At 37.2% G+C, this 72,089-nt stretch overlaps 2 annotated features.

The window, feature by feature from the left end:
• Positions 41,060-41,561: an enhancer, noted in NCBI's record as "H3K4me1 hESC enhancer chr2:222033741-222034242 (GRCh37/hg19 assembly coordinates)". NCBI's record gives its function as "activates a minimal SCP1, AML or CMV promoter by ChIP-STARR-seq in primed H9 embryonic stem cells {active_cell/tissue: H9 hESC(primed)}" and the evidence as "EXISTENCE:reporter gene assay evidence [ECO:0000049][PMID:30033119]".
• Positions 41,562-42,061: an enhancer, noted in NCBI's record as "H3K4me1 hESC enhancer chr2:222034243-222034742 (GRCh37/hg19 assembly coordinates)". NCBI's record gives its function as "activates a minimal SCP1, AML or CMV promoter by ChIP-STARR-seq in primed H9 embryonic stem cells {active_cell/tissue: H9 hESC(primed)}" and the evidence as "EXISTENCE:reporter gene assay evidence [ECO:0000049][PMID:30033119]".

Genomic DNA, 72,089 nt, shown 5'->3' on the forward strand with positions numbered 1-72,089 from the left:
GCCAATGCTTCAGAGGGTGCAAGCCCCAAGCCTTGGCAGTTTTCATGTGGTGTTGGACCTGTGGGTGAACTGGAGAGAAGAGTTGAGCTTTGGGAGCCTCTGCCTAAATTTCAGAGGGTGTATGGAAATGCCTGGATGTCCAGGCAGAAGTCTGCTACAGGGGTAGAGCCCTCATGGAGAACCTCTAATAGGGCAGTGCAGAGGGAAAATGTGGGGTTGGAGCCCCCACACAGAGTCCCCACTGGGGCACTGCCTAGTGGAGCTGTGAAAAGAGGCCACCATCTTCCAGACCCCAGAATGGTAGATCCTCTGAGAGCTTGCACTGTGCACCTGAAAAAGCTGCAGGCACTCAATGTGAAAGCAGTCATGAGGGCTATACTCCACAGAGCCACAGGGGTAGAGCTGCTCAAGGCCTTGGGAGCCCACTCTTGTATCAGTATGGCTTGGATGTGAGACATGGAGTCAAAGGAGACTACTTTGGAATTTTAAGATTTAATGACTGCCCTGTTGGGTTTTGCATTTGCATGGGGCCTGTAGCTCCTTTGTTTTGGCCAATTTCTACCATTTGGAATGAGAACATTTACCAAGTGCCTATACCCCTATTACATATTGGAAGTCACTAACTTGCTTTTGATTTTACAGGCTCATAAGCAAAAGGGACTTGCCCTGTTTCAGATGAAACTTTGGACTTGGACTTTTGGGTTAATGCTGGAATGAGTTAAAATTTTGGGGGACTGTTGGGAAGGCATGATTGTGTTTTGAAATGTGAGAAGAACACGAAATGTGGGAGAGGCCAGGGGAAAAATGATATGGTTTAACTCTGCTTTGTGGCCCCATCCAAATCTCATCTCGAATCGTAATCTCCATGTGTCAGGGAGGGACCTGGTGGGAGGTGATGGATCATGAGGGTACTTTTGTCCGTGCTGTTCTCATGATACAGTCCTCACGAGATCTGGTTGTTTGATAAGTGCATGGCTCTTCCCCCTTCTCTCTCTCTCTTGCTTCCTTGTGAAGAAGGTACTTTCTTCCCCTTCACCTTCCACCATGATTGTAAGTTTCCTGAGGCCTCCCCAGCCATGCAGAAGTGTAAGTCAATTAAACCTTTTTTTAAAAATATAAATTACCCAGTCTTAGGTAGTTCCTTATAGGAGTGTGAAAACAGACTATTACAAATGCTTATTAGTTTTATTAATAATAGTAAGGCCATTGTATAAAACAGGCATCCACACACGTGGAAATAAATCAATATAGGAAAGGGAAAACCAACAAATAGGAATGACTAACAGACAATTAGTTTCCACGCATCAAGAGTATGAGAGCTTTGTGAATTTGGCAAAGCTGGATTTGGATGTTTCTGTCTTTGCTTAGGACCAGTTTAGAAAATACAAGATAGGCCAGGCATGGTGGCTCATGCCTGTAACTGCAGCACTTTGGGAGGCCGAGGCGGGCGGATCATGAGGCCAGGAGGTCGAGACCATCCTGGCTAAGACGGTGAAAACCCGTCTCCACCAAAAATTCAAAAAATTAGCCAGGCGTGGTGGTGGGCACCTGTAGTCCCAGCTACTTGGGAGGCTGAGGCAGGAGAATGGCGTGAACCTGGGAGGCGGAGCTTGCAGTGAGCCGAGATTGTGCCACTGCACTCCAGCCTGGGCGACAGAGTGAGTCTCTGTCTCAAAAAAAAAAAAAAAAAAAAAAAAAAGAAAGAAAGATAATAGATAATCTTCATTTGCTGCTGTTTCCCTCTGCTGCTCCAACTTTTTCAGTGATTCTGTTTCAACAAGATCTGAATGGAGTTCTTTTAATGTGGGGTCTTACAAACTTACTGTGGTTTGGTGTGTTTTACTTCTTCTAATCTCATGTTGAAATCTGATCCCCAATGTTGGAGGCAGAGCTTAATGGGAGATGTTTAGGTCATGGGGATAAATCCCTCATGAATAGATTAATGTGTCCCTGGAGGAGTGGTGGTGAGTCTCACTCTATTAGTTCTCTTGAGAACTGGTTGTTAAAAAGAGCCTGGTACCTCCTCTCTCTCTCCCTCTCTCGTCATGTGACCTGTACACACCTGCTCCCCTTCACCTTCTGATATGAACAGAAGCAGCCTGAAGCCCTAACCAGAAGCATGTGCTTGTGCCATGCTTCTTGTACAACCTGCAGAACCATGATCCAAATAAACTTCCTTTCTTTATACACTACCCCGCCTCAGATATTTCTTTCTAGCAACACAAGTAGACTAAGACAGTAAGCAAGGAACACGTGTAGAATCCAAACACTGTGGCCAGGTTTTATACAGGTTTCTAAAAGGCTTCTGCTAGAAGTAGAGGTGCTATCATCTAATCACTAATTCTGCTGCACAAGGAAACGATAAGCTCTTCTTTCCATGACCTATCAGTTAATAGGACTCAGGCTGCATTGTGCTTTTTCTTTTCTGAGGTATCCTATCATTGATGTTCACATTTATTCTTACTAGACTAAGATTAATCTCTCTCAGTAATGTTTAGGAAGATGACTGCCTGTAGGAGCCCCTCAGTGTCTCCCCTATATTCTCTAACACAGCTTCTCCAGTGTCAGAAGATCTGAAATAGTTTCCACTTTCCTCTACTGCTGCCATATTTCCCTGACGTTTTCTGTACCTTATTTCCCCTACACTCCTGCACTGTGTAACTGCTGAATCACAAACACTTCCCCCAGGATGGTCAGCAAAACCACAGCTTGTCTTATTATCTGTTGCTCTTTGCTTTGGGTCTGTTGAAAAATCAGTGCAAGAAATGATGTTCTCTCCACTGCTAGCAGATGTCCCATGCTGAGACCCATGACTGGACCTCCTTTGTTTCTCCTTTGCAAAGCTATCTTTTTCCTGTGCCTGCCTGTCTCCCACCTGTTGGCCCTCTTAGAGGATACTCATCTACCAGCCTAGGTGAAACTCAAAGCTTCTGTGACAATGACAAAAATATATACAATATTATTTACAGAGAAACATTTGTTCATAACAATTCTGCTGCAAGCTTCTTGATCTTTGTGATTTCATCAACATCATTTTCCTTCTTAAGCCTCACTGGCTTCCTTTCTGATCCCTGAACTTGACCAGGCATCCCTGTCTTTGGACTCACTGTCTGTTCTCTCTTCCCTCCGTTCTCTCACCATCCTTCCCTCTGCATGTCTGCCAACTTCTTGTCATTAGAATCTTAGCTTAAAAGCTTTCCTAGAAGATGCCCTCCCTCTAGGGCTGGGTCAGAGAATGTAAAAGATGTGCCTGGAAGACCTTGTGGTGCCAGAAAGTAAGGAAGTATCTAATGATAGAGACATGTCCAGAGGACACAGGGTCTAGCACAAAGGAACTTCCACTTGGACATTCAGATAATCAAGATAAATAATAGTAAACAATTACAAGACACTAAATAAAATGAGAACCTAAGAGTCCACGCTGACATAAATAAATCCAGAAAGGAATTGGGAAACACAATATAGAAGGAAAGATGGGATTAGAAATTAATATTTGGAAACGATCATAATAATAATTGATTCAGGCAAAAATTATAGGAACTATGATTATAGACCTGGGTGAAAGTTTGAGAAGTAATGGTATTTATAAACTATCTCCCCACAAAATATTTACTAATGCAAAGGGAAAAATAGTAATTTTACAATAAAGAAACATGTCAGATACTACCTTAGCCAAGTGATCAAAATTCACATCATTAGTAATGGGACAAATTGACATCACGTGCCCCTTAATAGGATGCCCAATATTGCCTAATGGTATTCCTGCCAAAAGTGAAGACTCTCAATCTAATCATAAGGAAACCAGTCCAGAAAAGGATTGTCTTGTTACTCTTCAAAAATGTAAAGGTCATGAAACACAGGAAAGATTGAGGGACTCTGCTGGATTAAAGGAGACTAAGGAGACATGACAACTGAATGCCACACAGATTCCAGGGTTTTGTTTTGCTGAAAAAGACATTATTTGGAAAATCAATCAAAACTGAAGAAAGTCTGTAGGTTAGGTAAGAGTATTGCATCAGTGCTAGTTTCCTGATTTTGATAATTATAAGGTTGCTATGTAAGAAAATGCCCTTTCAGAAAATGCAAATTTAAGTATTTAGAGGAAAAGGGGCATTATGTCTGCAATTTGCTCTAAAATGGTTCAAGAAAGAGAAAGCAAATATGTTTGTATGTCTGTGTGTGTGTGTGTGTGTGTGTGTGAGAGAGAGAGAGAGAGAGAAACAGAGAGAGAGACAGAGAAACAGAGAGAAGGTTATTATGGTGAAATTTCAACACTGGGGAATTTGGGTGAATAATTCTAATCTTGAAACTTTTCTGTAGGCCTGACAAGTCATGAAAATTGAAAAGTTAAAAGAAGAAAAAGAAAAAAGTTTTTCCCTGGTCACTTAGTGACTTTACATATCCTATTTCAGTTCTCTTCATGCCAGCTGTCACTACTTGATATGATTCCTGCCTTCTACATTGCTAGTTTATCTGTATGTTTTTTGCCTTCCCCACTAAAAGGTAAGCTCTCTGAGACAAGAAACTTGCATATCTTACCTTTGGTATAAATCACCACTAAAACATTCTATTTCTGACCCAAAGTTTTCTTAACTATCTCACTCCATTTAGTATTGTCATCCCAGGTTAAGCTAAACTCAGGTCTTCGATGGAAGAATTTGAGATCCTTCTAAACGGGTTCTCTATTTCCATTCTTCCTCTAGTGTAGTTTCCTAGCAGCTATAGTCATCAATATATGTAAATCAGGTTCTCTTTTTTAAAAAAGTCCAATGGCTTGCCTTCAGAATTAGAATGAAACCCAAAGTCTAAACCACGGCCTATGAGACCCCCAGCCTCCACTTAGATTTTCTATTCTGTTATTTGTCATTTTTCTGGCTCAGTTTTACATAAATTGCTATTTCCTGTGCCTCAAACACTTCTTTCCCACAAGTTCCCCAATTCACTGATACCCCTGGCTCAGATATCCCCTCTATCACTCCTTCTGATATATTTAAATAGCCTCCCTTTCCCTACCAAACTAGTTCTTAATCATTTGAAAGTAAGTTGCTCCTTTACCTCTAAATACTTTTTCTCCCATTATAACCTGAAATGCCATTTAATGTGTATTCATATGGCTGCTTGTCTCCCATACATGAAGTGTAGTCAGAGCAGAAATTTTGTCAAACTGTTGAACACTTTATCCCCAGCCTAGGCACATAGTAGGTAATAAATTAATTTGTATTAAATGAACCAACATGTAATGTTTACTGTAGATAGTAGATATAATAATAGAATGCTTATAAACATGTAATATCTTCTTTAGGAAGGCAATTTTTATACCCACTGAGGTGGGACTCAGACTTTTTGATTAGTTGGCTATAAATGTATTAATGGTAATCACAGATGCTCTTAAGACCTGCTCTAATCCTGTAACCACAGTGTCATATAATTACCTCTGTCTAGGTTGTCAGGCTTTAAAAACCTGTTGCTATCCCACGGCCACAGGTCTTGTTTGGTTAGGCCCATCACCCAGGACTAGTCAACCCGGGTTTAGGCCAAGAACTGGCCACTTGCGGCCATCACAATTTCATGATTTCTACTAACACTCCAACATCTCTCAGAATGTTCTTGGCATTCTGTGAGAGGTTCATTATTTTGCCTCCATGGTTTGGGGCTGACAGAAATAGTCCCTGTGGCAAGCAGCACAACAGTATAACTTCCTTAGAAAACAACAGGCCATTTTCTCTATGGCCTTTCTTCATTCCTCTCTCAGAAATTTTTCCCACATTGATGGCAGTAGGACAAACATCTGTGCTTAATGTTCAAAAGCCACGGCTTATATTCAACCTTCTGTAATCCTAGTGGGGGTAAAATATAAACTGGTAGCACCTGAAATCCTTCAACTCCTTCCTGTCCCATTACTTTATTTTACGGGCCCATGTACATCGGGATCTCACAGCCTGGTTCTGCTAATGATCAGACAAATACACACTTTCCTAAGGAGTCAGGATGGCATATTGGAAAGAGCATAACTTTAGAGTCATGCAGATTTGGTTTCTAACCCTGGTTTTACTACTGTTTCTAACAAGTGACCTTGGATAAGTGACTTAATCTCAGTGGCTTTTCGATTTTTCAGAGGCTTTAACTTCTGCCTCAGAAGGATTTGGGGAAGATTAAAAGAGGAAACAGATGTGTGCCACCCAGCATGGAGTCTGACACATAGTCAATGTCCATTGATTATAACATGCCCATTGCATTAGCCTGGCACATAGAAGGAATTCAACACATATTTTCAGGATGAATGGGTGAATAAAGGCCTGAAAAATGTGAAGTTCATGTGCGTTCCTCTTGCCACTAGTTCTGGACCCATTCCATCCCCCAAATTTTCACAAGAATAGAAGTGATAATGTACACTGAAATTCATCAATGTGAATGATTTTAAATTGCTTCATATTTACTCACATCCATTGCCAGAAAGGTTTTAGGGATAACTAGCTCACAGAGATAAAACAAACAAAAAAAAACAAAGAGAAAGCAATACAATTTATTGTCCATTAGCAAAAGCCTTATTTCAGTTGGAAAGCTGAATGTCCTAGCAGGTGGCTCTTCCAGAAAGAAAACCACAATAACAACTAATCCACAATTAAATTAAAATGAGATCTTCATTAATATATAAAGCTAGGGCTGTCCATCACTGTCACTTATTTTACTCTGAGCTGTTTGATATCTAAAGACTACTTGTGTAAACCGAATTGATAACCAGGTCATTATACCAACTAACTGGGGCAATCACGCTCCCTGATCCCATTGTTTATGGCAGAGACTTATGGATACTCCTTCAAATCTATATCGTCTTATTTATCCTGAGCACACAGCTAGACTACATTTCCCAGGCTTCATTGCAGTTAGTTATTGCTACAGACTAAATACTAACTAGTCAATGCAAAGTGAGTAAAAATGAAATGCATCACTTTCAGGTACGGTCCATTGAAACCTCCTGCTAACCATGCCCACATTTCCCTCTTTCTGGCTAAAAGAATAGAGACAACCTCAGGGTAACCTTAGAAACTACATGGTGAAGATGGCTGCACTTCTCTAATCCTGAGTTCCTGAATGCCTTTGTAGAGGTCAACAATTTCACCAACCTATTTATCTATGTATCTGCCTTGTTATGTGAGCAAGAAATAAACTTCTATTATATTGAATCATAATACATTTGGTGGTCAATCTGTTATGGAAATTATTCTGCTCTATGAATACACTGAAAAGAAACAGGTTTTCTCTATCAATCACCACCCCCAGAAGTGAAAGAATTATAAAAGCAACCAATATCAAAGTGGGTACTCAGCATATACATAATCCTTCAGTTGTTTTTATCTTAGAATTCCTTATCCTTACAACACTTTCAGACCAAATTTAGAAATTTTCCATCAGCATTTGTTTTCTCACATTTTATAGTGCCTCAATACATATTACACTGAGCATTATTTAAACTAATACTAAGATAATTATTCATAATCATTTCCACATTTCTGTGATCAATCCTAAGAGTTGCTTCCTTAAAAATTTTGCAACCAATACGTGTTTTAAGAATCTTTATACTCTTCCTTCACTCCATCTGATGAATTACTTGAAAGCAGGGACAAAGTATTTTATCTATGAATGTCCAGTACATAGAACAATGCCTGGCATATAGGGGAGCACTCAGCAGGTATCAAGCTCCCTGCAATTAGAGAAGCATAGCCATAGGAAATATATTTTATTATTAACTCAACGTTTCTATACTTTTAGTCAATCAATGCCATATAATGTATATAAAATGGTCACACAGTAATAATGCAAACTTTAAATTTATGCCTAGTGTTCCATTATTGGAATGCTAAGCATGTTGGAGTTATTTATATCCTACTGCTCAAGGTCATCCCCAAGGTCTGATTTTGCAGTTCAAAAAATTGCAAACTCAGGGATAAATGGATTAAAGAACAGGATAAATGAAACAAAAGAAATGGCCTCTCCTCTTAATAATAATCTCCAGGAAAGGCACAACACCATAGTGGTACTGATTTGCAGGAGGCAACCCCAGTAAAGGGCATGAGCCAAATGGAGGAAGATTCTAGCCTCCTCTGGTTTTGTGCCCAGTGTATTTGCACACCTTGCTAGTTCTAGTGTTGTTCTTAAAGGCTATTTTAAGACTCAGCAGCTGTAAGTCTTTTTTTTTTTTAAAGAAGCTTTTCTAAGCCTTTTTGTTGCACAAAGAAAAAGCTGTTTCTCAAAAAATAAAGAGTTGCTGAAAGCCAGAAGCTTTTGATTTAATAGAAAACTCCAAACTCATCAATTTTAATCAATGCTTAATTGGGAAATCTCAGGATCTTAGGTTTTGTATATTTCTTAACATCCAATGTTTTGAAGATTATTTAATTAAATCAGCTAACCTGAAAAAGAAATAATAAAGAGTCAAGGAGAAAATACAGAGAAATGTCTCAGGGCTTACATAGAGGATTCTTTTATTCATTGCAAAAGCTGCAGGTTCACAGGCCTGTAATCCAAGGAAAATTAGTTCATTCATCTTTAACCATAGGCATAGATGTGCCTCTCATATTTTTACCCTACGTACACTAATTCATAACTGTCAATCAACTTTTAAAACCTTGATTATGTCTGATGGTCTTGGTGAGGTTAGCTGGCCACATTATAAAATCCTACTAAAAATCATTATATTTCCTTCAATGTCAATGCTCACCACCTAAATGGAATCTTCATTTCAAATTCATACTCCCTGTTCACTACAAGTCAATATGAGGGGTTTTGTAATTATTGTGAAAGTAATATACACTTATATGAAAGTTTTTAGAGAAGAGAAATAACCAATTTCAATTAGTAAAGCAATTGAAATTCATAAGTTTCCTTAATCTTCTTGAAAGTTTTAGTAGTTTATGTTCCTTATTTAATATGGCAGAAAATTTATTCACTAACTTCTAAAACATTTCGGATTTTGTACAGGAGCTCAGCCTTGACTACAAATGACTTGCACATCTACTCCAACTGTTCAACTTAGTGACTACATGCGGATGTCACTGTATTTTCAATCTGCTTTTGAAAGCAAAAGTTATCATGCTTGACCTTGTATTATGTACACATACTGTTTTATTTTTTGTTTGATGAGGTTTTACTACTGTTTCTTTGTTTAATAAAAAATTTATCTCTAACATTTTGTGTTAGGTGATTAAAAATTACATCTCCTAGTTTCACATTTTAAAATCTGTAAGTTGTAGAATAAAACATTTCCCTCTTACCCCTTTTTCTAATCCATTGTCCCCACTTCCCAGGTACCTGCTACGATTCATTTCTTGCATATTCTTCCAGAGCTTCTTTGTGCACATACAAACAAATGCAAAATACCTATTATTATTTCTGCATTTTTGACATGAATGTTCACAGGCTCTACATACTCTTTGGTATCTTTATTCTCATCCTTATGAAGGAACACTTTGAATATTACTCATAATATCTGAAACTTTCTCCTCCAGATATTTTTAATAACAAAATTATTTAAAGAAGAAGAAAACAATGAAAAGCAAAACACTGTATAAAAGGCAAAAAAGGAAGTGAAATTCTAATGTTGAGACAGAGCAAAAAAACTCTTGGCAGGCAGGCACCTACACGATGATTCCGCCTCTTCCACCAGCTGCTGGCTCCCTTAGATGAACCACCAAGGTTAATTTTTTAAATTAAGGTATAAACAAGAAGCACATTTGTTAAAAAGCCATCTAACAAATATTGGATGGGCATCTACCTACTTTGTAACAGTCCACTGCTAAGGAAGATTACAGTAGAATAAATGGAAAATCTCTTCTCACAGAGTTTATATTCTAGTGGGAGGAGTTGAATTACTTGAGATGGGTGGTGAGGGAAGGTCTCTGTGTGGGCAATATTTCAGCTAGTTCATCGGGAGACCTGTGGGCAGATAGTGTCTGGTGAAAAGAATCATGAAAGTTAAGGAGACAAATAAAATGGCAGCAGTGCTTAGGAAACAAGATTGAGAAGCAGGCACTGTCCAGCTCTGATAGGAATTGTGGTTCTTGTCAAGGAGGTAGATTCTTTCACAAGCGTGATGGGAAGCCATTGGATGTTTTTAAAGCGGGAAATGACATGTCCTTATTTTCTCTAGGATCATGTTCATAAATGAACTCCTTATGATACTTTTGGTAATTGAGTTTTCATGTACAGGATTTGAGATAGAAAAAGAAAGTCTTATTAATGTGACTTTCCCAAGAACCTGTAGAGAAGGCAAGACTCACATCACCTTTCCCTTATAAATGCTGATGAAATTTAACAATCTAACCTCTATCCCCTCCATCGTCAGGGCCTCTCTGATTGTTTCATAAAATGCTGTAATCCAATCATGTTTGAATCTTGGCATCTGCTATGATCAGTCATTTTGACTATCACAGTAACTCTTTATCCATTAGCTTTTCAGATAGGGAAAATTAAGCTGTAAACTTATAGATCAATAGAAATGATCTAGAGGTTTATGTCTCATATTCTACAGAAATTGATATACTTATGGTGATTTAAAAAACTCAGTGGTTCTCTAAGAACCAAGAGTCACATTATTGAATCAGATCTCTTTAGAAAATCTAAACTTTTCTATTTTACTACATATCTAGCAAATAAAAGATATCCATGAAATAAAGTGTAGGGATTTTATTCCTAGGAAAGGATGATTTTCAGTTTGCTGATAAGATAAACATTACTGGAATATGCTTGTGTTGATAATAAAGATATGCCTCCATAAGTCAGTCTAGAGCAAAAGGACCCAAAGGCATGTATTCCTCAAGACAAAAAACAATTCAAACTATTTTCCAATAATGGGAGATTTATTTATCATCTCTGAATTTCTATTAGTTTGCTAATGATAGCATTTCTTCTGCCAAATAGTGTAGCAATTAAAAGCATTAAGATAAGTTAAGGTAAAATCTGTACATGTACATGTATACCCTTCTCTTCCAAATATTAGATTATGTTTTTAGGTAGAAGATCAAATTGAATGCAATGCTTCATTCATAAGGCAGTATGGCAATGTAGTTATAGAAACCAATAATTTCTAGTCCTTGACATCTGCAAGGCTGTGTATGTGTATGTATTCACTCATTTAAGCTGATATTGTTTCTACTATGACTCGCACACTGTGGTAAGCACTGGAGCACAGCAGTGAATGAGACAGACAAGACCCCTACCACCATGTGGCTTACATTCTAGCGAAACCACATTATGAAATGTATTGCTCATGCAAATTGCACATGTACATTTGTCCTATATTTCTTTTCATTCCATACTTAAAATTAAAATACTTCAAAAAAATTGTAGTCATCATTCTACCCCACTTTAGTTTGATAGGCTCCAATCTCTTAAGAATGAAAAGATATGTAGGCTTATAATAGTTGATAAATACATTTTTAAAGAATATGTTCAAAAATTTTGTAAGTATCTAAAAATGTCCAAGCAAGAAGTTCAGTGGATTTAAAATATCTTGAGATGTTCCCCCTCCCTGCTCCTCCATTTGTGTTTTTTTAAAAAATTCCTTACATAGACATATCTATAAGTATATATGGAACAAGATAATGACTATTTTTATATCAGGTACGAAAAGCATAAAATTAAATCCCTAAAGACAAGCACCATTTTCATGGATTTGTTACAGTTTTAGAGTCATGTTTAACAGTTTGTTTTTTAACCTGTTTGTGCTCCCTATTCTTCCCTTACTGTCACCTTTTCTCAAAGGTGAGGTAGGAGGAGAGAAGAAATACAAAAGATGTGGTGTTTTTTTTTTCCTTTTTAAAGAAAAAAGATGAACCTTTTTCCATGACAATGACTTATCTGGCCTCAGTCTAGACCACCCTATAAACAAAATGATCAATTGATTCTAACGGCAATAAGATTTTTCTCTGGCCACTGAGTCTGATCTCAATGTATCACTCGATCAAAACTTCCAAAACAATTATTGAATTATAACAGGTACTGGTCTTAGGTCACCACAGCCTACAAACTCAACTCCATCTGCATCTTCACCACAGATGCCATGAGAAATGTGGAGTCCACACGTTAGATTTCCAGTTCCTACACTACTTGATGTTATATTGAGAATATATATATATAAATATACATGCAAACGCAAGCTGACTTTCCTTCAGAACGGTAGCTAAATACGTGACACAAACCAGTATTGGTATCATAAATAGTAACATGACTAGAAACTTCTCCAACACTCAAAGCAGCAGAGGAATTCTTATTCAAAGGCGTGTCTTAATGTCCTCAGACTTTTCAGATGACCTCCAAATGCACTGTGAATTATTGAAGAGGAGGCCTTCCCCAGTTTCCTAATGAGTCAGGGTCAGGTATCAGCAGGATTAAGAGTAGAAGGGCAGAGAACCTGAAAAACTACAACAGCAACACACTATCAAACCAAATTCTTTGGAGAAAACAATAAGGATGCAGGTATAAGTCACTACCAACTATTCATGTCTATCAATTTTCTTAATCTCCCTATACCCAGTTTAGAAAAATACTTTCCCATCAATCAAAATAGATCACTTAATCCATTCATATGCATGGGAGTTTGCTCCTTGACTTGGAAAGAAGAGAGAAGGATCTGGTGATGAGAGATTAGGAGAGGAGTGAGAAGGTTTAGACTTCATCTCTCACTGTGAATGGCGGAATTGTTCTAACTAACTACAGTAAGAGGAAAGCAGAGGCCAACGTTAATAGTGTTACTCAGAGATTTCATGTAGAACTAGTTAGAGGGTCATCTCTAGGGTCTTTAACTGAGTGTGGAAGAACACAAATCTCTTTCAGTCTTGCATATGTCCTGTGATAACTGAGTACCTAGAGTTTGGGAAGCTTTGGGGGCACCCAGGGACATTGGAATTACCAGCACCATGGCCATGGAGAGTTTCCTAAAGAGTGTCAGTAGGGATGAACACGTGGAAGATAAAGCCAGAGATAGTACTAGGACCAAGTCAGTGACTCCTGCTGCCAGAGAAAGCACGAGGGCCAAGTCAGTGACTTCTGACGCCAGACCACCTTGGGGTCCATGTGAAGTATTCCTTTACGTGCATCCCAAAATAACAAGGGGGCCTTTGCATTTCAGGCAGGCCTAAAATGCAAAGACCTACTGTTAAGAAGACTGACAGATTGAGCCAGTAGCTGTTTGTACTAACTGGTAGCACAAAAAGGTGGCTGTGAACTTATACAAAAGAACCTGAATTTAAAGAATATCAGATTGTACTTTGAGAGCTGATTGTAAGAATCACCTGATGTGATCATCATGAAGATGTGAGAAATCGCTAGAAGGATATTAAATAATTCTTAGACCTGCAACCCTTGTTTATTCCTTGATTCTATATAGGTTTAACCTTAGATATAAGTATCTTGTTTATGTATTTAGAACTAATGTAAACATATGAATTTATACACTAAGTATAAATATACAGGCATTTATATAGTATTTATAGTACCTATATCTTGTTTAGATTTTTTTTTTTTTTTGATACAGAGTCTTGCTCCATCCCCCAGGCTGGAGTGCAGTGGCATGATCGCGACTCACTGCAACCTCCGCCTCCTGGGTTCAAGTGACTCTCCTGCCTCAGCCTCCTGAGTAGCTGGGATTACAGGTGCACACCACCATGCCCAGCTAACTTTTGTATTTTTAGTAGAGATAGGGTTTCACCATGTTGGCCAGGCTGGTCTTGAACTCCTGACCTCAGGTGATCCTCCTGCCTCGGCCACCAAAGTGCTGGGATTACAGGTGTGAGCCACCATGCCCAGCGATATAAGTATCTTACTTAACTTTTGTTTATAGCTAGATTATAGGTTTTAACATTAGATATAGGTATCTAACGAATAAAAGTATCAGTAAGAAAGGGGATTTACAGTCAAAGGGTGTATAAACAACATTAATGTATTATCTTACACTTCTGCAGGTCAAAAGTCTAAAATAAGTTGGAAGTATTCCTTCTCAAAGCTCTGGGCAAAAATCTGTCTCCTTGCCTTTCCCAGCTTCCAGACGCTGCTGCCTGAATTCCTTGGCTCATGGTCCCTTTTTAGCAATGGAATGCCTCCAACCTCTGCTACCATCTTCACATCTCTCCTTCCTCTGCTTCTCCTGTTGTATTGCTTTCTCTGATAAAGACCCTTCTGCTTCCTATCACAGGGACCCTTGTGAGTATATTTCACCCACCTAAATGATTCAGTGTAATCTCCCCATCTCAAGATCCTTTACTTCGTCACATTGGCAAAGTCCCTGTGCCATGTCAAATAAAATACTCACAGTTTCTGGGATTAGGACATGGACATCTTGTTGGGAGCATTATTCAGCCTACGCCAAGAGGACCAAAGGAAAAACATGAGAAACACTTGCAGAGATCAATGAAGTAAGATCAGCTCAGCTGGACGTCCAGTCAATCCAGCAGTCTGGAACTGACTGTGGGAGCAAACATATCAAGTTGGTTTGTCCTCACACTATTACTCACTTCCAGCTCTGATCCGGACTCAACATGCAACCCTCTATGGACATGGCTACCCATGACAACTTCCTACACTTCTTGGACATGCTTAACAGCTGCAGCTCTGATTGTAAATTATCTACCACACTTGGCAGCTGGCTGCCCACTGCAGCTTTCTTAGCTTGAGAATGACTGTTAAGAATAATGCCATTCACACCGGGTGCAGTGGCTTATGCCTGTTATCCCAGCACGTTGGGAGGCCAAGGCAGGCGGATCACAAGATCAGGCGTTCGAGACCAGCCTGACCAACATGGTGAAACTCTGTGTCTACTAAAAATATAAAAAATTAGCCAGGCATGGTGGCATGTGCCTGTAATCCCAGCTACTCAGGAGGCTGAGGCAGGAGAATCACTTGAACCCAGAAGGCAGAGGTTACAGTGAGCAGAGATCACACCACTGCACTCCAGCCTGGGTGACAGAACGAAATTCTGTCTCAAAAAAAAAAAAAAAAAAGAAGAAGAAGAATGCCATTCACAGTCACATACTAGACATACTTACCCTCGGCTCTCTGTACTAAGCATGCATATATCTTTATTTAATTCTCACAATAATCCTAGAGATATTTTAATTATGCCACAATTTTTTCCGCAAAATTCAATTGACATATTATCCAAACATTGCTACCAGGTAATAGACAAGGAGTCCATTTCAAGCCAGGTCACTTTATGGTTCATATGAAGATTTCTCTATCTGGATCCATCTGTTTGTTTCACAAAAGAAGGCTCATGTTATGTTGGAGGTTGAAAGAAATGTCACTTTACTAATTAGGAAAGATGAGTTCCAGTGTGGGACGTGGGACGTGACTTGGATAGGCTCATAACTCTAGACAGTTTTAAAATTTAAGACCCCCTAATCTTTCTCCTTCATTTTATCATGTTGCCTTCCAATCTGGTCTAAGTTTAGAGTCAGACATAATCTTTACTTAGCAACATCAAAGTTTGCTCCAGCTTGAGCATCAACTTGCTTGCTTGCTTGCTAAATGGAAATTTAAGGGTTTCATTTTCATATGCTTGCTTGTAACATAAATATGGTCATAAAAGGCTCATACAAACTCTCAAAACTGACATTGTGGTCTGCAGAATGTGAGAAAGTTGAGAAAGAAAAATCCTTGGGAAAGGTTTGGCATAAAATTTACCTAAGAAATAAGGCTAAGTGGAGACATAATACTATTAGGGGAAAAAATTTAATTACATTTAATTAAATCTCCTTAATTAATGTTCACAGTGGGGCTATAAGAGAACTCCCAACAGATAGAGCTCTGAGCAAATTGGACTTGCATTTGACCTCAACCTGTTTTATATTCTCCAAGAATAGTGTACCAACATGTGTGTTATATTTGTTTTGTTTTGCTTAATATTGACAAATATTACCTTGGAAGACAATATTATATAAAGGAAGAGGTGGATTTTGGAGGCAAACAACACTGCACTTTCCCCTGTTTCTTTTCTTTTTTTTTTTTTTTTTTTTTTTGAGACGGAGTCTCGCTCTGTCGCCCAGGCTGGAGTGCAGTGGCGGGATCTCGGCTCACTGCAAGCTCCGCCTCCCGGGTTCACGCCATTCTCCTGCCTCAGCCTCCCAAGTAGCTGGGACTACAGGCGCCCGCCACTACGCCCGGCTAATTTTTTGTATTGTTAGTAGAGACGGGGTTTCACCATGTTAACCAGGATGGTCTCAATCTCCTGACATCGTGATCTACCCTCCTCGGCCTCCCAAAGTGCTGGGATTACAGGCGTGAGCCATCATGCCCCGGCCTGTCCTGTTTCTTAAGAGCAATGTGACTTAAAATAAACTTCTGTATTCATAAAAAGGTGCTCCCCAACTCACAGTTCTGGGGAGCTTCACTTTATCAGATTCAGAGACTTGGGCAGTGCACAGCCTGCATTTGATTGGCAATTCCTGATAGCATGTCTCAGTGTATCACATCTGGCTCCAGGTGGGTGCTCAGTAAGTTTTAATTACTTTCTCCTCTCACAACTATTGAGGAGAAATAAAGAATATATAGGCTCCAGAGAGACAGGAAGATTTTCTACATATGTTCACTCCTTTACCTCCGGTGTCTAGATTAGTATTTGACATACAGATCAGAACAGGAGTTTCTGTCACTATTACTTTGTACTAAAGTATAAAAAGTGATTGCCTACAGGTTTGGGGGAAAAACTGCATCTGTGCATAATTGGCAAGGTGTCTTCTACCTTAATCTGTAACAATGGAGACAACAATGGAGAGGAGACAATCTATGAAACTTTTCTTGTGATGATTCTCATTAGAGAAATAGTTCTAAATTCACTGGCATAGTTCTTGGAACTGGTTCTTTTTCCTAAACTGGGCTCAGCAAACTATGGTCTGTGGGCCAAATTGAGCCCACTGTCTGTTTTTCTACAAGTCATGAAATAGTAATGTATTTTTTACAGTTTTAAAGGGCTGAAGAAAAGTCAAAAGAAGAATGATATATTGTAATATGTGAAATTATATGAAATTAATATCAGTGTCCACAAATAAGGCTTTATTTCACTGCCACACCCATTTTTTTATGTACTGTCTATCACTGCTTTCATGCCACGGTGGCAGAATTGAGTACTCAGCACAAAGACCATAAGGTCAAATATTTTGGAAAAGTCCAAAATGGACTTTTGGACTTGGGCTCAACAAGAGGACAACAGGGCCCATGTTATGTAGAGCATTTCAGAGAACCAGTATTAGTGAAAAAGGGGTCAGTATTCCTTATCTAATAACCACATAACATTATATACCAATGATCTATATTGAGGTAGCAAAATACTATTTGATGCAAGCTTTTAAGAAGTATGACACACACACAAAAACAGATGCTTTGACTTCAAACTACTGGTTCTTAATTTTTTTCTGAATCATTTATCTTTTTGAGATGAGAACTATAAGCTCTCTGCAGGGAGCTGAATTGTGGCCCCCTAAAATTCATATGGTGATGTCCTACCCCCAGTTTCTTAGAATGATTGCATTTGGAGATCAGGCCTTTAATGAGGTAATGAAGGCTAAATGATGTCATATGGGTAGGGCCTAATCCAGTCTGGCTTGGGTCTTTATGAGAAGAAATTTGAACATACCAGGAATGCACACGCCCAAAGAAAAGGTCATCTGAGGACAGTGGCCATCTGCAACCCTAGGGGAGGGGACTCAGAGGAAGCCAACCCTGCTGACACCTTGATCTTGAACTTCCAGCCTCCAGAACTATGAAATCATGAATTTCTGTTGTTTCAGCCACTTAGTCTGTGGTATTCTGTTAAGACAGCCCTAGCAGATGAATACACTCTCATCCCACATATGAAATTACGCATGTGATTTTTAAAGGGGTTTGCAGGCTCCTGAAAATTGCATTGTTCACAGGCTCCTAGATTAATGACTCTTACTCAAATAAGTATTTGTTATCATCATTTGATATTAAACATATTTAGCTTACACACTATTCCTTGAACAGTTGTTTGTAAGTTCTAGCAAAAGAGGCCTATGGATTATAAAAGCTTGTTTGAAAAACAAATTTCTATTATTCTTTCCTTGTGCAGCCTCAGAAAGGCTGTGCCTGAAGAAGCCTTACCAGCTAGATTAGTCCAATCAACTGTGGTATCCATGTAAGACATACAGATGTTTCAGCCAGGCCACCCTAATGTGTGGTGCTCTTCCTGGAGTCATCCATCTTTCCCGCTTACACTTCCAAAGGGTCTCGTCCTTTAGCTTGTTTGGCAAAACAAACTCTTCTCTCCCTTTCCACCAATCCTCTCGGCTTTTAATTAACTCCTTATCCTTATTCTAAAAAAAAAGCTAGCAGTCTTTTTAGGTCTGCCAATGGCCTACAGTGAAATCTGTCTGATTCTTCACCTGGCTCTCCAGCATCCTGATTTTTCTTTCTCTTTAGCTATTTTTTTCCATGTATTTTATTTATTTTGCTTGTTTTGTAAACATCCTTGGAAAGAGCATGGTGCTCCAGCACCTACTGCTACTTCAGGGGCTCTCCTTGGCCTGTTGGAATTTCAATATAATTTATTGATACTCAGTGGGCACCACATATGTGGTACTTTCCTCTTGTCTTTATCTCCCAGCTCTCATCCTTCCTTTTTGATCAATAACCTGTGCTTCCTTTACTATTTTCTTTGTCTCAATATTACATCGCTAGCTTTAATCAAAGCTCTTTTGATATAGAGTTTTGTAATGTAATTTATTCTTGATTGATTGTATGTTCTAATCATAATTTGGAAAGAAGTCTTTTTATGCAGTGCTTCACGGTAGCCACCATCTTTATTTTATTGCCAATTTTTAACTAACAAATGAATGCTAGAGGAGACATCTCTGTTCTGAAGAGCTTCTTTGAGAGGAGTTGGCAAACACTTTTACTATACAATATTTCAACTTAAGCTTCAGCAAACTTCCGTCTCTCTCAAACTTGGCTAAAGACAACTCAACCTCACTTCTATTCTTACATACTCAAGTTGAGGAGGAATGAATCTTGCTGCTTAGAAATATGTACTGTGGAAGCAAACAGCGTAGCTTAAATTGAGCTCCCTGGGACTTATTAGCTGTTTATCACCTTGAATAAGTTATTTAAAAACTTTCTGCCTCAGTTTATCTGTATAATTCAGCTATTTGTGTCTACATCATAAAGTTATTATGAGCATTATTATTAATGTAAAAATTAGAAGATAGCTTGGTCCAGAGTAAGTGCTATGTCAGAGTTCACTATTACCAAATCTTACATGTATTTTTGCTTATACAAATGGGCCATTATAACATATAACATCCCTACATATATATATATAATTTATACATATATTTGATATTATAATGTAAATTACATTTGTAATGTAATTAATGTAATGTAAATAAATGTAATTAATTTGTAATGTAAATTACATTACAAAACTCTATATCAAAACATCCATATATATGTGTGTGTATATATATATATATTTTTTTTTTTTTTTGAGACAGAGTCTTGCTCTGTCACCAGGCTGGAGTGCAGTGGCACGATCTCAGCTCACTGCAACCTCTGCCTCCCGGGTTCAAGCGATTCCCCTGCCTCAGCCTCCCAAGTAGCTGGGATTACAGGCATGCACCACCATGCCCAGATAATTTTTGTATTTTAGTAGAAATGAGGTTTCACTATATTAGCCAAGATGATCTCGATCTCCTGACCTCGTGATCCACCTGCCTAGACCTAACATCCCTATATTTCAAAACCAGCATCCTTGTCATGCATCCTGCTGTTGGGGAGACAGTGTTAGCTAAAGTTGCGCACACAGTTCTACATATTCCTGTATTTGGTAGGGTCCAAGATAAAACTATTTTATCCTAACCTATACACTAGAATGAATTATACGAGAAGGTCTCAGTGTTTTTGGAGGGGTCCATTTTGGTATGTTCAAATTACAGTAAGGTTATATAAGTCTAAGAAATTACTTTTATATTCAGTAATGTTGCAAAAACTAATGACAAGGCTCAATTGTCTGTTGATGTGAATCAGTTTGGGCATTCTTATGTGTTCTCATGTAATTTAAGATGCCTAATCAATAGGTTTATAGACCTCTGAGGGAGAATTATATTTATCAGGCAACATTTTGAAAAGGTGACAAGAAAGAGTAGTAAACTTAAAATAACATCAGTTCCAAGCTGCAATAATTAGGTGGCTGGGAGCAGTACATTTCTCCTCCTTACGCGTTATTCTGCCTATAGTGGTAATTTTTTTTTTGATAAAGTAACTAGTTAATAAAGCAACTAGACAGTTTTTTCAGTATTCACCAACATTTCCTTGATAACTCAAAGAAAATAACTGAATTAGTCCTTTAGAGACAATGAAATGAATACTTAAAATGAATGTGTGCCTTTCTGAACTCAAAGTGAACTCATCAGCTAGCTATTTATAAGGATCTTTACGAGTAGGCCAAGTTTCACAATTGAACTAAAAGCCCAAAATATTTCTACCAAATTATTAAACTTTTATATTTTTTATTCTTTCAGCTGTATCATGACTCCACTTTACAAGTGAAAAGAAAAATATGGTTTTAAGGGGAATTATATATTTATTTATTTGTTATATAGTGCAAATACCTTGCGCTATGGTTTGAACGTATCTCCCAAAGTTAATGTGTTGGAAACATAATCCCCAATGTAATTGTGTTGAGAAGTGGGACTTTTAAGAGGTGGAATCCTCATGAATGGGTTAATGTTGTTATTGTGGGAATGGATTCGTTATAGTAAGATTGGGCTTGTTATAAATGAGAGTCCGGCCCCCTCTTGTGCTCTGACATTTTCTTGCCTTTCCGTCTTCCACCAAGCAGCAAGAGAACCCTCACAAGATGCTAGCCCCTCGACCTTGGACTTTCCAGCCTCCAGAACTGTAAGAAATAAATTTCTTTTCTTTATAAATTACCCAGGCTTGGGTATTCTGTAACAGCAGCATAAAAGGGACTGAGATATATGGTTTGAACAGTTTTGTCATTGAGTAGGACAATTGTTTTGGCATTGTTTTGAAATCTTGTGAGGTGAATGACATAGAATTGTGGTCAAGTTCAGATGTATTTTGTAGTGAGACACATGAGGTTTGGATGCCATCCCTATCTTCTAATAGCCTTAGGCTGGTTATTCAACCTCCCTAAAACTCAGTTTCCTCATCTGTAAAATGGGCATTACAAGTAACTCTCTTATGATGTTATACATCATGATACAATGTGTGATACATAAAGAATCCATACAGCACCAATGGCACAAAACAAGTGCTTGGCAAAAGTCTCTATTCAGACTAGCAGAGCCAATCAGCCTCCAGTGCTTTAGTATCTGTCTGTTTAAGAATCTAGTTTATTCCAGAAGTCTTTATTCAGATTTTATGTTTGATTACTTTAGAGGCTTATTGCTTGAGCAAAACAAAGTTCTTTGTAGAAACAATATACGTTCATTTTACAAATCAAGTTGACATCTTGAATAAAGTAGTGACTGAAAATGTCAACTGGATATGGTTGACATATTTTCTAAACTGATTTCAGTGCAACTTTGGAATGTTGAGTTGGATTATGGACATGCGGACTAGCACTGAGTGGAGACTAAAGCCTATGAGATTCTCTGTGTGAGTGCTCTTATCTGTCTAGTCTTATGCTAGGTGCAGTGGAATATTCAAAAGAAGATCACTGTTTCTCTTCAAAATCCTTCACACAAGACTGCAAAAATTAACATAAATATGAGAAATAATTGCAGTATAATACGAGTCCACGTAACCATAGAAAGAATGTTCTATAAGAGAGACAGGGAAGAAAAAACATACTAGGGGTTCCATTACTATAACAGAGTTGAATCATTATGAACTGGATTGTCTGAGAAGGCTTGGAGGCAGAGGGCTTATTCACTATGATTGTTGGCAGTGAGTGAACACTCATTGGAAGCTAAAGGAGAAGACACACCTGTTATTAATGAGCATGGAAGGAAGGGAGGTAAGGTAGATAATCAGCCTGACAAGACCAGAGTATTTACTTTGACACAGGTTACGCAGAGACAAAAGCCCAGATATAAAGGAAAGCATGTTGTAGAGATTAAAGGCAAAGGCTTTAGAAACACATTCCCCCAGTTCATTCAGCTACTGACCCTTCAGCTTAAACCCGCGTAGCCTAAACCTTACCATGCCTCAGCATCAACATATAAAATAGGGAGGACTTGTTATGAGAATTAAATAAGATGATGCAAATGAACCACTTAGCACAGAGCATGAGATAAAATTAGCAACTGTCTTCATCAGCTCAGGCTGCTATAACATAATACCATAGACTCAGTGGCTTAAACAACAGAAATTTATTTCTCTCAGTTCTGCAGGCTAGAAGACCACGATCAGGGCTGGGTGTGGTGGCTCATGCCTATAATCCCAGCACTTTGGGAGGCTGAGGCAGGTGGATCACCTGAGGTCAGGAGTTTGAGACAAGCCTGGCCAACATGGTGAAACCCGGTCTCTACTGAAAATACAAAAATTAGCCAGGTGTGGTGGTGAGCTCCTGTAGTACCACCTACTAGGGAGGCTGACGCAGGAGAATTGGTTGAACCTGGTAGGTGGAGGTTGCTATGATTGCACCACTGCACTCTAGCCTGGGCAACAGAGTAAGACTCCATCTCAAAAACAAACAAGCAAACAAACAACAAAAAAAAGAAGACCAAGAGATCAAGATGCCAGCGTGGATGAGTTCTTAATGAGGGCTCTCTTCCTGGCTTGCAGACTGCTGCCGCCTTTCTCACAGTGTGCTCACATGACAGAGAGAGCTCTGAGCTCTTCCTCTTCTTGTTAGGGCACTAATCCCATCATGGTGCCTCTTCATGACCTCAACTCAATCCAGTTACCTCCCAAAGTCCTCATCTTCTAATACCATCATATTGGGGATTAAGGCTTCACATATGAATTTGGAGGAGGTGGACACAAACATTTGGTGAATAACAACACCCCATAATATTGTCTATTACTATATTTTGAGTAGAAATTGTTCCATACATTTTAAAGCTGAGAAAAGTGAGGCCAAGGGAGGTGTAACAGTTGCCAAGGTCACACAGCTGCTAAATACTAGATTTTGAATATGACTCAAGGTCTGCCTAAATCCATAACCCATTTTTCCCACTATCCCATCTTGCTTAAGTCCTTGAGGTTAAGTAACTTGAAGCTGGTTTAGGAAGAGTCGTATAACATCAACATGGTCCCAAAGTAGACCAGTGGATTGAAGGCATCAGCATCACCTGGGAACTTGTTAGGAATGCAGACTGGCCATATCCTAGATATTCTGAATCTGAAAGTCTGGAGTTGGAACCAGCAATCCAGCAGTCTGTGATTTAACATGCCCATTAGGTTTGAAACTGACTGCTCTAAACTAAATTCTATAGTTTTGAAAGCATCCAGAAGTTAATAAGACAGATAATGTTTGTAAATCTTTTTGTGATAAATAGAATAGAGAGGTAAAAAGGAATTGTTGTGGTAGTGACTATGAACTTTAGCTAATGAGGTTTCAAGTCCACACCACCAATCAACCAAACTGAGGACTATAGGCACTAAGAAAACTATTAGCTAGAATTTGCAGGGCAAAGTGGCTAGGACCAAAAAGATCACATAAACAATACATTGAATAAAACTGCACATATACTCACCAAGAAAAAGCAAGAGAGAGTTTTGCACTGACTCTCATGCCTACTGTCTATACCCGTTTGCCATCTAGTCCCAGCTACTGTCACTCTCTGCTTCTGCTTCCATGGTACACTCGATAATATTTGGCAGTAAATCAATTGCAACCTTCTTCCTCATCACTGTCCCACCCTCTGTTGTACCCTGATTTCCCTTCTTCACCTGACTTACTGCTACTACCTGCCAGCCTATCAAAATCCAAAGAAGTGATACCCATAAACATTCCAACTGCTTGTCATCTCCGCTTCTGGAGAGCTTGTACAAATGGCTATTTCTATGCTCTTCACACCCAGCAACAGTCAAGCCCAGTAGTTTAGCATGGGGACCCTGGATTCCCACCTCCTAGGAATAAATCAAAGCTATACCAATTACTTGCTTTAATCATTAAATTAATTTCTTTGTACCATAGTCTCTTCATCTATAAAGTGAAAATAAAAGTTATGATGCAAATAAAATACTTATCACAGATTGTTAGTACATAGTCCTTGTTGGCACATAATTATCTAAGTGTATGATAGATTTATCTACCAGACATCTTTTTAAGCCAGTAATAATATAGAAATCCATATTTGTATCCTCATGCCTAGCACAGAGCCTACTTAATAGCAGACACACACACACACACACACACACACACACAACTAAACCAGACATAAATGCTGATCTCAACAATGGGATCCCTTTCAAAGATATTAAACTTTTGTTCTATGCCATGGACTCCTGAAGTCTGTGAATTCCTTCTCATACCAATGTTTTTAAGAATATAAAATGAAATGTGTCTAGGGTTACAAAAAAAAGCAATTATATTAAAATACAGTCATTAGAAGTACATAAAAATAAATTTGTGGCATAGTAAGATTGTGCTACTTATTACATAACAAAATCTAGCTGCAGATCTAACTACTATAATTTCAAGGAAGTGATATGTTTAAACAATACTATGAGATATCTGTAACAGCTGAAATGTGATATGAAAAAACTGATTGCTTTGCTGCAAAAGTCAAAGTCACTGCTAATACTGTGGTGGTATGTTGTTTTGATTAATAGTTAAAGGAAACGCTTAATTTCAGGTAAAGGTTAGCGAAAATGTAGATGTAACAAACATTCTCCTAAGTTCCCAGACCCCCTTTTTTTTTATTGAGATGAAGTCTTGTTCTGTTACCCAGGCTGGAGTGCAGTGGCACCATCTTGGCTCACTGCAACCTCCGCTTCCTGGATTCAAGTGATTCTCCTGCCTCAGCCTCCCCAGCAGCTGGGACCACAAGCGCGTGCCACCATGCCCAGCTAATTTTTGTATTTTCAGTAGAGACAGTGTTTCACCATATTGGCCAGGCTGGTCTTGAACTCCTGCCCTTGTGATTCACCCTCCTTGGTCTCCCATAGTGCTGGGATTATAGGAGTGATCTACCACGGCTGGCCCCCAGGCCCTCTTAACACCAAGTTGAGACCCACAAGCTTGAAGCTTGATTTATAAAAACCCATGAAATCTATTAATGGAGACTACAATAGTGATTAGATGAAACAGTTGATTGTGTCTTCCACGAGCTTTCCAGGCAAAATCGGCTCCTATACCATGAGATATGATTGCTCAGTCTGGTTGATTTTGCTGAACAGGCTGTGATGTTTCAGAAACAAAATGGTCTATCCTGGCCTTTCCTAATGCTTTTTTGCAAACAGTGTCCAATTTAGAAACCTCTACTTAATGGCTTAATTATTGCATTCAGAAAAAGTAAATATGATACTTTGGCTTTAGTTAGAGAGGAAATATGTCCCATTTACAATGCTGGCACTGTGTCGAAGTGTGAGGCAATTTGCACAAGAGAAAGCTTTTTCTCCTTTGGGCTGGAGCCAGGGATCTTGATAATGCTCCCTTTTATCTGATGAATCCTGAGCGGTTGCCCTGCTAATATATTCAATCTCTTTTAATTCTAATTCTGCCTTTTTAATAAAATACCAAAATCAAACAGGATTCCACATTCCCAAGTTCCTATTTTTTAGATGTCATTAATCTGCATTGCTTTTGTGTAGGAAAAAGATCCAGGAAAGGTGAGAATAATGTTCAGTAATTATACTGAAGATATGTCTGATGTACCCATAATTACAACTTCGGTGGGCAATTTGAAATCATCTGAATAATTCCAAATTTATATTTTTACTTAGATTGTTGAAATGAGAATGGTGTATTTATTTGAACTAAAATGGTAATGGGTCTGAAAAAAATAGAAGACTGATGAGCTCCTTCCTAGCTGAGTGACCCTGAACAAGTTTGTTGCACTCATCTATAAAGATGGGGACAGTGCAATGTTTCTTACCGTGCTGTTAGGAGGATTAAATTGAATAACATATATGGAAAACATTATTTTATAAACCAGAAAGCAACATGTGAATAGTATCTCTCGTTATGAGAATATTCACATTATTTCCTCAATTTATCTTTGCTGGAACAGAACTATCATAGGTAATGATGAAAATTATGTAATCTTTATAGGGTAAAAAGAATTCAGTTTGGTGGAAGTGAAATAAGTGCATTTCTGAAAATCAGTATCTGTTTGATAGGGGAACAGTGACCAAAAATAAAAGTGTTTCATCTGAGGAGTATTTGAATTGCTAAAATTTAAAGATAATTTTGAAATGCTAGTGTAATTAACACTTTAAAGTGGTGACGATCCAAGGACTGTCTGACTCCATGAAGACTGGCATAGATATTCTCAGCCATTTACTAAACCAGAACAGATTGTCGAGTGTAAAGTTTTACAAGACATGTTTCTAGTTCGAGGATTGGTATCATATGTTTGGTAAAACGAAGGGAAGCTACTTTAACTCTGCTGCTGATTTTTTTCCCCGAAACATCTGAAATATCAAACTGAACCGGGCAATCGTTTTAAAGTATTAAGGTCAGTGCTCTCAGTACTCAAAGCCTTTAAGACCTTTGGAGCAGTGCAAAGAAAAGGGCTGTATATTACGAATATATATTTACAAACTATCTAGCCTATAAAATCCTGGAACAATAAGAGAAAAAGAAGTTCCAAGTTCCCAAAATAATGAAAGGTGGAAATTTTTCCTTAATTACATTATAAACCATAGCAAAGACATCTTTATTGAAATGTCATTGTATTCTCACCAGTCTGTTCATTAACTTTTCATTCTCTATAATGTTTTGGACTACTAATTCAGTCACTAAGAACAGTTCAATAATTAGTTTTGCAATGTTATTTATCTTGCATACTTTTCCCTTCTCTTTATTCAAAAGAGTGGGGGCATTTATGAATACACAATGACAAGCTTAATAAAACTCACAGATGTGAGAGATTTATAAGCAGAGGAAAGAGGCCTAAATGGCATTCACATTGCCATATGATTCATAAGTCCTCTTTCCAATTATGTAGTATTATTAAAACTTAGAATAAAAATAAGTAATAACCATGCTGCATACATTTGATCCTAGAAATTACAATTTTGAAGTGTGCCTTTGCACTATAGATGTCTGAGGCTACAATATACAATTATTTTTTAAGGGATAAAACTTCTCACACTTTAACATTGAATTTTGAAAATGAAAATTGATATTTTTTTAAAAAAATGAGGGTTCATTTTAAAAGAATTATTTGAGGCATGCAATTTAAAAAAAAAAAAGTTGTTTCCCCTTAAAATATGGTCTGGTTTGTCACAGCTCATCTTTAGGGACAAGTATCGCAGCCCGAAGCTGAACGGTGGGCTTTGCTGAACCAGGTGGTCTTTATTTTTACAGACTCACGTCCAGTTTGCTGTCTGTCATCACAGGACTTAATGTTGAGAACTGACAGGTTTCAAATATTGATGGGGAAATGCTGGTGGATTCAGAAACTTGGAACTTGACCAAAATATCCAAATCTCACAAGTCTATAACATCAGCCTGGAAAGCAGGCTGTTTTATAAAATGTCCTTGGTCGCCCTATTTTCACATGGAATAAAATAAAATGCCACAGGAGAAAACTGCTTCTTTGATATTTTAACACATGAATTTTTTGGAGTTTCAGCACCTGGATTTACAGCCTAGTTTAAAACAGGTAATACATCTCTGCAAGAGAGACAGAATGAGTTTCTTCAAATGTATTTGACACTTAAAAATTTTACTTGAGAGTATTTTTTATTCATTTTGTTTCCTTTGATGCTTTTTTTTCTATATTTTTCTACATCCATGATGCTTAAGAATATGAAATTCACTCAGCACTTCAGAAAGTGTCATGACCTCTCAAATAAGCCTCCTTTCTCTATGGTCTTGTCTTCTTTTGTGACAATTATACTACCTAGAGCTGTGTCTGTCTCAATGAAATCCCTGTTCCTTTTTGCTTCATTGCCTACTGAATTTTTTCCTCCTATGAATTGAGGGAGGAAAGGAAACTTACAACTGTGCTGGTTCTGTGTGTAAATAGAATATGTGCAAACTCTCACGTGCTATGTCGCCTAGAGGAGTGATCTAATTTTCTCAATTATTTCATGCTAATGAATTGTTCCTTTTTGGTGACAGTTCTGGAGATAGCTGAATGCATAAGACAAGATTTCATATTACCATTTTTAGGTTCTACTGTTATGTGTGGGGTGTGTGTGTGTTTAAGATATGGCTATAGAACCAGAGTGTGCCCACTTGAAATTCTAATACTGAGAGAGAGAACAGATTTCCGGATTTGAATAATTTCATTTAGTCAATAAAGGGATAAATCATTCTGCAACAGCTATTTTTCCTTGACGCGACTTTGGATTAGAAATTCAGTCCATCTCAGAGAAGCACTTATGCAAATGCTGGTGATAGTGGTGTGGCTGATCACATTAGAGTCTCGGGTTACTAGATTACCTGTGTGGCTGTGATGAAAAGATCAGTGTGTTTGCATGCTGAGATGAAATGATGCAACTCATCGTATCATGTCATCAGCAAATGTTATTTTAATAAGACTACAAATCATTGTGACATCAACAACCTCAAACAAATCTTCTGGATATGTAAATACACTGATTCTTCCCTAAAGGCCAATGAAAGATGTAAAAACAACAACAAAAAAAGAATGTCTCAATGTCTCATTCATAGAGAGCAACATCCAGATAGTAGAATGTTGCATGTATTTTAAGCTATAAACTAACGTATACTTCCAGAGAACAAGTGATACTGAGGCTTTTGTGAGACTGTGGATGATTAATTCTCAAACAAGTTAAAATGAGCTCTCAACCTGCCTGCTAAGGCATGGAGAACAGGGGTGTGGATTTTTTTTTTTTTAATTACCGGCAAGATAATCAGGAAAATATCATAGGTACACTGTTCATTCCTCCCATCCCTGGAATCAGCAAAAAAGGAGAAAGTTCTAGAAAGAGGAATACTGCCAGCAACACTTAACAGACAACCTAGACTTCTGTAATGCCTAGATAATCAAATCTGGTATTTTCTTATAACAGATTTACTCAAAAAGGCCTGTGACACTACCCGATGATTTATTGGTTAAAATAGCCTATAATCCTTCTAGAAAAAAACGGAAGAGTTCAGACCCCAAATTGTTTGAACACAAGTTGAATTAACCAAGAAAAATTAGATGCATGCCCAGGATTGTTCTAGGGGGCTACAGTAACTCTGTAACAACTGTAACTTCTTCTTTTAAAAAATTCATCCACTACATGGTATGCATGAAACATAAAGACACACAAAATAGTGTGTTTAAAATATTACAATTGCATTGCAGATATGATTTTATCACTTCAGTTTACTTCAACTTATTAGAGACTTAGACAAGAAAAAGGAGAAAAAGAAATAGAGTAAAAAATCAATTTGATGTGTCTTTGGGTGTTCTTTAAAAAAGTAAATTGAGGGCAGCCTTGCAAACACTTGTTACCTAAGAAATGCCATTCTGTTACCTTCCTAAAAGTAGAGAGGCAAATATGAAGCCACAAATGCCATAATGAGAACTGCAGAAAACTCAGAAGAGCCAGGAAAGGAATCTTGGAAATGCCTTCTGAGATTTAACTTGAACAGCTCTGGCTGGAAGTTCGATTGGTGGGGCAGTGATGGTGACCACAGGCATTATCCAAATAAGGGTATTCCAAGCCTAGTTTCTTTGGAGATTTTCAGAACGCAAAAGTGTTTATGATGTGTTCTGTCTACAGATGAGAGTTTGTGGCCACACTTGAAGCCATTTTGAATGCAGATTCATTTCACATTTAATAAGACAATGCCATGTAAAGTGGTGAAAGATTACTAAAAGCATAATTTTGTGGAGGTTTAGGAAGGAATGAAAATAGCTTATTTTTCTACCACCATGGATTCTCCAACCTCCCTCATGTTGCAGCCTAACCATTGGTGTTTGCACCACAAAAATACAATATTCCTTCCAAAACAATTGCAAGTAGGATATCCATTACTCTAGCCTATATTTCTTTTTCCTTGAGAAAACATTGAAATGTATCTCTTTACCTATGGTTTATTTTAAAATACACCAGCTTCTCTGGGAACACTCTTTTATGCTTATCTCCTATCTTCTCTTTCTTAATATTCTAGAAATATAAGGTCTGCTTTTTCAGCATTTGCATTCATGGGGACCCATGGGATCACATTGCTAAGTCAGATGGAAACATTTCAATACTGAACATGCAGTATTATTCAACTAAATTTAAAAATAAAAATAATGGTTGAGGTTACTTCTCCCTTTAAGATTGATATAAATATATATATAATATATATATCATATTGTGTGTATGATATATTTGTGTGTATGAAATATATATATATTTCTTTTTTTGAGATGAAGTCTTGCTCTTCACCCAGACTGGAGTGGGATCTCGGCTTACTGGAACCTCCATCTCCCGGGTTCAAGCGATTCTCCAGACTCAGCCTCCCAAGTAGCTGGGATTACAGGCACCTGCCACCATGCCCAGCTAATTTTTGTATTTTTAGTAGAGATGGGATTTCACCATGTTGGCCAGGCTGGTCTTGAACTTCTGACCTCAGGTAATCTGCCCACCTCGACCTCCCAAAGTGTTGGGATTACAGGCATGAGCCACCACGCCTGGCCATATATGACTGTATATTATATGACATAATACACTATAATAATATAGTTTGAGTACCCTTTTTTTCAATCTCAAAACCTAATGCATGTTTCCTACTGAGAACTGATTTTTCTTATTTAACCAACTCATAGGAATTGTTCATGAGGTATTCCTGATATTTCATTCTTGAAATCTTCTGAGTGTGTGTGTGTGTGTGTGTGTGTACATCTCTGTGTATATATACTGGAAAGTGTATACGTATGCATTAACCCTCTGAAGGGTTAATTTACCTCAACTACCAATACTATAACAAAAAATTTTTAATCTTAACTTTTAAAAAGACTTTATTTCATTTTTAACCACATCATTGTAAGAAGGAGTTCCAAACTGTACAGGCTGAAGAGGTTGGCATTATCTAGTCTGGAACACGAAAACCTCTTCACAACACAGCTGCACTTTTGGTAAAGATTCAATATATAAAGTGCAGCTCATAGAGACTATTGGAAGTTGTAGATTCTCACAGACAATTGAAGAATGCTGCCTCGAAACTTCCTTAAGATTCTTAAAGTCAGTTAAGAGTAAAGTAGAAACAACGTCTGAGTTGGTCACTGTTGTAAATTATGGAGATAAAATTTCCTCAGCAGGCTGCACAGGGTAACTTAGACTGAGATTTGGAGGATTGGAAAAAAAAATTTAAGTTGTGTGGGCCTATATAAAGTTGCCAACTTTTTATTTTAGGCATTAAAATCATTGATATTAACACCAACCATCCACTTAAGATGATCATTTCTAAAATGTTTCAGAATCAAGAGCAAGACTTAAATTTATCTAAATTTCTTTTTCAATCATTTTGCTAAGGACCAGTGAAAACTTCACCATGGAATTGATCTTTCCCTTTGCTAGCAATTGCGAATCTCTTAAATGAATGCATTAGGTTTTGTACCCCTGGACCTGGATCACTCACCCTTAATTCTTTGACTCTAACACTACATACTGAGTACCTCTGCAGGCTGGTATTGAGCTAGGCAGTGACAAACATCGAGGATTGAGAGCAAACAACATTCCTACCCCAGATTATGGACTAATGAAACGTACTACCCCTTCTTTTAGCTGTGGGACCCCTTGCTAAATACTTGAAAAAACTTAAAAATTGCGTAAAATGAGAATAACAAAATCCCCATTGCAGAACTGAGAAGCTAAGTGACACCCAATTGGCATTCAAGTTACATGAGTTATTATCATCAAAAATTATGAAGTGTTAAGTTATCTGAGAAGATTTTTCTTGGGGAGAAAAAGCAGATGAAGTGGCAGATTATCCTTCAAACATTTCAGGGCACAAAGATAAATACAGAAAAGACGGCTGTGGTACCAGCACAGACAGATGCTTCCCAATGGCACCGACATCGAATAAAGTGAGCACAAATCTATTAAACGTGTCTGATGAATAATTTCATCAGTTATTGGGAGAAGTATACAAAATCACCTCTTAGAACTCAAATTCACAATTTGTCATAAGGCAGTAGCCCAAAGAATCGGGATAAAAACCTGAATGGTATCATAATCGGACTCTGGAATTACATTTTTGTTAAGCTTTGTACAACTTAGAAAATCTAATAAAACATCTGACAAAAGAAATAGGTTCCGACTGACAGCAAAGCCCGGAGGCATGTGCTCCCACTGACTAAGAAGTTAAGATGTCACAAACTTCTCAGCCCTTTCCTTCACTTGAGCCTCAAAGTATTGGTTGTGAAGTGGAGTAAAGGCACTGTCAAATTTAAATTTTAAATAGATACATATGGAACAACATTAGTTTTTTTAGAAAGGCCTTTTTGTTTTTTTTTTTTAAACTCTCTTCTCATGGAACCCACAGTCCAGAAACTCACACAGTCTTTCCTCAAACTGTGTTAGGGCTTTTGATGCCAGGTATATTTTCTTTTTTCTCTCTTTTTTTTTTTTTTTTTTTTTTTTGAGACGGAGTTTCGCTCTGTCGCCCAGGCTGGAGTGCAATGGCACCATCTCGGCTCACTGCAAGCTCTGCCTCCCGGGTTCACACCATTCTCCTACCTCAGCCTCCCGAGTAGCTGGGACTACAGGCGCCCGCCACCAGGCCTGGCTAATTTTTTTTGTATTTTTTAGTAGAGACCGGGTTTCACCATGTTAGCCAGGATGGTCTCGATCTCCTGACCTCGTGATCCGCCCACCTCGGCCTCCCAAAGTGCTGGGATTACAGGCGTGAGCCACTGCACCTGGCCAATGCCAGGTATATTTTCACCTACATATATTTATGTGAAAATATATACACATATATTTATATATTTTTTTCACCTATATTTTCTCCTATACACAAAGCGCAACTTTGCAGAAACTTTAACTCCCACTGAAATGAGATTCTAAATGTTTCCCAGTGGGATGAGGGGTAAGATTTGCAATCTCTCCCCTGGGTCCTCCTTTTCCCCTCAAGGATGGTACCAACCCTGGATTCAGGGCTACAGCACCCTCAAAAATCTGCTTATGGTTGTATGATTCTTACCTTCAGATTCTTCATTTTTACTGAAGTACAATAGTCTTTATTGATTTATTTACTTTGTGCAGGTTTTCACTAAAAAGCTAGGTACCAGGGCAAAAGGTAACAGTCAGACGGACAGTTTAGGGATAGAAATTTAACAAAAGTTGCTCAATAGGCAGGGTTTTGCTCCTAGGGACAAACCAAACTCCTCCTGTAAAATCAATCCCATTTGTGTCCACAGCAGCCCAGGGCTCCCTGTGCCCTAATGCCCCATCACACTGGTCAGGTAAGAAACTAACTTGCCTTTCACATTGCAGGAGAAAATGAGGGAAAGGCCAATACTGAATATGTAGCTATGGAAGGGCCCTTCTGCTTGAAGTTTCCAATCTTTTTTCTTATTTATTGACTATAAATAACAACATATTTCAAAGTAGAAGTCATGGCAACTAGAGGAGACTATATCTTGAACGCACTTTTTTTTTTTTTTTTGATTCTCCAACATGTATTTGGGCCTGCTTTAGTGCAGCCTATGGCTTGTTACTGCAAAGCTTCATGTAAGGTCAAAGCCCCTTTTTTCAGCACACACAGCGGTTTGATGGTAGCTCCTCCCACAACTGCTCAGTCTTGAACACACTTCCATTTCAGCATCCTCACACAGATCTTTCTTTTCATCCCTTTGGGCAACTCCTTACAGCTTTACAACTGGGTGGTTTCTGTCCAGGTGGTCTCCTCTCTAGGTACCCTGTCACCACACACACACACACACACACACACACACACACACACACATCCCACTGCCACCACCACCACCACCATCAATCCACCCAGTACCATTTACCACAGTGAGGAAATAAGCAGGAAGTTTTCAAATACTGCTTTTCCACCTTAGTCTGTTCTCAAAAAACTTCTACAACTCTCACCTGTGAATTTAATTTAAAAAAATACAAATCTTAGCTTAACAACTTAAATCCAACCTTACCTCTTACTCTTCCTTGTACAGATGTCATGTTTCTTCTACTTTGGTCAGCTTAGCATTTTGGAACATGCAGCATGCTCCCTGCCCCCCACATTAAGTTGTTGCCAGTTTCTCTATCTCAAATCTGCTCTCTACATCCTCTCCAAGAGTTGAAGTCCTCCATAGCTTTTAAAGCCTAGTTCACCTCTAGACTTCAGGAAAAGGCTTTCCTGGGAGTGTTGCTTTTCCTAATGTTTTCTGAGAGTCATTTTGGATGCGCAAAATGTCCTTCAAACACGTCACAAAAATATAATAATTTAGAATTATTCAGAATGTGGTACAATGATATGTTAGAGAATTCCATATTTCTCTGTTTCTTTAGACGAAGACTTAAATTTTTAAAACTATTGTCACAAACATAAGGCTGGAAAAAAGGTTAAAGGAAAACTAGGATGTGGTTGAGAAAGGGTACAGAAACTCTACTCCTCACAAATTATTACAATCACTGTTCAATAAATTCAGAGAAGAGTGGAGAGAAAAAAAAACAAAAAAAAAAAACAAAGAAATGGTCCCCAGATCTTTTGGTATATACCCAAGCCCCCTTCTATGAAAAATGGAGGAGACTCTGAGATGATCACAGCCAGTGGGAATCTACAAGAAGCCAGGAGAGAAAACAGAAATCATCTCCGTTTGAAGTCTCACACAGCAGGATGGCTGTGTGGTGCAGTTGAATCTTAAAACTCACACCCCATTTCATGAACTAATGAGACCTGTTCTGAATAATGAGTCAGGTTTATCAGTGAGGCAGATAGAATTCTCATTTGATGAGCAGCCAATTGGTGAAAAAGGGATTCCTAAACAATTAGAAATGGAGAAAGATGATACCACGGAAGCAATTCATTCACTAGTTACTTTCTGAAGATACAATGAGGACTAAAATATGCACAGTTCCAGCTGTCATGGATCCTAGGGTCTGGAAGTTGATGTCTCGTAGTCAAGACAGGAGAGGTGAGCTTTTTAAAAAAGAAACTGGTACTTAATTCCAGATCTGGGCCCCAAAGAAAATAAAACCTTGCCAATTAGAGAAGTGAGATTGGGTTGTGCTATGTCTTTATTACTGCAGCGTAATTGTGTCTATTAGTTGATCCTCCCTCGCACTGATTATATCACATTCCTTTACTGTTTCTATAATATGCACCCAGATGAAATGTATAGGGTGTTTTGGAAAAGGAATAAGGATGGAAAACTGGTTGTGAAGGAATAATCCCTTTTTTTTGAGTAGTAGCATTATTCACCGAACACACGTCTTTATATTACAATGTTATTTTGCTCATTCTATGAAACAGAAATAATTCTAAAAATCTTTGCAAATTTTGATAGATAATGGACTTCTTTAAATAAACATATATAACATATATACATATGTAGATATACACACAAATGCATGTGTACACATGTATACAAAGATAGGCATAGCTATAACATGTGTTGCACTGTCTTCAAGGAGAAAAATGTCTATTCTAAATTTATTAATCTTAGGTCATTTTCTTTTTGACTCAAATCTTTTTTGTTTCATTACCTTTACTGACTATTTAATAAAGATTTCCAATAGATAATATTTACTCAGCAAGCATGTGGGGAAACAAATATTCCCATATAGTGCTGGTGAAAATAAAATTAGTGAAAACTTCCTGGAGAACAATTTGGCAATACAAATCAAAAATCTTAAAAATATGCATATCATTTGGCTTATAAATTCTACCACTAGTTGCATATTAATATATGTATCTATCTATAATTTCGCTACTAGATATTTCTACTCCCTAGTCTATTAAGATTATCTATCAAAGTTTGCAAAGATTTTTAGAATTTTTTTGTTTCATGGGATGAGCAAAATAACATTGTATATAAAAGATACATATTCAGTGAATATACTACTATTCAAAAAATGAATTATTTTTACACAGCCAGTTTTCCCTCCTCATTTTCTCCTGAGGTGTGAGACTTCAAGTGGATAGGATTTCTGTTTTCTCTCCTGGATTCTACTAGAATCCCACTAGCCCGTGATCATCTCAGAGTCTCCCCTATTTTTTATACAAGGGGATTTGGGTGTATCCCAAAAGATCTAGGGACCATTTCTTTGGGTTTTTTCTGCTCCCTACTCTTCTATAAGTTTATTGAATGGTGATCATAATAATTTGTGAGCAGTAGAGTTTCTGTGCTCACAAATTACTACTAGATAGTAGGTATATCCAGTAGTGGAATTTATAGATCAAATTATACATATATATAAATATATTTCTCAAAAGGCATATAAATATACAAAGATGTATTTATGAGGATATTTATTAGAATGTGGTCTGTAGTAGAAAAAACTAGACCCCATCTATTATTTATTATAAAGTACAGTATGATAATCATAGCATGCATTTAATTCTATATAGTCATTCAAAATGGAGGCATAAATGTATATTGACATGAAAAGATGTTCATGATACCTGTTAAGTAAAAAAGGGATTGTAAAAATGGTAATAATGATAACTAATATTTGGATAGTATTTACTACAAGAGAGGCATATGTCTCTGTACTTTATATATGGTAAAGTCACTCACTTCAAACTCATTGCTATTGTCCCTGGTTTATGAATGAAGGAACCAGGCCTAGAGATCTTCAGTGATTTGTGAATGGTAGAACAGCTAGTAAATGACAGATGTGAGCTTTAAACTTTGACAGCCTGGCTTCAGTTCGCATTTTCCATGTCTCCAACATGATACCTGTCTTTGTATAGACACATGCGGGGTTTTACGCATAAATTCACCTTTATATGTGTATATACAAAAAAAAATTAGAATGATATTTATTAAGATTTAACATGATTATCTTTAAGTGACTACATTTTTTTTAAATTTCTGTTTAGCTATGTTTTCTGTAGTGAACAATACATTGCTTTTATCCATTTTAAAGAGGGAAAAAATGTGAAAAGACTACAAATATATTCTGCTTAGCACAGCTTGGGTGCGTACCACAGGGCAGTCATGCTGTCCTCCTCACCCTGCTGCTGGAAATAGTAACAAAGAGCTCCCAAGGGTCACAAATAATGCACAATATGGAAAATCTACATGGAGATAATTGAAAGTTGAACAAAATTTATTCTCTCAGCTTCTGTGAAAGTGAGACACCCTGAATATTGAATTACTCTTTCTGGCCACTGAATTATTGCTTTCTTACAAAATGCTAAATGGTGCCACAATGGCCTGAAAGAGTGAATATGGCATCCAAAAGCGCCTGACTCATATAACCAGGCGGGTCAACTTTAGAATTTGCTGGTCTTGGGATCTGTGTCTGGGTCCTGTCAAAAGTAAAAAGATTTGCTTGCAATTTACATGGAAGTGATTATAAAGTACAGCTTGTCATAGTATCAATTTTATTTTACTTTCAAAGTTAACCAATATGGTTTGTTTGTTGCCATTTTTTTAATCCAATAAACTTTAAGAGAGGAATGTGGAAGACACCTGAGAAAGGCCTACTTCTTAAATTCATCTGCTCCAGGTGAAATTATACCATGCTTACCTCAGGTCTCAGAAAGAAGCACTTTTGTTTCTCCTGGTAGAACATACCAACAGTATCTTCCAATTTTATTCAAGTCATATCACGTGTTGTGGGAAGGACCTGGTGGGAGGTAATTGAATCATGGTGGTGGTTACCCTCAGGCTGCTGTTCTTGTGATAGTGAGTAAGTTCTCATGAGATCTGATGGTTTTCTAAGGGGCTCTTCCCCCTTTTTCTTGGCCCTTCTCCTCACTGCCGCCATGTAAAGAAGGATGTGTTTGCTTCACTTCCGCCATGATTGTAAGTTTCCTGAGGCATCCCCAGCCATGCTGAACTGTGAGTCAATTAAACCTCTCTCCTTTATAAATTACCCAGTCTCGGGTATGTCTTTATTAGCAGCATGAGAACAGATGAATACATACTGTTTTTGACTTTTTAGTTATCTCTCCAGTAAAACAAACTTCAAATCTCTATGGTAAAGTGAGCATCTGTCAATAGATTTTCTCTCTTTCTTTCCTTTCTTTTTTCCTACCTTCCTTCCATTCTTTCCTTTTTCTCTCCCTCATCTTCTTTTCTTCCTTTCTTCATTTTTTTTTTAAATAACTGTGATTCAGTTTTTATGCTCTCTTACAAAATCTGTCCTACAAGTAGATTACACAATCTGAGCACAGCTCCTTGTAACACTACACGTGCTTTCAGGAAAAGCTACGTTTTCGAGAACTGAAATTTTAGCCACCACTACATGCTGCTCTTGTCTGAGCTCTGCGATTGCTTCTTATTTCTCCCCTGAGGATTCAATGCATTTGGTTCAAGCACCATTGAACGTGATGCTGTATTAATTGCCCTGGAGGGTAGCGAGGCCTTTGAACTGTGGCTGTGAGGAATATTTTGCTGTAAGACATGTGTCAGCACTTGGCTGGTTAACTCTGGGGCTCGGCTGTGCAGCATGCTGGGACCAAGGATCTGGAAAACTACTTTGCATCCTAATCTTACATCTGTTTTCCATCATGTAGTGAGATTGACTGGCTATTCTAACAGGGAAGCATCATTCTGAAATAGCCAGAGTCTACATACAAATATTGTACTGTCAAAGAATATTAAGAATTTTCCATCATTTTTTCAAGTTCTTCCAAACAGCTGGCATGCATAGGTGAATGGGTGATGCAATAGATTAATTGCCTGACCTTTCAACCCAAGAGAAATTGTCTGTGTGTAAGCTATATGTCAGCATTATGATACTAAAACTTAAATTGAAGATGATGCCTCTGCTTTCAATGAAAACAAAATTGCACGTTTCATTGGCCTAATTTTGCCCATTCTACCTTCCACGCGCCACTTGGAGCTTATTCGTATTCAGTTTGAATGCAGAGTAACATCTCAAATGCAGTCAACACCTTTCTTTCAAAGGACACAGTCAAGTCTATTCACCTGGAATAGTTTCTTCTTCCTCCCAGCCCTCTTGAGTCATAACTGCCATTCACATTGCTACAGATGGAGACAAGTAAGAAAGTTTACAATTACATAGTAAGTCTACAGTTATAATTTCAGATAGTATCTCAGAGCTATAATTATATTTCTGGACTTCTAAGTAGCAGATCAATTTGTTTCCTCTGGATGCTGTGACCTCTCGAATAATATTGGTCATTTTTACTTCTCTCATTGACTCCCAGCTTTACAATGGTTATAGACACACTTCATAGATGCCTATGGCGCAGCTGGGAAGCGTACAGCAGATGCTAAATTTCAATGGAAATGGTAGTTTTTAGAGTCATTTGTTCTCCTAAAGTACTGTGATAAAAAAAAATGTGAAAATAATCGTTGAGTAACTTTCCACACGCCTCTTTAGAAGCATGATCCTCACAGTGTCTGCATACTTCCTGCTTTTTAGAGAAAGAGGAAAGGTGGTAGAATGTTAGGCCTGGAAAGAAAACTTCCATAGCATCTGTAGAAGGGAAAAAAATGACTGACCATGTGTCAGTTAAGCATTCTGCTTGGAAACCTCAAGCAGTGCATTGTGCTTTTCCTTTTTCTTTAATTTTTAATTGGTTAACAGCTTGAGTTGTGGAAATGCTACCATATTCATGGTTGCAACAGAGCTGACAGAGGGTGCTGAAAACTGTACTGCTTTCCTTGATTATTATTATTTTTTCATTCCAGGTTTGATTTTAGCAAACTCTTTGCAATCTGGGATCTGGCACATAAAGACTACATATGCTCAAGACTAATCCTAGAATAGACAGCAGTAGAGAGTGGCCCAGGGGACAGGTTTAAATCTTTGATGTTTTAAATAGCCAATCCCTTTAGAGTTCTGGGGTCTGTGGTTCGTCTTCTTTCTTGCACTGGCCTTTCCTGGAACCCTTCTCATCAATTTTGGGGCAAAGGCTTCACTTGTTTGATAGTTACAATAACTCATTAACAAGAACACATGCCTTTTTAAAGATTATCATTTACTCATCAACTATTGAGTTATTTCAGTATGCATACAAGGGAGATGGTAGTTTATCTTTATAGATAGGATCATTATATAAGAAACCATGACCTGGTTATAATATAAGCTAGTGTCTAATTTGTAAAATAAGACTACAAATGTTGACAGAAATGAGAGAAAATGCATGCGAACGTATTTCATAATTTTAAAGTATTTCCACAATGCAATCTATTATTCCAAAGTAGAAAGGATTGGCAAAAGAGTTGGGAATCTGAAAAAGTGCTCGAGTTGACAACAGTAATCTGTAGTCAGAGGGTGAAAAGTAAATCTGTAATCTGTGTTTTAGGGGCTTGGCTAATAAGCACTACCCTGGCATAACAGAAAAAAAAAAAGCATCAATTTGATTTCTGGCTGTAACTCTTCTGAGGCAAGTCACTTAACCTCTTTGAGCCTAAGGAGGTTTTTCTGTATATGGGGGAAATATAACTTGCCCTATATGTCATTGTGAGCCTTAAATGAGATGGTGTTTATAAAAGATGACAAAAAAATAGATATTTGATTCTCAAAAAAATGATTTCTATCCATTTTTATAATAATTATTGTGAACTACCATTATTGTGATATGTTACTGTTACAACAAAAATCCCTTTATTTATAGCCGTAGCTTCTTTTTAGAAATAAAGAACAAAGTCTGTGTTATGGCTAAATTTACAATGATTAAAACACTTGTTTTTTAAACAAGGGTGACATTTCATGGAAAAATAAAAGCTTTTCTTTTTAAAAAGGGTACATCGTAGGATGTTTGACAGAAAAATAATTCTTTCATAAAATCTTTACCTGTGAAGTAGTACTAAAAATATTTTTAAATAATTGAAAGACTAAGATCTAGCATAACGAGCAGCTTTTCTTCCTCAGACAATGTTTTTGTTTTGTTTTGTTTACTATAATATTTGCAGTCTGAAGTTAAAAGTGTACGGAGATGGCAACAAATTCTAGGAGCAAATTAAAAACATGTTAAATTAAATACAAATGTACATGTTAAATGCATGTAAAATACAGAAATGCATATAAAATTAAATACATATCATGCGTACATTTTATATATAAATCATATGTTATATATATAATTTTGTTTTAATCATGTTTCATATATAGTCATGAAAGGTGCATGTATCATTAAGAGCAAAGTGGGTTCGCCATCTACTCTTCATTAAAGTAAAAGAGTAAGGATAGATTTATGAGAAACAAAGAAAGGTAAGAATAAAAATGGAGGCCGGGCGCGGTGGCTCACGCCTGTAATCCCAGCACTTTGGGAGGCCGAGGCGGGCGGATCACGAGGTCAGGAGATCGAGACCATCCTGGCTAACACGGTGAAACCCCGTCTCTACTAAAAAAAACAAAAAATTAGCCAGGCGTGGTGGCGGGCACCTGCAGTCCCAGCTACTTGGGAGGCTGAGGCAAGAGAATGGCGTGAACCCGGAAGGCGGAGCTTGCAGTGAGCCGAGATCGCGCCACTGCACTCCAGCCTGGGCGACAGAGCGAGACTCCGTCTCAAAAAAAAAAAGAATAAAAATGGATATTGTATACAAAAATAATGTTTATTAGCAAAAAGAATTGGAAAACTTGAAGATCCAATGATAGTATCATGGTTAAGCCCATAATGATATTGCCTAAGATGAATATGTATACCAAAGGTCCCACACCCTGGTCCATAGACCGGTGCAAGTACTGGTCCCTGGCCTGTTAGGAACTCCACCGCACAGCAGGGAGTGAGCAGCGGGTGAGCAGGCGAAGCTTCATCTGTATTTACAGCCACTCCCCATCACTCACATCACCACCTGAGCTCTGCCTCCTGTCAGATCAGTGGTGGCAATTAGATTCTTATAGCGCAAACCCTATTGTGAACTGCGCATGTGAGAGATCTAGGTTGCAAGCTCCTTATGAGAAACTAATGCCTGATGATCTGTTATTCAGCCCCAGATAGGACCAACTAGTTGCAGGAAAACAAGCTCAGGACTCCCAGTGATTCTACACTATGGTGCATTGCATAATGATTTCATTGTATATTACAATGTAATAATAATAGAAAAAATGTGCACAATAAATGTAATGTGCTTGAATCATCCCCACACCATGCTCCCTTCCCCAGGTCTGTGGAAAAATTGTCTCCCACGAAACTGGTTCCTGGTGCCAAAAAGGTTGGAAACCACTGATATAAATGTTAGTTTTCCCTTCTCTTCAGGGCATACGTTCCAAGGCCCCCAGTGCAGGCCTCTAACCATGTTATGTGGATAGTACCAAACCCTAATACACTATGTTTTTTCCTGTAACTAACTTTGATTTATAAATGAGGCACAGTAAGAGATGAACAATACCTAATAAAAAAAGAACAATTATAATCATATGTTGTAGTAAAAGTTATGAATGGGGTCTCTCTCTCTCTCTCTGTCTCTCCAAGTTCTCTGTAATATTTTTGGAACATGGTTGACCACGGGTAACTGAAACTGAGGATAAGGAAGGGCTGCTATACTTTATCATCCAAAGCACTCATTTTATTTTTGTTAATATACATGTATTCTTCAGTTATCAGCTCAGCCAATGGTAGAAGTAACTCTAGTGCTAACCCAGGAACAGCTGTTGATAAAGAGAGGTCTGTGAATTGGGAGGAGCTGGGTTTAATGCATGCAGCCAGGGGCCCTTGTCAATAGCTGGCCCATGTGGCCTGGAGGCACAGCTTCTCATTCATTCTTAGCAGCATTGTATCACATTATATTTTGATAACTCTTGACTTCATGGCATACCTTTTCATACATTGGCCTGTAGATTATTTCATTTATTTCTTACAGAAACTTTCACAGAGGAACACAAGGCTTAGAGGAGCTAATGCATTTTCCAAGAAAATAGCAGCTTTCAAATTCAAGGGTCTTTTCTTTCACACTACAACTGTCTCTGAGATAAACCCAGATTGACTTCTAGTTACCCTCTTCCTCATCTTACAGAACAAAAAAACAAAACAAAACAAAAAAAACATGTATTGACAGTGAATCTCTGGGGTTGAACTATAGTAATCATAAGTACAATGGCAATCGTAACTCAAATAGGTTTTAAAAATATTTACAAAGTATTAAGCACTGTGCCTGGCTCATAGTAAGTGCTATGTGTTTGTTAAATAAAAATGAATTAAAAATGTTTTTCTTGAGTACAGGAACAAAACGTCTGTTTTAGAACTCAGGATAGATTGATGGATATAACCATTCTTAAAACTCACGTCAAGGGGTACAAAGTTTCAGTTATACAAGATGAACAAGTTCCAGAGATCTACTAGACAGCGTACTGTCTATAGTGAATAAGATGTATGATATACTTAAAAGTTTGCGGAGGATAGATTTTATCTTAAGTGTTCCTATCATCATCATAATCATTATCATTATAAATAAAGCGGAAGAAAATTTGAAGTTGATGAATCTGTTTATGGCATAGGTGGTGGTGAGGGTTTCACAGATGTATGCTTATCTGCAAACTCATCAAATTGTATACATTAAACATATACAACTTTTTGTATGTCAACCTTCCTCAATAAAATGATTTAAAAGGAACAAAAAAACTTCAAAGGAGTAACATGCCACAATTCCTTGAGGAAGATGTTTTATAAACTGCCCATCTTCACACTAAGTGCTATTTATGGAGAAAAGACAGCACTGAATTCCAAGTGGTTAACAATTCTAGAAATCGTAGTGTACGTGCCACTTTAGCTGAAATGTTACTTAGTAAGTGGTCAGTGACTCTTCTAGGATCCCTGACCTGGTTCTTTTCTGCCAGCCTCCCTAATCTGCCAACTTCTCAAAGACCCTCTCCAGAATGGACTAGTACCAGCTTATCTGGACAGACTTTTGCCACACCTTTGCAAAGCTTTCTAGCTACCAAAGACCAGTATCTTCATCCCACACTTGCCTCAGGTATGGCTTCCAATAGACTGCATATAAATATTCTGGTCTGGCCAAAGGATTCTTATGAAAATTATCTGATGCTTTCCTGTACATTTTATCACATTATTCTGCAGAGAGAGAATATCTCCATTTTCCTCTTGCCACTCAGATTTTACCCCTCTGCCAGGTTCTGAGTCAAATCTCACCACCTTCTTAGAACTTTAACATGGGTAGCAAAAAGAGGTTAATTTTTAAATCCTTGGTTCTATCATTTATTACCTATGTGACCTTGGGCAAATCATTTCCCACTCCCACTGTGATTTTGACTTTATCTGTAAAACAGAAAATGCCGACTTAGAATTTGTGTAAGGATTACTGAAAATAAATGTAAAGCACATACTAGGAATTTAATAAATGATATTTCAAAAATTATAACTCAAGGAAGAATTGCTCTTTTTAGCTCTTTAGAATTTATCTAGCATTACTTTTAGCATTCTTGTTTCATGCTGTGTTAGCTTAAAATATATATCCACAAATTATTTGATCCTCCTTTCATCAAGACATTGAGTCTAATTCCTTCACCTTGAATATGAGTTGAGTGGGGCTGGCCTTAGTGACTTGTTTCCAGTGAATGGGATGAACTGGGCAAGACATGATTTGATTTGCAAAGCCAGGTCATAAAAGGTAATAGAGCTTCTTACTGGCTCTCTCTCTTTGGGGACACTTATCTTTGGAACACAGCTATCATGCAGATAAGGAAGCCCAGGCAACCTGGAGAAGCCCATATGGAGGAGAACTGAGGCTCCTAAACTTCAGCCTCTGCTGCACTTCCAGGTGGCAGCCAGTCCCTGTCTTTCCAGCCTTGTGAGAGAGCCATCTTGGGACCACATCCTCCAGGCCACAGCTAAGCTATTCTACCTTGCACTGAGCAGAGCAGAGACCAGCCTTCCCTGACAAACCCTGCTCAAACTGTAAATTAATGATTGGAATGAATGATTGCTGTTTTTTAAAGTCACTGCACTTTGAGGCCATTTGTACTCCACAATAGATAACAGGAACAGTACCTATATTCAATGCCATGATCTGGAAGTCACCTCTTATAGGCAGATGTCCAAATCTCCTTAGAGAATTTAAACATCTGTATGTTAAAAACATTCAGAGCTTAATAAATGCTTTGTTATTTTTAATTAACTTAATTGATTTGGACATTCTCATACGACCAAGGGAGCTATTTTTTCCTTTGTGTATTTGAATTACATAGGTATTTATGGCTAGAAAAAGAAGGCATTGCCCCCCAAAAATGTTATTTTTCAATTTTCTCCTTTGAGATTCTTATATTGAAGTTAAGGTGATCAAAACAACTTTTAAGAAGCTGTTACTTAAGCTGAAGGTTACATTTTACAAGCTAGAAATTGCTTGTCACCCTGAAATATTTGGAAGAAAAATATATAGTATTGGAAGTTTAAATAGGTAGAGGTGACATTTTCTCATGACAGGAACTGTCTTTCTCATGTACCAGCTTTCGTTGTTCACCACTCATTATATGACAGATTGGTATCCTGAGTTTTAAAAATGAAGAACAAAATATAACCCCCTGAGTGGATTAGTTCTGAGATATGGAGAATGAGTACAGCCCACTGATTTTGGTATTTTGGAGTCTCAGAAATCCTATACTCTTCAATAAAGTAGGGGATGCAAGGAAGAGGGAGCTATTCAGCCATTATAAATTATTTAATCATCTCCTTTACCTTCATGGAGAAAATAATATAAGTGAGAAATTGTATTTCTTTTTTAAAATAACAATAAAAATATGGTATGGAAGTATAAGTAGACTCACGTAAATACATAGTGCCCAGTGATTTCCAAAGGGTGGTTGCTAGAAACGGACCCCGAAGAGAAGCCCTGCTGAATGCCATGGGGAAAAGTTAACATCTAATGTAACAGCCTTAAAAACCTTCAGGCAACTCTAGGGAGAGACAGATGTACTAGTGGTCCCAAGAAGCTTTCACATCTCCCTAAAAAACCGAGCCAAGTTTTTGAGTCATTTTCTATGCAGTATTTAAGGGCCAGAAGGAAGATGGAGGAGTCAATCTGGTTAATTTAGGCAAAAGCAGAATTTGGACTTGAATGAACCTGGTGAGTCTGCTTGACTGTATACTTTTTTCAGCTGACTAAACCTGATTCTGGATCATCACTATTTTTGTTCAAATGTGGGCTCAAGTTGGCATTAGTTATATCTAGGTTATTTCTCTGTGAACACAAAAATATTCACTTATTAGATGTCATCTATCAAAATCCGTTCATAGGTCTGCACTGTGATAGATTTCAATCCTTGACTCTGAGGTTTGTAGGTAGGTCAAGAAATAATCTTATAAATGTGAAGTGAGAAAGAGAAGCAAAGGGTAGAAAGAACATAAATGACCGTAATCTAATTTACAAAGAAATTGGTATTGTAGAAAGAACTTTCATTATAAATAGTTATATTTATAACGGTAAATAATTTATAAATAATTGATAATAATTGTATGTTATATATTAATTAAATTGTTTTTAAAGATTGTTTATAATTGAGACCCAGGTACTGAGATGAATTGGTTGCAGACTTGCTTTAGCATATAGGATGTTTATCTGCCTCCTTCCTCAACTGTACAGTCAAGGCATTATTAGACTGTGGGGAAGCTAAGCTTCTTCTCTGCATGAATAAATTTCTATGTTAAGTTCAGCAGGAGAAAATAGAAAGAAATTCTGTATAAGTTTAGAAAAAAACTAATAAATCAGCTCTACATAACAACAAATGAATATCCATTCCAATTACACATATCTCATACTCTCCAAAAAGCTGAAATTAAAGATGGATAATACCAATCTGGGACCTATTCTGCTTTTTAAAATTAGACAATTGTGTACTAAATAGCTGTTTTAAAGAAAAAGAAACTAGTTAAACTTTTTAAATCCCAACTGTCAACAAATACATTTCTATGAACTTTAGAAATGTACTTTGGCAACCATTTACCAAGACAGCTTATTTGAGGGACACTTAACAAGTCAATTGCGGATAAATCCGACAGATGAAACATGAGTGTTCTGCCTGACTTTGTCTTATGAAGTTGTCTTGTTAGAAAATTTTTAAAGCATGCTTGGAATTTTCAGTCCTTGATGTGATTTCCATGTTGATATTTAATCTGATTAAGTTTAAACCATCTGTCTATAAACATTTGGTAATTTTTTCCCTAGCTTTTAAAAAATCAGATATACAAGAAGTAAAATATAATAAACCAACCTGTGGTAATTTCATTGAATTGTGGTATTTTAGGATCATTTCCTGCCTATGAGAATTAAGGCCATTTTAACATATATGTACATATGTTACACACACACACACACACACATATTTTTAAAATTATTCCATAAAGTTTCTTCCTTAGGGACAATGTTTACAGATTAGAATTCAAAAACCAATGAGAACAAGATTCAATTTTAAGTTACATTTACACTTTCTTTTCTCAAGTGAAAAACCAGTTTTATTTATTTTATATACAATATCATACAGATTAATGGGCCTTGATATCAAAAGCTTTCAATATACTTCTGTTTTAAAAGTAATAACATTTATAGTGATTTTTTTGCATTTTTATTCAAAAATATGTCTATATATTAAAATATACCATTGAAATGTTCATATAAACATATACTTTTCTTAAGTTGATATGACTGTGAAAATGAGGCTAAAAATACCCAAAGATATATTTTTGATTGTGTTTGTGTGTGTACATGTGCAGTGTGTGTGTGCACAAATAATTATTTTTAATATCTAACTGGTGGACAAATGTTTCAACCAAAGGCTGAAGGAGGAATGTCAGAATTACTTCTTTTAAAATCTGGCACATGCTGAGGTCATTTTAGCAGGTTATAAAATGCCTTCTGGGTGGAGATTGCTGGCTTCATCTTGGCCTAGAAAAAGTAATAGTTTCAGAATTCTGTTTAAACTGGTAGGAGTCTTTGGTAATGGATAGGTTTAGTGTTCCCTAGGAAGAATGGAAGAAAAAAACTTTATTCTTAAATATGCTTTGCAAAATAACAACCTGCAGGCTGAGAAAAGTCATAAAATGGAAAACACTGCCATTCAGCTGAGTAAAAATGACTTCCCTCTTCTTTAAGAATGTTATTTTTATTTATTCTCCATATTAAAAGAAAAAATAACCGCCACCCTCTGCACCAATAATGCATTTTAAGTAATTCCAGTTTTTAAATGGCATTAACACCTACACAAAATCCATACCTCTATTTGTGAACAAACATTTACAAGTATCATTATTCAGAAGCCATTTGAAATATAAAATGATAAGTAAAAATAACACCCTCAATTTGTGTATTTCAGTCATTTTATGTGACCTTTTCTTTCATATCCACTTTGCTGTGTTTCTTTACCAACCTATAGTACCAAGCATAAAAAAGGGGAATTATTATTTCCAGTCTGTTCAAATAGTTGACTAGTTTGATCTTATAAGTCATACTAGCCTAACTGACACTTTAAAAAATATGTCTTTTTCCAAAAAAGAGAAAAAAAAGTGGGATGAAAAGTTACTTGTAAGAGAAGGAAAAATATCACCAAGGGATTTATTCTTTGATTGGGACACCTGTAAATCTCTAGTCTCGGCTCTGTGCTGTCCTCTGCTTAGCTATCATTTTTTTTAATCTCCTGACATATACCCCTACGTCTGCAATGGGAGATTCCATAGTTTTTATACTCCCACGAACCCCAGTCCTATATCCCTACCTCTCAACAGAAGCAGATGGCCTTTCTTCCTGCTTTCCTGGACAGCGGCCAAATAAACTGTTTTCCTCCACTGACATGTGTGTCTTCACCCTCGCTTTTAATCCCTAGTCTCTCCAGAAGACATCTTCTCTCCCCATCCATTGCTAACCCCTGCACCTGTGTTCGCAAGCTCTGTTTTTTCTTGCTTTTCTTATGTCTCATTTCTTTCTACTCATTATATACATGCTCAGGTCAACTTAATTATAAAAATAAAATTTTCCTTCTCTCTTGCTATCTCTTCCATCTATTAATATTATTTTTTCTTTTACTGCCCTTGCACTGCCTAGCTATTTGAAAGAGAAGTCTATTCCTTCTATCTTTCCTCTTCGAATAATCTTTTTCCTTTTAATGGGTGAAATACAGCTTCAGTTCTTCTCACTCTACTGAAGACCTCCAAATGACTTCAGTGATATTCCTTAGACCTCATTTTCTTAACCTTGCTTGGAAAAGTGGCAAACACTGAGGAAGAGAAGCCAACTGTCTACCAAAATGTACTCACCTCTCCTATAGCACAGACTTATTGCTAGAAAGGGGCCGCCTGACTCTTGTAATTGCATCTGGCTGTGGCTAGTACTTGCCAATGGAATATAAGCAGAAGGACACAATTCACTTTCAGATTAAAGACTTTCCCATGTCTCTTCAGCCAATAACAGCAAGATCCTCACGGGTGCTGGTGCCACCAGATGGAAGGACCCATTGTCCTTGAATCACCCATGAACCAGGACCACCTGCCTTAGACTGTTGTGTAACAGGAAATAAACTTCTATTGTGGTAAGCCATTAAAATGCATTTGTGAGTTGGTGACCATACACAGCCCATCCTAACCCAAGAAAATACTATAGGCCAGTATCTTGCTGTGAAACATGTTTCTCCCTAGGATTTATGTCATGTATCTTCCTGATTCTTCCACTCTGTCTGATATCCCTTCCCGGTTCCCTCTAATTATGTCTCTTCCAACTCCAACTTTATAAATGAAATGATTCTGGCCTCAAGATTTTTCTTTCTATCACTCATCTTTCCTAGTCAATGTTCTCTTTCATGTTTACCTGCCCTTGGTTCCAGTGACCTTCTCCGTGAACATGACTTTAAGATCCATACTCTTGGCCCATTAGCTCATTTTCATAGCTCTACTCTATTAAGTAAATTTTGGTTGCTTGAGCTAGCAGAGGAAAAATAATAGAATTTTTTTTGAAAGATGGAAAAAAGTCAATCAATTAAACATGGGAAGTGTCAGAATCAGGACGCCCCACGTAGCTCAGTTTGTGGACTTTGGGGTCCTCCACATCTTCTACTCTAAGGCAGTTTATTCAATATACTGTTTAGTTCAGCTGACAATCTTTCTATAGCAAGATTTCCCTAGTGAAGAAGGCAGTGTGCTGATTTACATTCTGGTATGAGCTCCTTATCTAGTGCAGGCGAGCACTTTGATAGACACAAGCCTCGGGTGCTACCACTGACATGAAACAGCTACCAGTCACCCTAGACACAGAATCGGATTGGCCAGCTTGAACAAATTGCTTTAAGCTAGAATAGAATCATGTGTTGAGTTTTAGAAGGATTATAATCCTTGGAATGACGTTTGCACTTCCACTTCCTCACAGACAATGTGACCCTGAAATGTAGCCTTGATTCACCAACAGTAGCCTGTGACTGAGCTAGAATCTGGAGTTATAACAGACTATAAGATAAAACCTAGCTAGCTCTATGCTTAATGAGTTGGTTACAACATGAATGATTAACATAATTGATTACTTATCTAAGGTGCTATGCCATGTAGGAAATAGTTTTCCTGCATCCCTTCATTCATGTCTCACAATTATAAAAGTATTATTAGAATGTCTACTTTATGATAGAAAAACCTGAATGTAGAATGATACTGTTAATTCTTCCTACCCTAGATAAATAATTGAGTGACATAAAATCTCAAGAATACTATATTAGAATTTTAGTCATCACCAAAATTCCACAAAATAGCTTAATACAACTGAAGAAATTGATTACATGATGTTAAAGGATCATTATTTTTTCATTCAACAAATATTGGCTGTGTGTTTTTTCTATGCCAGATCCTGTGCTTGGAACTAGTAATATAGGGATGTAAGGTTTCATAACTCTTCTAAAGAAACTCACAGCTTGGCAAGGAAGAATGATAAGTGAACCAGGGAGTGTAGATGGCCACGTTAGAGACAGGAGTAACATGAGCTGCCATAAAGATCTACATGAAAGCATGGAGTGAAGCACACATCTAGCCAGACATTATGGGAACAGGGAGAATTCCAAAAGGCCATGCTGAGTTGACTTTCACTTTTGTAAATATTGTATGATAATAAAAGTACTATATGTAGAATGCTTGTGAAGTACAGGCAAGTCAAAAGAAGAAGACATAAGTCAAATGCAATCTTGCTACCCAAAGATAATCACAGTAAACATTTGATATATTCCCATCTAATCTTTGTCTAGGATTATATATACACAGTTTTAAAACACAACGTAAATCATACTATATATAGTATTATAACCTGCTTCTTCACTTAGTAATATTCCATAAATATTTCCAATGCCATTAAAATGTTCAGAAAACTTTGTTTTTCATGGCTATATAGTATTTCACCATATGAAGTATATCAGTTAGGGTTGTTGGTTGCAAGGCATAGAAATGGACTCTGGCTGATTTAAGAATTGAGGAATGTATTAAAAGGATACTGGGTATATCATAATAGCATTGAGAAGGCTAGAGATCCAGGCTCAAAAAATGGCGTGAACAATAGAAGGCACAGAACTTTCTGGTAAAAAATATTGCTGTTGCCACATCTTCCATCTGGATGCTGCAGCTTCCAGCTCAACACTACAGCCACTACTGACCTGGAAACTAGATGCTGCTTCCAGCGTTATGTTTTACCTCTTCCAGACTGAATTTTCTACTGTCTATGTGTCTTTATGTAATTAGTTCCCAATTCAAATTTGAGGACTAAAGGATTTGATTTGGCTGAGCCCAAGTCAAATGCTGATATTCCATCAGAAAGGAAAGCTGGGTAAGTGAGTGTCATAGGCTGAAGTGTGTACCCCAAAAATGTGTATGTTGAAGTCCTAACCCCCTAGTTCCTCATAATGGGACTGTATTTGGAGATGAGGTCTTTAAAGAGGTAAACAGGTTATTTTAACCTAATGACCTTATTTTAAGGTCATTAAGTTGGGCTCTAATCCAACATAACTGATGTCCTTATGAGAAGAGGGAATCTGGGGACAGACAGGTACAGAGAAAAGACCATGTGAAGATGCAGGGAGAAGAGAGAATGACCTGTAGGAGTTCCTCTTTCAGTTGTTCCATATGAAACAACATCACACAAGTGTCTGTCTTTAGTGAACATGAACAGATAGTTTGACAACTAAAATTACCTTTAAAAAGAGGTTCTCACAACCAAACTGCAAATTAGAATCACTGTGGGAAGACTTTTAAAATATCAACACCAGGGCCCCATCTCTAAAGATACAGGTTTGATTGTTCTGGGGTGGGGCAGAGTCATCATTATTTTGTTAACTTCTCAAGTGATTTTTTGTATACATAGCCAATTTCTTTAAATTGCTTTAAAGAAACTTAGGGAAAAAAATCAGATAATTAGCTTTAGAAACTGAGAAAAGTGGTAATAATATCTCTTCTAAATAAGTGAAGTGCTAGAATATGTTCAAAGATTTTAAAATCATTATCTAAACAACAGTAATTCTTTCCATACTAATCTATAGATTCAGTGTAATTCTAACCAGAAGCTGAGAAGGATTGTTTATACAACTTGACAAGCTCATTTTAAGATTTTTATGAAAGAGAAAGGAACTCAAAGTAGCCAAAATACTCATGAATAAAGAGGGGAAAATTCTCCCCTCCTCAAATACTTAGACTAAGAAACTATAAGAATTAAGATGGTAGAGTGAGACGTCGAGAAAGACAATTGGCAAATAGAATACAGAATACAGAAAGAAATTTATGACTAAATAACATAAATATGCAATAGAGGTGTCATGACAGATTGCTACATATAGAACCCAGAAATTGTTATTTGTATGGAAAAAAGATTTAAAACATTCCTATATTACACAATACATAAAAATCAATTTCAGATGATAAAACATAAAACTGTCAGTAGAATTTTAATGATTTTAGAAAAAGCATATATAATCTTACATTGAGAAAAGCTTTTTTTTTTTTTTTTTTCTTTTGAGACAGAGTTTTGCTCTTGTTGCCCAGACTGGAGTGCAATGGCACGATCTCAGCTCACTGCAACCTCCGCCTCCTGGGTTCAAGCGATTCTTCCGCTTCAGCCTCCCAAGTAGCTGGGATTACAGGTGCCAGCCACCATGCTTAGCTAAATTTTGTATTTTTAGTAGAAATGGGATTTCACCATGTTGGCCAGACTGGTCTCGAACTCCTGAGCTCAGGTGATCCATCAGGCTCAGCTTCCCAAAGTGCTGGGGTTACAGGTGTGAGCCACTATGCCCGGCCAAGATTTATTAAATAAAACATTAAAAGGTGTTAAGCATAAAAGCAAACTTAATAAATCTTTTTTTGAGGGAGATGCGGTCTCACTCCGTTGCCCAGGCTGGAGTGCAGTGGCATAGTCACAGTTCGTTACAACATCCTAGGCTCAAGTGATCCTTCCACCTCAGCTTCCTGAGTAGCTGGAACTACAGGCATGCACCACCACACCCAGCTAATTTTTTGTATATATATCTATATATATATATATATATATACATATATTTATATATATATATACATATATTTATATATATATTTATATATTTTTATATATATTTATATATATTTTTATATATATTTATATATATTTTTTATATATATTTATATATATTTTTATATATATTTATATATATATATTTTTATATATTTTTTTATATATATTTTCATATATATATATACACACTTTTTTTTTGTAGCGATGGGGTTTTGCCATGTTGCCAAGGCTGGTCTCAAACTCCCGGGCTAAAGATATCCATTTCCTCAGCCTCCCAAAGTGCTGAGATTACAGGCGTGAGCTACCACACCCTGCCTAAATTAAATCTTTTTTTTTGGAAAAAACAAACAATACACATAAAAAGTTGACAAAAACATAAACAAGTAGTTCTAGACAAGATAATTTGCATAGTCAATAATATGGAAAAATGTTCAAACATTATAATGAGGAAAATGTATATCAAGACCAAAATTAGAAATCATGTTTGATTAACAAATATTAAGAAATCTGATAATTCAAAGTATTGGATGCCTTATTCCTGCTACTGAAAATATATAAATTCATTGACCACTTTGGATGGTAATACAGTATTATATATATTTTTCTTATCTTATGACCACAATTTTATTTCTTGATGCAGACCAACAGAAATCATTCTACATGTGCTTCAGAATAGATGTATAAAACTATTCATAGGAAAAGGTTTATAATAGCAAAATTCTGGAAAAAAATTTAAAAATCTGTAATGGAAAAATATATGAAGAATTGTGGTATATTCATGATGTGGAATATTATGCAACAATGAACATTTAAGAGTAGTTACTTACCACAACATGCACGCAAGAATTAACATGTTAACTGAAAGCGTGAGTCTCAGAAGCCTACATGAAGGATGACACTCTTAAATAAAGCTCAAAAACAAAGGTATACCATATGCTGTTAGGCCTTAAAATCTATGTAATCAAACTAATTATAAAAATAAAGGGATGACCAACACAACTGTCAGGATAGTCATTACTTCACTGTAAGGTAGGGAAACAACACATGAGTTGATGTAAAGTGTTGATAATATTTTAGTTCTTAGGTGTATTTTGATGTTCACAAAACAAATTACATGAATAAACAAGAGAGGTATGCAATCATAATTGGTTATGAAACAACAGCTATAATAGATCCAATTCTGTGGACTTAATTAATCAGTATAATTTCCAGTGTTGTTTTTAGATCTTAGCAACCACTGAGGTGATATTAAGACTATTGGCATTTTTATTTATATACTTTATATATTATGTTAAATACTTCCTGAGTGGCAGTCAACAGGCCAGATGTTATGGCTTATACCTGTAATCCCAGAACTTTGGGAGGCTGAGGCAGGCAGATCACTTGAGCTCACGAGTTTGAGAACAACCTGGGCAATATGGTGAGACCCCTGTCTCTACTAAAAATCCAAAAAACAAAAAATTATCCATGAGTGGTGGCCCAAGTCTGTGGTCTGTGGTCCCAGCTACTCGAGAGGCTGAGGTGAGAAGATTGCTTGGGCCCGGGGGCTGGAGTTGCAGTGAGCCAAGACTGTGCCGCTGCACTCTGCCTGGGTAAAAGATTGAGACCCTGTCTCAAAAAAAAAAAAAAAAAAAAAAAAGAATGTGGCAGTTAATGTAGATGCATTTGTATTTGTTGAAAGGAGAATATATTAATGTGTTTATGTATTGCTTGAAGCATGGTTTGAGACATTTTGGTCTCAAATAACAGAACATACTACATACAATGTCTTGAGAACATGAAAGGTACAAAGTTCTCATAACTTGAAAATTCCAGAGGTAATTAAGCTGAGGTTCTGTTTTGCCCTCATGTCTCTGCAATTCTTTCAGCAACACCTTTATACTTTTGCTAGCCTCATCCTCAAGTATTTTTTTTCCTTATGGTTTCAAGACTTGCATCCATAGGCAATGCAATTTTCTTTTTCAGAAGAAAAAATTCCCAAACCACAAATTAAAGTTTCAGCTAGAAAACACCACATACAGACTCTGGTGTACCTGGCCATGCTTGTGCCAATCCCTGTAGAAAATGGAGGGAAATTATACTGATTTTCTTAAATCAATCTCTTGAGTCGAGGGCTGATGAAAGGCAGTATTCCATATAATCTGAACTTTTGGGGTTCTATTAGGAAGGAGGAAAGGGAAATGTATGCCAGAAAAGTACCAAAATATTCACTGCATTTAATTAGGAGTTAATTAGAAATCAATCATTTTTTAAATATCAAAATTAAAATTAGTGGCAGAAATTTTTCATATATAGTATATATTCATTCTTTAGGAATCTCTTTTTTAGTAGTATCATATAATCCAATTCCTAGCTCTCTTTTTTATTTTTTGTTTAATTTTTTATTTCATTTAATATTCTGTGGAAGTAAATTTGACTATAAGAACCAGCATTTCAAGCCAGCAAAGCAATAATTATGCAATTAACTTTAACTAGCCAAAATGCAGTGGGGTTCAAAAACCCTCTCTTACTTCAGATGCTTAATAATACTAATTTTTCAACCATAAAAGAAAGTACACAATGTTTAAGGAGGCAATTTACTAGCCTTCTAGATGAGTTCCTAATAAAAAGCTGTTCTGCAAATGAAAAAGGAAACAAAGAACTTAATGTACTTAGATTTCCAGATTTCAATGGAATGTCTTCCATCACAAATTATTTCCTGCTCCTTGATCTTCACAAGCCAATGTTTGCTATCTGCTTTAAGTTTTTGACAAATCATTGCTTTATGCTTAAATAACCACATTCACAAATGCCATCTCCATGAAATACAAGGGTCCATCATCAGATAATTAATGCAGCAAAGCAACTGTGGGTACCAGTGTGTCTCAAGTGGTTGCTGTTCAAGGTTAACCTCCTTGCTTTGACATCATAAAATGATAGTGTACCAAGTTTCAAAGGGCCTGTTTTAATTAAAATATACAGGCATTGCTAATAGGAATGAAATGTCATCAGACCTGAAAATCTCTGTGCAAACATTTTCAGTGCTGTTATTCTGCACTATAACGCCACACTTCATTGTCAGTGAGGCAGGCAGAATAATAGTGCCTAAAGATGTCTATGTCCTAATCCCTGGAACCTATGAGCGTGTTACCTGAAGTGGCAAATGGGACTTTACAGCTGTCATTCAGTTCAGGTCCCTGAAATGGAAAGATTATCCTGGGTTATCTCAGCGGGCCTGACATAATCACGTGGTCTTTAAAAGCGAGAATCTTTCCTGGTTGTGATCAAAAGGTGATTTCTACCCAAGAAGAATCAAAGGTGCAAAAATTCTGGCTCTGAAGATGGAGGAAACAGTCCAAAAGCCAAGGGATGTGGGCAGCTTCTAGAAGCCAGAAAAGGGAAGGAAACAGATTTTCCTCTAGGGCCTCCCTAAGGAAGGCAGCCTTGCCAAAACTTTGATTTTAACCCAATGAGACCCATGTCAGACTTCCAGAACCATAAAATAACGAATTTGAGTTGTTTTAAGTCATGAAGTTTGTGGTGATTTGTTGCTGCAGCAATAGGAAATGAATACAGTCAGCAAATACTGCAATATTTGAAGTATATTCAAGATGTTAAATACATACAAATTACCTCTCATTTAAATGAGGTTTTATATATCTTATATGTTGATTGTGACATTTGCTTTTTATTTCTTCTGCAAATTCCCAGTTCCTCCGTTAAAAAAGAGATAATTTCCTTTAATAGGGTTGATTAGGTTAAACCTTTTTTGAATATTCTTTATTTCTCAATATAATGAGATTAATAATAATTAAGTAACTTTGAAATGCCATTTCTGTAGTTCCTTCAGAGCTTAACTATAGCGCTTGATTCTGTTCTTAGAGTATAAATTTTGAAGTGTGCCTCCCTGTGGGTAAAAGAGACTTCTTAAAAAAGCGTCAGTCAGCAAGCAAAGTGCTGAGCTCTACCCTTTACTGATTTTCCATATCATGGAAAGAACAACCCTAAAATCTGAATTCTGTCACTCTGCAGAATCTACTCCATCCCAGGGATGTAAAGCAATGTTGCACCCAGGGATTGCTACTGGCATGTGGTACCCTCCTGAGCAGAAGCGTGGGAAGCTGATCTTGACCACAGACCTGATGTGTGTACCCTGTTGTTGTTGTTGTCATGTGCTGAAGGACTGCACCCCATCACTTTGGCTTCCACTTCATTTCTGCATTACCCACTCCACCTGCAAGGCTTGCCCCACAGTGACTCCCATGGCAAGTCTCATCCTAGTTACACCCTGTTTGCTATTTCCAAATTGTTTTGCTTTCCTTCTAGAAAATGTAGACAGAAGGGTGCAGGTGTTTTGCCCACATCTGCATAATGTAAACTGTGTATGTATATACATATATAGTTGTTTCCAGGAGCCCATCTCTGTGGGATAATGTGTAATTCAAACACCTACCAGACTGAAGGCAGCTTTTGTACACTTGGCTTCTGAAAGAGTTGCTGCTTCCCTCTTGCACGTAATAAAACTGTGATATCCATCTAAGTTTATGCATATTTGTTCATATCCTAGTATACAGCAACTGCAAGAAATAGACCACAGACAAGTTCTAGGACTTGCTCTAGAGAGAGAAAAAGTATATATTTGTGCTATTTCATCAGCCTCTTTAATCACCTGTATCATGACGGAAGTGACACCCTTGTCAGTTTCTTTGATCACCTGTATCATGGCAGAAGTGATACCCTGCCTAAATAGGACTCTATTCATAAAATCTGCACATTGTTTTCCACAGTAAGAAATTGCAATTCTAGATTTTTTTCTGATTGTACAAGAGAGCGCCCTTTTAGAACAACACATTAAATTAGAAGATATGCATATTTTTAAAAAAATCATGAAATCTTACCGCTCTAAGATTACTTCCAAGAATAGTATGCAGAGTGTGCTGTGCTTTTCTGTTTTTGTTTTTGTTTGTTTGTTTGTTTTTGTTTGTTTTTGACAGAGTCTTGCTCTGTTGCCCAGGCTGGAGTGCAGTGGCGTGATCTTGGCTCACTGCAGCCTCCCAGGCTCAAGTGATTCTCGTGCCTCAACCTCCCAAGTAGCAGGGATTATAGGCACATGCCACCATACCCAGCTAATTTTTGTATTTTTTTAGTAGAGAAAGGGTTTTGCCATGTTGCCCAGGCTGGTCTGAAACTCCTGGCCTAAAGCAATCCACCTGCCTTGGCCTCTCAAAGTGCTGGGATTACACGCTTGAGCCACCATGCCGGGCCACACCGTGTCTTCAGACACAAGCAGATGTAATTTTACATAAATAAGTGAATGAGACATCAAGATTTCTGGTTTTGTTATGAATGCTTTTAATGTTTTAAATTCAGTTATTGTTATCATTGTTCTTGTTTTGATTTCTTATTCCCTCTCTCCTAATTTTTACATTTCCCCATTAACATATGACAGTCATTATGTATGTACGCATATGTGTATATATGTATATGTTCCTGCATTTTGGTAGTGTTTTGTGCTGCCAAAAGTGGGGATTTGGAGGAGATAGAACGTTTGCTTTAAAAAAATACTTCAGTAAGTTTTCAAAATGCAAAGTTTAGCCTGACGTCTAGTGTTGATTAAGGGAGGAGAGTTTCTCTGCCTAGAGGAGAACAATTTAGGAAAAGAGTTCATGATTTTTAGCTAGAGAGGGAACAGAAGGTTTCCAAGGTGAAGAGAAAGAGAGAGACCTGAAAAGTGGAGGTTTGCCAGGGCCCGTCAGGATCAGGTGAGGAGGAAACCTGGCCAATGAGGATTTCTTTTCGACAGGCACGGCCAATGGACAAGAGAGGCAGGCAGAGCTTGTCTTTTACATTCTTGCTTATACCGTGTTGCCTTGTAATTCCCCCTTATCATCTGCAACTTTCAGGAGAAAATCTGTTACACTGTCAGCAGCCACATGATGTTAGGGAAAAGAACAACTAAGAGACCCATGCAATAAGAAAACATAGAGGAATAAGAAAAATAATTCAGCGGCAAGGCTGAATTTAAAAATTCCATAGAAGCTGGAAATTATAGTAAAGTAATAGACCTCAGAGAACCCTCAGAAATTCTGGAAAAGGAGTGGCACTGTAGAACATGGAATGAGAATGATGCTTTGAGTAGTAAAGGAAAATGTTAACCAAGGGAACTGCAGGACTCCGGAACACTGAGGAGGCTGACAATTTAGAAGAAAACTTCTTTAGTGTGAATTTTCATAAACACAACTACCAAGTCAATGGTAGTCTATGTATCATTATATCTTCAGTATATTCCCATGGAAATGCTTATGTAAAGTTCTGTTTTTATCATATTCTAGAACAAAAGTGGGTCTTTTCTTCTTTGTCAATTTGGTAGGTAAGACATTACATACCCTGGTTAGAATACCTTTGCAGTTCATTGACTTCTAATGAGGTTGAAAACTCCTTTACTTTCTTTTTTATTTCTACTTCTGTGAATTTAGATATCATAATTCTGAATTCAATCATTGGGGAATAGCCAACTAATCCAGTTATCTCCCTATAAATATATCCTGCATTTTTTAACTTGTAATTTTATAAATGTAGTAAAAAGGACATTTTTTAAAGTAGGACCAAACTTATACTATAGAATGAGAACAGATTTATTTTACTACAGAGCTGGCTTAAATATAGTTATCTGTAACAAACAACATATAATTTTTAAGTAAATTTTCAATTAATTTCTCATTGGTATATGTTGGAAAGTTGGAAACCCCAAGATAGATGTGGCCAATAGAATGAGTTGCCTGTGTTCTGGTCAGGTTGGGATCTCTTTTCTAATACTGTTATATTTCGCCTTCTTTGGGTTCTACATTTGAGGTAGGGATGAAAGGGATTGAAATCTGCCCTGTTTGCTGGGAAAAAAAAAAAAATGTTTTCCAGTTAGGGCTTGGGCCAAAACACGGATTTTCTATGGCTCAAAAACGTGAAGCCCATGAACCTCCCTGTATAATAGTAACTATTCTCCTTTGGTTCAGGATATATTTGTCAGTTTGGGTTGCAAAGCACAAACTGTGGCTGAAGCAACAGATATTTATTTCTCATAGTCCTGGAGGTTGGAAGTCTAAGATCAAGGTGCTGCCAGGATTGGTTTCCGGTAAAGCCACCCTTTCTTCTGTTTTCTGACTGTGTCCTCACAAGGCCTTTGCTTTTGCACGCAGACAGAGAGTGTGGGGGATCTCTGGAGTCTCTTCCTCCTCTTTTAAGAACGCCAGTCATAAAAGATTCGGGCCTCACCCACACTCTTTTAACCTTAATTACGTTTGTAAAGGCATTATCCCCAAATACAATCATATTGGAGGTTAAAGCTTCACACGTGAATTTTAGGGAGTGCAAGTAAGTTCATGGCACAGGAGCTCAAGTTTTACTGTTGATATCACATCCAGGGGTATGTAGGTTATGCCATAGCAGCAGTGTATTGTGCAAAGAGATATAAGTTGGATTTCCATTATTTCAAGTGTCATTACTGGTTTTCATTGGGAAATACATAATTCCAGGCTAAGGGATAAATCAATGGGATAAATAATGCATAATTCTGCATTGATAATCAAGTATTGGAATAAATCGTTGTGCACGTGATAAATGAAAGACTGTATGAGAGTTATTAAGCAAAATCAAAACAAACATATTTTAAAAATCACTCCTACATACCAAAGCTAAGTATTTCAAAGTTAAGACTACAAATAGAAAATGGCTTAAAAGATTGGGCTTTTGATAATATATTTGTGCATTAAGAAAACCATCAGCAAACATTCCACAGAGGAATTTTACCTTTAGTTCTTCTGACATTTGCAAAGGTCCCCTCCTCCCTCCTCTTTTTATTATGAGTTAGGGGCTTTCCAGCTGCCAGGTAGCTTTGAAGTTACATATCTTCCTAGGACTATTGACTTCCTCCGGAGATCTCTCCCTAAATCCTCTTAGAGAATACGATGCTCAGAGCTTTTGTTCTATATAATCACTCCCAGTTAGAAAGAATAAACTCAGGACCAAGCAAGTTGGCTGGGTGCTTAAAGCCCTGCTGGATGCAGCCAGACACGACCAGGTGTCGTAGGATTCTGAGAGGAAAGAGAGAAGCTCCCCCTGCCCCCCAAACACACACAGCCCTGAGAAGGAGCCGTTTTCACCAGCAGTATTTTTACTTGAAATCATCACCACGATGTACACCAACAGGCAGGGAGACAGGAACAGGCAGCTGCACCAGGAAAGAACATTGAGAGCTGACAATGTGTGTGGACGCATGCGTGAATGCATATATGTATGTATGGATGGATGGATGTGTATGTCTCACACACACACACCCCTAAGAGTTTTATATTTTCTTATGTGCATCTCTCTATTTTTTTTCCTTTGAATACTATTTACCATATCATAGAGCTCTCACAGAAAAACAAGCATCAACAAATTGTTCTCCTCATTATCTCTGAGGCTTCTTTAAATGTTGAGTACTACTTTTATTTTACTGTTTAAATAATAATTGATTTGGTATTTCAAAGGCATATGAGCACTTTCCACCCAGGTCCTGTATGTTATCTCTTTGTTTATGAACTTTTAAGATCTCTAGACAATTCCAGAGACTTTCAGTTATGTTCTCCAACATAGCTTTGGCTGTTGCCAAAAGAATGAATCATTAAATATTGGCCTGAGAAGGCTGATTCTAACAGTATCAAGAAGTTTTTCTAATCTGATACAATATTAGTGATATAGATTTTTATATAATTTGTTCTCTGAGGATAAAGCAAAACTTTTATGCCCTTTTGAAATGCCACTATAAAACAAAATTAAAGAACACCTTCAAGGATCTAGAATTAGAAATACCATTTGGCCCAGCCATCCCATTACTGGGTATATACCCAAAGGATTATAAATCATGCTGCTATAAAGACACATGCACATGTATGTTTATTGCGGCACTATTCACAATAGCAAAGACTTGGAACCAACCCAAATGTCCATAACTGATAGACTGGATTAAGAAAATGTGGCACATATACACCATGGAATACTATGCAGCCATAGAAAAGGATGAGTTCATGCCCTTTGTAGGGACATGGATGAAGCTGGAAACCATCATTCTCAGCAAACTATCGCAAGGACAAAAAACCAAACACCATATCTTCTCACTCATAGGTGGGAATTGAGAAATGAGAACACTTGGACACGGGAAGGGGAACATCACACACTGGGGCCTGTCATGGGGTGGGGGGAGGGGGGAGGGGGGAGGGATAGCATTAGGAGATATACCTAATGTAAATGAGGAGTTAATAGGTATAGCACACCAACATGGCACATGTATACATATGTAAAAAACCTGCACATTGTGCACATGTACCCTAGAACGTAAAGTATAATTAAAAAAAAAAAAGAACACCTTATAATCCTAACTGGGAATATCAAAAATTTGATGAAATGTCTAACTCCAGATGTTATTTTCTACGATTAAGAATGTGTTGTGCTGGCCGGGCGTGGTGGCTCACGCCTGTAATCCCAGCACTTTGGGAGGCCAACACAGGCAGATCACAAGGTCAGGAGATCGAGACCATGGTGAAACCCCATCTCTACTAAAAAAATACAAAAAATTAGCCAGGTGCGGTCGTGGGCGCCTGTAGTCCCAGCTACTTGGGAGGCTGAGGTAGGAGAATGGTGTGAACCCAGGAGGTGAAGCTTGCAGTGAGCTGAGATCGCGCCATTGCACTCCAGCCTGGGTGACAGAGCGAGACTCTGTTTCAAAAAAAAAAAAAAAAAATGTGTTGTGCTACCACTAATGCAACAGATAAGTGACCCATCTTAGAGATATTGTGGGATCATGAAATGTAGAACAGAAGTGACCCAGAGCTCAAGGCATTGTCTGTCCACAACTTTCAAGTCCACTCCTCAGAGTGCCCTGCAAAGTGGAGAGTCTTTCTCCAAAGCAAATTCTGCTTGGGCTGAGCCTCTGTTTTAGCTTTTTAGCAATCATTGTACCTAGAATAATAAGCTTTTGGCTTCATGTCATTTTAAGTCATCTCAGGCTTTCTGTACACTGTAGAAGACTCAACTCATAATATGAGAATCTTTTAGATAACCACCAAGTACACTATGAAGGACCTTTTAAACTGAGGTACATCATTACTGGGGAATGGCCCAAATTTTCATTAGTTACTTCTGGAAACTGCTTTTCTCCCATTATGGTATGTTAGAGATCCAAATAGGCTCTGCTTTGCTGGACTATCATGTACATTAAGATATACTGTTAAGAAAGCAGAAGCATGATGAATAAGTAGAATGCAGAAGAATTTTAGAGCAATGAAACTACTGTTTGATACCAGAATAGTAGATACATGTCATTATACATTTGTCAAAACCCAAAGAATGTACAACATGAAGTGTGAACCCTGATGTAAGTGATGGACTTGTGTGATAATGATGTGTCAACAAAGGATCACCCCTTGTAATGAATGTCCCACTGTAGTGGGGATGTTGATAGTGGGAAGGCTGTACTTGTGTGAAGGCAGGGAGTATGTGGGAAATCTAAACTTCCTGCGTAGTTTTGCTGTGAACCTAAAATTTTCCTCAAATATAAAGCTCATTTGTTTTTTTTCTTTTTCTTTTTCTTTTTTGTAGACAGAGTTTTGCTCTTGTTGCCCAGGCTGGAGTGCAGTGGCATGACCTTGGCTCACCGCAACCTCTGCTTCCCAGGTTCAAGCAATTCTCCTGCCTCAGCCTCCCAAGTAGCTGGGATTATAGGCATGAGCCACCATGCCAGGCTAATTTTGTATTTTTAGTAGAGACAAGTTTCTCCATGTTGGTCAGGCTGATCTCAAACTCCCGACTTCAGGTGATCCACCTGCCTTGGCCTCCCAAAGTGCTGGGATTATAGGCGGGAGCCACTGCACCCCACCATAAAGTTTATTTTTTAAAAAACAGATGTGATACATGAAATATGTTTTTATTTTTCCTCAGTTCCTGTCACACAGCTCCTGAAGCCCTTGGAATTTTGTGAGTAATAGGAGGGTCTTTTTTATTCACAAAGATACCCATATTAAATCCATAGAGCAAGATAATTTAGCAGTTGTAAATATACATGCACCCAACATCAGATCACCTAAATATGTAAGGCAAACATTAATAGATCTGAAGACTGAGATAGACTGCAATACAGTAATAATAGGGGACTCCGACACCACACTTTGAGCAATGCACAGGTCACCCAGACACAAAATCAGTAAGAAAATATCAGGCTTAAATGACTCTAGACCAGATAGTACTAACAGACATATATAAAATGTCAATAGCAGCAAAACATAGATTCTTCTCAAGTGCACATAGAACATACTGTAGGATAGATCATATGTTAGGTTATAAAACAAGTCTTAACAAATTTAAAAAGACTGAAATTATATCAAGTATCTCTTCTGACCCCCAAACTAGAAATTAATAATAGGATGAAGTTCAGAAAATTTACAAATACATGGAAATTAAATAACATGCTCTTGATCAACCAATGGACCAATAAAGAAATTAAAAGAAATGTAAAAATATCTTGAGACAGATGAAAATAGAAACATAACATATCAAAACTATGGAATGCAGCAAAAGCAGTTCTAACAAGAAAGTTTATAGTTATAAACGTCTTACATCAAAAAATAAGCAAGATCTCAAACATCTTAATGTTGCACCTCAAGAAATTACGAAAACAAGAACAAACTAAGCCTGAAGTTAGTAGAGGGAAGGAAATAATAAAACTAGAATAGTAGTAAATAAAACAGACTACAAAAACACTTTTAAAGATCCATGAAATTGTTAGTTTTTTGAAAAGATAAACAAAATCAATAAACATTTAGCTAGACTAAATAGAAAAAAGGAAAAAAAAGCCAGATATATGAAATTAGAAATGAAAAAGGAGACATCACAACAGCTATCACAGAACTACAAAGGATCATTAAAGACAACTATAAATAACTACACACTGATCAACTCTAAAACCTAGAGGAAATGGATAAATTCCTGGACATATATAACCAACCAAGATTGAATTATGAAGAAATAGAATATCTGAACAAATCAATAACGAGTAAAAATATTAAATCAGTAATACAAAAATCCCCAACCAAAGAAAAGCCCAGAACCTGATGCCTTTACTGGTAAATTCTACCAAACAGTTAAAGAACTAACACCAATTCTTCTCAAACTCTTTCCATAAATTGAAGTGGAGAGAATACTTCCAAACTAGCTTTACGAGGGTAGCTTTACATGAAATCAAAGCCAGACAAGAACAATACAACAAATAAAACTATAGGCTGATATTGCTGATGAAAATAGATGGAAACATTCTCAAAAAACATGTTAGAAAACTGAATTTAACAGCACATTGGAAACATCTTTCATCAGGATCCAGTGGGATTCATCCCAGGGATGCAAAAATGGTTCAACATATGTAACCTAGAAATGTAATACAACACATTATCAGAATGAAGGACAAAGACCATATGATCATGTCAATAGAGGCAAAAAAAAACCAAAAAACCTTTGACAGAATTAAACATCCTTTCATGATACAAACACTCAACAAATTAGAAATAGAAGGATGTAACTCAACACACTTAAGGTCATATATGATAATCTTACAGCTAATATCATACTCACTGGTGAAAACTTGAGATCAGGAATAAGACAAGGATGTGCACTCTCACCACTTCTATTCAACGTAGTACTGGAAAGTCTAACCAGAGCAATTAGGTAAGAGAAACAAATAAAAAGCATCCAAATTGGAAAAAAATGCTAAATTGTCCTTGATTGCTGATGACATAATTTTATATTTAGGAAATCCTAAAGACTACATCAAAAAATTGTTAGAATTAATAAATTCAGTATAGCTGCAGCATATAAAGCCTACATACAAAAATCAATAGTGTTCCTATATAGTAACAGCAAACCATCTGCAAAAGAAATTAATAAAACAATCTAATTTTCAATACCTACAAAACCCACAAAATATTTAGGAATAAATTTAACCAGAAAGGTGAAAAATCTTTGCACTAAAAACCATAAAACATCAATACAAGAAACTAAATAAGATAAAAATCAATGGAAAGATATTCCCTGTTCATAGATCAGAAGAATTAATATTGTTAAAATGTCCTTACTACCAAAAGTGATGTACAGATTCAATATGATCACTATCAAAATACCAATGACATTCTTCACAGAGATAGAGAAAATAATCCTAAAATTTGCATGGAACCAAAAAATGCCTGTATTAGCCAAAGCAATCTTGAGCAAAAAGAACAATGCTAGAGGCATCATGCTACCTGACTTCAAAATGAACTAAAAGCTGTAGTAACCAAACCAACATGATACTGGTATAAAAATATACCTAGACCAGTGGAACAGAATAAATAACTTAGAAATAAATCTATTCATCTATAGCCAACTGATTTTCAATGAAAGTGCAGGAATGCACAATGGAGAAAGGACAGTCAATTCAACAAATGGTGTTGGGAAAACTGGACATCCACTTGTAGAAGAATGAAATTGGACCCTTATCTCATGTCGTATACAAAAGTCAACTCAAAATAAATTGAAGGCTTAAATATAAGACCCAAAACTGTATAACCACTAGAAGAAAACACAGAAGACAAGTTCCATGACATTGGTCTACACAGTGATTTTTTTGGATATGACCCCAAAAGTAGAGACAATGAAAGAAAACTAAAAAATAAGATTACATCAAACTAAAAAGTTTCTGCCCATCAACAGAAACAATCAACAGATTGAAGAATCAACCTTTACAATGGGAGAAAATAATTGCAAATCACACATCTGATTAGGGGTTAATATCCAAACTATATAAGGAACTCAAACAAATCAATAGCAAGAAAACAAATAACGATTTAACAATGGGCAAGGGATTTGAACAGACTTTTCTCAAAAGAAACATATGAAGGACCAATAGGTATATTAAAAGATGCTTAACATACTAATTATCAAGGAAATGCAAATTAAAACCACAGTGACAAATCATCTTATACCTGTTAGAATGGCTATTATCAAAAAGACAAATATAATTGTTGGCAAGAATATGCAGAAAAGAGAGTCCTTACACACAGTGAGAATGTAAATTAGTACAGCCACTATGGAAAATAATATAAAGGTTCCCCCAAAAATTAAAAATAGAAATTACCATATGATCCAGCAATCCCATTGCTGGGTATATATCCAAAGGGAATGACATCAGTATGTTGAAGAGATGTTTGCATTCCCATGTTTATTACAGCATTATTCACAATTAAATAGGTGGAATCAACCTAAGTATCCATCAACAGACAAATAAAGAAAACATGGTATGTATACACAATGGAATGTCATTTAGCTATTAAAAAAGACACAAATCCTGTCATTTATAACAACATGGATGAACCTGGATGACATTATGTTAAATGAGATAAGTCAGGGACAGAAAGACAAATACTGCGTGATCTCACTTGTGTGGAATTTTAAAAAGCTGATCTCATAGAAGTAGAGAGTAGAATGGTAGCTACCAGGGGCTGGGTCAAAGCTTGGGGATAGAAAGGGCAGTTAGGTATATGTTGGTCTAAAGACACAACATTTCAGTTGGGTAGGAAGAACATGTTCAAAAGATCTGTTGTACAACATGGTGACTACAGTTAATAACAATATATTGAATTCTCAAAAATGCTAAGAGAATAGATTTTAAATGTTCTCACCACAAAAGTGATAATTTTGTGAAATAATGCATAAGTAGATTAGCTAGACTTAGCCATTCTGCAATATACATATATTTCAAAACATCATTTTGTACACAATAAATGCAAACACTTTTATCTGCCTATTAAAAATTAAACTGAAAAAAAAGAGCCCCCTTTGATCACATCTGAATTTATGCTAATGAGATGGCTTTGAGTGGGGCTCCTAGATAGCCTCAGGATGGGCCTTGTCACCAGAAAGACCAAACGATTAGAGAGTTGGAAATTTCAGTTCCACCCACCAACCGACTGAGATGGGAGGAGGGCTGGAGACTGAGTTATAAAAACTCTTGGACAATGAGATTCAGTGTCCCAGTTGGCAAGCACATTGAAATCTTGGGAGGGCGGTGCACCCAGACAGGACACAAAAGCTCTGCACTACCCTCCACCCCCAACAACTTGCCCTATGTATCTCTTCTATTTGTCTGTTACTGAGTTGTAGCCTTTATAATAAACCAATAATGTCAATAAAGTGTTTTCCTGAGCTCTGAGATCTGTGAGCCTCTAGTAAAGTATCAAACCTCAGGAGAGAGTTATGAGAAACCTTGATTTATAGCCAGTTGGTCAGAGATACCAGAGGCCTGAGACTTGAGACTGGTATCTGAAATGGGGGAGTCTGGTGGCAACACAGAGCCCTTCAGCATATGGAGTCTCCCACTAACTCCAGAGTCCTTTAACCTATGGGGTCTGCCACTAACTCCAAGTATATAGTATCAGAATGGAATTGAATTGTCGGACACTTGGTGTCAGAGGATTTGAGAATCTCACAATACATAAATACAATTAAGAAGTGAGTAAATGAAGTTGGACATAAGCATTAAATACAACATTAATCTTTTCAGTTTTAGGACATCAAAGACATAAATAAAAAAGGCTTCTCATGTTCTAGGACCACTCCTAAATCAAGATGAAGAGCAAACTGCAAACCAACGCAGCAATGTTTATCTAGAATACAACTAGACAAACACACTGTCTTTATCGAGTCTAACCTAGTCCTTCTTCTCTAGTATTCACATCCAAAGACTGTATAGATAGAATGCACAGTTGTCTTGATGGTAATTGAATGAATACACAGGACCTACTGTGAATTTCATTCAGTGTTTTCTCTAGCAGAAAGTATGACTCATAGTCATCCTTTATATACATATAATACTTTTTATTTACAGGCAGTTTTATATCCATTATTTCATTTGATTCACTTATTTACAACCAGTGCTGCTCCTGCATTTTGAATGTCATCAATCAAATTCAGAATTCTAGGTGGAACTCAAAAAGAAATTCATTGCTCTGTCAGGTGTTACGTTGCCTGAGTAGCACATATACATAAATGAACAAGCTGGGTGGTCCCATTCATTTTGCTGATTTTGTGCTGTGCCTTTGCAAAACTGAAATTGTAATTTAAGAGGCTTATTGCACAGCTTCAGAACAGCAAGACATTATTTGTTTCAAACTCAGTTTGCTCCGGTGTTTTCAGCCCAAAGTGGAATGCAAACATCCCCTAGTATTCTATTTATGTCCCAAAAAAATCATATTCAACAGAGTCACTGCAGATGATCAATGATGCACGATGTTATTAGCATAGGTGGTTAAAATAGAGAAGAAAGAAAATGTTCTTGATAATTCCAAAAACTTAGAAAGGGAGGGAAAATTGGAGGGTCTCTCTTAGATTACTGGGAAATAAAATCACATGCTTCCAGGACTAATTCAGTAAAGATGAAATCTAAATAAAAGGAGACTAAAAAAAAAATTTTTTTTTCACTCACATTAAGAGGAACCACTAATAGGCCCACGCTTGAGATAAGGAAAATATTAATAAATGTCAACCTGAGATCATCAAAGCATCAGAAAGTAGTTTACAGAGGGTTTATTCAAGCACAAAGGTTGAGGCTGCAACCCGGGACACACTTCCAAGTTGCCTTGCGGGGTGCTCTGGAGAGCAAAAGAGAGGCTCAAGTTTATAAAGATTAAAATGACCAATCAGCAGAGGAGGTGATTACAAAAGTTTTTCATCAGGAATTCTTATTGGTTTACATAAATAACATTTGTTCATGATTGGCTATACATTGTTGAACTACTGAATATTTGGTAATTTATGGCTTCTTGGTGTCAGTCTAGAGCCTGCATAGCAAGTGGCTTAAGAGGTAATTCTTTAGCTCAAGGGGGAGTGAGACATAGGGGCTATTACATTTTAAATACTTTTGTGGGCCTGATCATTTAAAAGAGCTGTCATTCCTCAGATAAAAGGTTTCTTTTTCAGAGACATCATCAAGCTATGGAATGTATTTCATCAGATATACAAAACAAAGTATTGTAAACTAAAGTGTAAATGTGAGTCCTAAAAATTCTTAGTCATCTTCACCTGAGCAAACAGTCAAAGGACAGCAATTCTCAGCCAGTCACTGGGGCCCTGTACCAAACACTTTGTTCCTTGGGGTTCCCAAGGACTTACGTATCTTACAACAAATCTGACTAAGTGAACAAGCAAATTATATATATTATTACTGTAAATGCATTTAAATCATTCAAAACATACGTAGTGGGAAAAAAAGCCCTATATCTTTACTTACAATTTTTAGTACACAACAAAGTGATCAAATCCATTAACATTCCTCTGGATTAAGACAAATTCTGCATCTCAAAAACCATGGAGAAGCTGCAGAAGCTTAAAGAAAGAAATTCTAATATGAAAATTTAACTCTAGATCCAAGTCACTTCTGGCCTGACAGAGCTGAGAAGGCTTCTCTTCTGAATGACAGCGAGAGAAAACCAGTACCTGGAGTCATCTGGGGTTCAAATCCCAAATCTACCACTTAGTCTCATTCTCTAATTGATACTATGGTGACTTCTATTTTAGGTAATGAAATGAGATAACACTAGTTTATAAAGTACTAACCACTTGAACAGTATTAATACCAAGAAGGAAAACAGAATGTGGATCTATCCATTTGTGTTCAGGGACAGACCAATCTAAACTAAGCATGTCCGGAAAGCAAGACGTGACATGAAGGACAATGTTGAGCATGAGTGTGTCAACTATTTACCGAGCGCCTATGATATGCCAGGTACTGTGCTAGCAGCAAGGTGTACAATAAGCAGAACAGAATCCTTGCCTTCAAGATGCTAACCATCTAATAAAATAATATCATATGGCAGGTTTTCTGCTGAGTTTCGGGTTAATGGATTGTCTGCTCAAAGGTTTGAAGAATACTGCAGTAAAAAATAATAGCTCTCTTAGTGCCAGGCACTGCTCTAAGTATTTTACATAAATTCACTCTTTTAAGCTTTCAAACCATCCAATGAAGTAGCTGCTATTATTATCCCTGATTTTACTGACAGACACAGAGAGGTTGAGTAGCTTGCTCAAGGTCACACACAGCAGGGTTTTTCAGAACTTTGCATTTTGAATTTCTTAAAAAGATTGGAGGTCAGGCGCAGTGGCTCACACCTGTAATCCCAGCACTTTGGGAGGCCGTGGTGGGTGGATCACGAAGTCAGGAGATTGAGACCATCCTGGCTAACACAGTGAAACCCCATCTTCACTGAAAATACAAAAAATTAGCCAGGTGTGGTGGCACGTGCCTGTAGTCTCAGCTATTTGGGAGGCTGAGGCAGGAGAATTGCTTGAACCTGGGAGGTGGAGGTTGCAGTGAGCCAAGATCACAGCACTGCACTCTAGCCTGGGCGACAGAGCAAGACT

Source organism: Homo sapiens, chromosome 2, assembly GCF_000001405.40.
Source record: "Homo sapiens chromosome 2, GRCh38.p14 Primary Assembly".
Taxonomy (NCBI): domain Eukaryota; kingdom Metazoa; phylum Chordata; class Mammalia; order Primates; family Hominidae; genus Homo; species Homo sapiens.